At 44.1% G+C, this 72,089-nt stretch overlaps 2 protein-coding genes across 2 annotated transcripts in view; one reads left to right on the top strand and one right to left on the bottom strand.

Moving 5' to 3' along the window:
- Positions 1-22,237: 22,237 nt before the first annotated feature.
- LOC137791733 (monocarboxylate transporter 2-like) lies at positions 22,238-44,581 on the bottom strand. The gene is made up of 5 exons (XM_068586871.1): positions 44,437-44,581; positions 35,288-35,533; positions 28,898-29,041; positions 27,246-28,049; positions 22,238-26,869 (listed from the first exon to the last, which is right to left on the bottom strand). The coding sequence occupies exons 2-5, from the start codon at positions 35,502-35,504 to the stop codon at positions 26,589-26,591; spliced, it is 1,446 nt and encodes a 481-aa protein (XP_068442972.1). The 5' UTR covers positions 35,505-35,533; positions 44,437-44,581; the 3' UTR covers positions 22,238-26,588.
- Positions 44,582-59,148: 14,567 nt separating this feature from the next.
- Positions 59,149-72,089, top strand: part of lrig3 (leucine-rich repeats and immunoglobulin-like domains 3) — a 19,983-nt gene continuing 7,042 nt past the window's right edge. The window contains exons 1-7 of the mRNA XM_068586478.1: positions 59,149-59,621; positions 63,758-63,829; positions 63,919-63,993; positions 70,079-70,213; positions 70,331-70,474; positions 70,939-71,082; positions 71,166-71,309. Of these exons, the coding sequence (XP_068442579.1) occupies positions 59,425-59,621; positions 63,758-63,829; positions 63,919-63,993; positions 70,079-70,213; positions 70,331-70,474; positions 70,939-71,082; positions 71,166-71,309 (911 nt within the window). The 5' untranslated portion in view covers positions 59,149-59,424. The remainder of the gene's footprint in view (positions 59,622-63,757; positions 63,830-63,918; positions 63,994-70,078; positions 70,214-70,330; positions 70,475-70,938; positions 71,083-71,165; positions 71,310-72,089) is intronic.

The raw sequence follows: 72,089 nt of genomic DNA, 5'->3' as shown, positions 1-72,089 counted from the left end.
TTACTTGTCCAGGTGAGAATGTCACGCTGTTTTTATTGCCCAGTTGCTCCCACACAGAATATAAAATGCATGCATGCATAGTACTGTGCACCAGACTCTACTGATGCAGGAAACTCCTGCATGATCACAGCCGAATTAGAGCAAGCCTGCAGTCGTGTGTTGTGTTGTTGAACGATGTGTGTGTGTGTGTGTGTGTGTAATAATAATAATAATAATAAGCTTTATTTGTATAGCGCCTTTCGCAGACCAGGGTCACAAAGCGCTTTATAATAACATAAACAATACAGTTAAGAAGTACAAATAAATAAAACATTTTAAAAATGTTTAAAAAATTAATTGTGTGTGTGTGTGTGTGTTTGTGTGTGTGTAAATGCATTATCATCATAAAAGGCAGTAATTGTATAGATTTAGTGGGCCCTTCATCATGAAAGAGATGCTATAAATAAAATGCTTTCATTGGGTTTTAATGGAAAGCTTCAGTGCAGCAACATGACTGCTGTTGTTTTGGATATTATTTTTCTGCAGAGGCTAACTTCTTCAACCTTTACTGTACAGATATTGTATTTTGTTATCCTTTATCGTCCCTAAATTAGTTTATTGAAATGGAACAACCTTTAATTCTGCTTTTAATGTTTTGTATTTTTCACATTAATGGTTGTTTCCTCACAGTCCTCGTGAGTTTATTTTCATCTTAAGTTTTATGCAACTGAAGTTCCTCCTGTCTGCTTGTGTTTTATTATACTGGTACTGTGAGGAATGATTACAGTGAAAGTCAGTCCTATATGAGCCATCGTACACAGCGGGTCGGAAAATGTCTTGAAGAGCACATTAGCCGAACTCTAACACGCACACGCGAGATCCACAACTTTGGCATTCGGTGCTCTCCGGAGTGTTTGCTCTGGCTGAGCTCAAAGAGGACCGGAGGTGCAGCTGCAGAGTCAGTGCAGATTACAGCCGACTGCCAGGTTTGGTTTGCTGCCAGCGGGCTACTTTGGAGCAGCCGAGCAGTGGCAGTTTGCTGTTAGAGGGCTTTTCTTTATTGTGAATCAATGACAGCCCATATCAATAATCACACCCCTCAGATTTCTGGGGGGATGGGGGGGGAAACAAATCCAGTGTCGCCCTTCAATTATCACGTGCCTACACGCCTTGACTGCACATGTGCGCTCGCTGCAACAGCATTATGTAGTGATGGATTTTTGTCAGGTGTCACTGTTACTAGTTTCAAAATGTAATTACTGTACATTACTAATTAATCATTAGCAAAAGTAATTGCTCACATCACTTGTTACATTTTCTGTATCGTATTTACATGTGTAGAAATAAACTATGATTCATTGTGGTTTAACGAGCAGCCGTTTTAAGGAACGATTGCTGAATTATTGCTAGCTTAGCACCCTGCTACTCTGAACAAAACCAGATTACTCTGACTGCTAATGTTAGCAAGCCAGCTAAAATGACACATTAGTTACACCACTTGTACAATTAACTGGAGCCACATTTCTACTCTTTTGGTCGAGGTTAGCGTCCTGACCCTCCAGCCCCCGCCTCAAGCTAGCTAACTTCGACATTCGACTACGCTAACCCCCAAATTGCGGCTGCGTGATGAGGCGCATGTCTGAAAGGGGCTCATATGCCGTTGGTGTGTCACACATGTTAAGGGTGTCATGATGAAGTGGGTATATTGTGTTTTTGTGTTTGTGAATCACTTCCACCTGCATGTCCATCTTCTCTTTCAACACTCACACAACAACAACTAGCATATGTCCAACCTGCTTCAGCATATTCATACCAGAGTGAGTCATGAACAAACATTTGGTCCTGCTCGTTCACACAAGAGCAGAGTCCATAAGGTTCACACTCACAGCCCGTGAACTGTGCACTCCCATTTAAAAAACACTAGGCTTCTTGTGTTTCAATATTTCCTGCAATTTATATGGTGGATGGACAAAATGAGTGGGATTTTAATTTAATTTCTGTCCTGCATTCTGTCCATTTTGTGAAACCTGCTCTGCTTATGCTTGATCCTGTCGTTACGTTCCTAAACAGCGTAACTCCAACCTCCATCGCACCACGAGGTGAACAAACGTTCTCTTGGTTTCAGATTCAAACAGTTTGAAACACGTGGTTAATGATTGTAAACTGCCCTCGTCAGAGCTTCAAGATTAGGGTTTTTTTTTGACCGTCCACGTGCCAAACCTCCATGTCTGGTCTCATTTGAAATCTAATTTGTGACACCACCTGTCTCAAAACTCACAACTCTTGATTCACAATGCAGTCTCGGTCTACACAGTTTTTAGGGGACGAGGCTTTCTTTGGATGGCACTAAGTCGCCCAAAGATTTCTGTTTGACCATGAACAAAACCTGAGCAATTCTAATAAATGAAGCCCAATCATTTTTAGCAGAATCATGTGCTTTAGAGAGAACGTCACGTACTGTATGCTCCATAGAAGCGTTTTTATAATCCAGTTTATATAATATAAATGCTTTCAAATCTTTCCATTCTATTCATCCCGCCCCAAAAAGAGAACATTATAATATTCTGAATATGATAACTAAAGTTAGAACATTATAATCACCGCTATGTACTTGTGCTTAATCAGACATTACCAAGCAGACATATATATATATTCTTTTATTACGTTGGCGTCGGTGCAGGTTTTGCAAATTGAATTATGAAATATTTCTAGGTGACGTGGCTGCTCACAGCCTTCAGTTATCTTTTATTGAGCTGGCGCGACTTTAGCAGCTTTGTTTTCTTTGTTCGGACATTCTTAACCCACTTCCATACAGACTTCTGAAGGACTCACTTTCTCTCAAAAAATCATTATTGCCTCCAGCAACAAGGCTGTCACAAGTTATATTTGAGACGGCTAATGATTAGCTCGGTATAATTACGGCCTCTTGGGACTCTTTATATTGCAAGCTACAAAATTGCTTAATTAGGGATATGATTGAGTATTCAAACTGTAAATAAATATTTCTTGCTCAGCCTTACAGCTGGAAGATAAGTTATTACCATAATGTATAAATAAATGTTCTCTTAGCTACAGTGTTTATTAATGTAACCCTTTTCAGATATTACATTTATCATTCCCTTATTGCTGTCAAGGCATTTCCCTATTTCTAGGCCATCTCCACAGGTACCACGATAAGAATAAATATAAACCCATTTAGTTTCAAGCCAGAAAAGAAATCTCCGCTTTATTCCACCAAAAACTGTGTTCTGAGTGAAAGCAAATTGGACTTATTCTCTGGAGTCCGACCATCTGAGCTGTAATCAACATCCCTCCAAACCAAACATCCCACATCTCATTTCAGCAAATGATGTGCTGACAAATAATACACAGGGTACAAATGCATTTACATATAAATTAAAGCCTAAACCCAGCGATGGCTGCACAGAAACTCTGCGTTATGAGTCAATAATTTAGACTAATGACTGCAATAATAGCAGGGTTTCTGTAAAACAATGTAAGTGGGATATCATTTGCCGATGGCATGTGTTCCCAACATCCTCACATCAGTCTTGTGTGTTTATTTCCTTAACAGCTCACAGAATAATGTGCCACAGACAAGATGAGAGCTGACTGCAGAGAGCTCTTCTCGTTGTTCGGCGTATTATTGATCCAACTTTGAGGAAAGTTTTGAATGGAGAAGAAAACGTCTCACTGCTAACGTCTTTATTAATATCTTGTCGTGAAGTGCAGAAACATGGCCTTGTTGGCGCTCATGTTCGCACTCACCTAAAAAGACTTGATTAACACAGTTAAGTCACAGCTTTGCTAATACGTTAAAGTGCAGATATTAATTACAGGGTTTTATCTTAATACGGTGGCATCTATAAAATATCCCATGTTAAAGTTCCATGATAAATATGAAGCTTCGCTGACAGCCGGGGTGCTAACGAGCTGAAAACTTGTGGAAAAAACACAACAAGCCTCTATTAATAAAGACGTCTCCAATGTGATATCCAATATTTAAAAAATACTGACGCCTTGACGTACCCTACAGTATATATCCCTTATTAGGAATCTGGCATGCGTCTCTCATATCGTCTGTGAATGTCTTTGTAAGGTTGTAAAAATGTCAAAATTGTGTTCACAGCTTTTACAAAGTTAACATTCTTTCAGTTAAATAACTTCTTTCTATTTATTTTTTTTTTAATTAAAGGATTTTTGAAAAATATGAATAATTTGTATTTGTAAAACAGGATTTTAACTCAGGGTCCACATAGCTGTTTCAGGATCTCTCAGCCACATCTTCTAATCTTCACCACAGTCAGCAAATTGAAGTTTGCTTACAGTCACAGAGTCATTTTTACGTGTCCAAGGTTTCATTGTTATGAGTCAAAAAGCCCGTAAGTGGACCTTGATGCGCAAAAAGCGGTTCATGATTGCAGACACTGAAAGGGGGTCAAACGTGACTCGTCTGTCCGTGGGCTGCGTCTCAACAGCTTGAAATCTTCTGGACGTGAGAGTCCAGAGTATGTTTTGTCAGCTAAACAGGAGATAATTTAATGGTGTGAGATTCGCAGTCCATCGGGTCGCTGTGGAGCTTTTGTGCTGCTCCTCTTCTAATGAAACCGTAAACTGACCCGTGGGGATCTCCTGCCACATCGATTGACTGCAATTTTACCTCCCCGTGCAACTGTAGGCTGCTGCCGATCGCCCCCACTGTGGTTATGCCCGTATGATGAGGTTCACTGTCACGAAAAGTCATTTAAAAGAAGAAGAAGAAAGAAAAAAAAGCACACGGTCTGGTGCAAAACTGCAAATCTGAATGCACCTCCTCTCCCTCCGCCCGCTTCGTCCCAGCTGTGCCTTCACTTCCTTTTCGCTCTGCCAAAAGGTTAATGTGTTTTTCCTAAAGCAGCCGCGTGCTGGGATATTTCTCCAACCTTTTATTTGAAAGCGTCTGACGGCCGATCAGATCCCGATCTCCTCTGCGGGCCATATGCTGCAACATATGTTTCACAGGCCTTCCTTGATAACGCCAATCGCTCGTGTTTTGTTTTGGCGCCGTCGTCTCATCGGGCAGCCCCCTTCGTCTCGGCACATGAGGAATCATCAGTGACAAGTGTTGTGCATAAATTGGAGCAAACTGTGGTTTCGCCTTTTGCAAGCACCTGGACATGTGATTCACACTCACGCTTTCAATGAATCAGAACGTGTAAATATGTACAGAGTTTTGAAAAAAAAAACGCCTTTTCCTCTCGTCAACAGCTGTCCTTTAATTCCCTAAAAGTCACCGTCTCACCACTCCCTTCAAAGTGCAAAGCCAGCATCTGTATCGGATGGATTTTTTTTTTTTTTTTTTGGGGAAGGAAGATGCCGCTTCAGGAAATCATTTGTTTCCTTTTTGCAATCCACCCCTGCGTAGGACCTTCACATGCCCAGCAAAGGCAATCGTTAAGAGCTTCTTTTTTTTTCTTTCCTGCTGCCATTAAGGTCTAATATATCAGTTGTGCAGTCAATTGTACTTGACAGGCAGCTTCTTGAACTTGAACTGGGTCATCTGGTGACAGATAACACGGCCTGTTTGTTCAATTTCCTCCTCTGCAATGGCATCGCTCTGAAGTGAGTTATTATAAATCACTGTGGATGCGTTCATCATGTATCTTGTCAGAGGCGGGGAGAGCGATGCAGTGCTTTTTTGTGGGTGTATGGGTGCGTGTGTGTGTGTGTGTGTGTGTGTGTGTGTGTGTGTGGAGGGGAAAGAGCGATAGTACAGTATGTGAAAAGGAAAAATGAGAGAGGACAAATAGGACGGGTAACAACTTGAGCATGTGTGCAATTTATTTCAGTTTGTGTGCGTATTCTCGATCAGTGTCCCTGAGTCCGTTTCTGCTGTGTGTTTACATCTGGGATGGTGTGAAGCAGAAAGAGAGAGAGGTTATGCTCTGTAGTGGACAGCAGATACTGGGGGAGGGCGCCAGATTAGTTGGCAACGCTGTTCTCATTTTTCAGCCCTACTGCAGGGTGTAATATCACGATGTGTGCTGCTTTGATCTGAAAGTAATAATCTCTGCTATTCTATGTGAATGAATTGGTTTTGGTTCTGCTCTTGTTCCTTATCAGGAGTATGAACTGCATGTTTCTCTTTACGCCTCTTTCTTCTTCGTCTTTGGTCTCTGCTTCTGTAAAACCGCCAGACTGTATTAACACACAAAAGACATTAAAAAACTCCCCTGCCACACTGACTGAATCAGAGAGCAATCTGATTGTCGATTTCTCTGTTTGCAAAGATGAGAATCAGAATTTCTCTTCCTTCCTCCTTCCATCAAACGTCTGTCCATCTTTTAATTTCAATTGTTTCCTTTGTTTTTTTTTAATACATCTTCTAACCCTTGTTCATTTTTGGTTTGTAAAATGGAAAAGGTGACAAATTAAACTTGATCTATATTGCTCAACTAATCGCTAAAGCTTTTTAACATCTTTTGAAGTGAAGTTCATTCAGATATGGTACGTTTTTTTTATTATGTAAAAAAGTAACCACTAATCATAGCTGGCAGATACATGGAGTGAAGTAAAAAGGAACGAACTAATCTTCTGATACTTCAAATATGTATTTAAGATGAGATGATCATTGAGTTTGACCAGGAACAAAGTCTGTTCACCTTATCACCGAGTTTTAAGAAACACATTTACAGCTGGAAGGGTTGGAGGTAAATACCTAAATGTATATCTGGGACTTTTCCTCTTCCTAGGAACGTGGTATTTTAGGGATTTGTTTGTCAGGCTCCAGCCGAGGACACACGTCGGATGCGGGCGTGTGGTGCAGGGAGGTGGTCACAGTGCACACGCAAGGCAACACGCAGGAGGGATGTGGGACTTTTTGGCAAAACAGAAAGTAAGTGACATGAAACCTCTCCACTGTTCTTCTCAAGATCACTTTCACATTTTTTGAGTGACAGTTTGTCAAACTCTGAAATAATTCCCATGCATTTGATTTACATGTATAATGTGTGAATATATAGATTAATATTATACTACACGGGATCATTTTACTGGAGGTGGAAAGCGTTTGACTTACTTTTAGAACTCGTCCGTAACCAAACAATATTTTTAAGACTTAAACTAATATTGGTTATGACCGTATGATCGCAGTTTTGGAATTTATTACAGATATATGTAGATTTTAATGATTGTATCATATCTTTATGGCACATTTATTTTAATTGGTTATTTAAATGTTTTAATTTAGATTAATACAATTAAAAAATCTTTCTCATTTACTTGTGTCATCATTATTGACTAATAACACATATTCAATGGGATGAAGGGTTCTTTTATTGGACTATTGCTCGTTCTCTTTCTCTGTCCGTCCTTGCATTACACGAGTACGAATAAAGTGTTGAAACTAATATTATTTTGCAGTTACACATAAGAGTCAAACTGTCAGCTTTGAACATTTCAATTCAAACACTTCTTCGTCCTAATCCAGAGGTTTTGACGAACCAGGTTCCACAAAAGGTTTGAATTGACTTGAGGAGCGCGGAGGACAAAATGAGGTGTATCCAGTGTGTTCTCAAAGAACTGAATGTGGCTTATCATTAACGACGGCGCGGGGCCCGCTTCTGACATCCGCCATGTTTCAGTGTTGTGTTGTTAACGTGATGATCAGAGCAGAAGGAACCCTTCACTCCATCAAAGCTGCACGCTTTCCCGCAGTAACATTTTCCGAAACCGTCAAAAACTTCTTCTTTTTTTCCATAAAAGAAAAAACAACACCCGACAGATTGTGCGAAAGGGCCGACTCAAACATCTTCAAAAACGACACGACCGAACCGAGAAAAAAAAAACACACGCGCCGCGCAAACCAAGAGGAGGAAAAAACGAATCCCGGCCGCCCGGGAAATCAAAGCGGCCCTCGTTTCTTCTCATTAGCTTCTCGGATTCCTGAGACGGAGCTACCTGTACATCACAGAGATCGCAGCCGGCCCGGTGAATGAGCGAGACGCCAATTTGTCTTGACATGTTAAGTTGCGACTCGATCGGGTTACGGAGACGCAGCGCCGTTAATGGACGAGCTGAGCCTTCGTCTCACTGCGCTGAAGGCTGCACCGGATCCAGTTACCGACAGGAGCCCGTGACCTTGCCGGCGCCCATCACGCGCCGATTTGTTGACGGACAGATTTCCACCAAACGGCAGTTGAGAATTCACTGAGGGATCACCGACTTGTACTTTCTAGAAATCCTTTTGTCTTCCATCACAGGGAGCTGCTGCCTTAAAAGAACAGTTGGAAACGCCCGACACTTCGGAAAATGAGTGAAAATGTGGCGAAATGTGCTGCAAGTGATTTTTAATTCATGAGAGTTCTAAAAAGAAAATATGTGAGACTGTTTTAACATGAGATCTAAAATATAGCATGACATTTGAGACTGACTTTTCCTCTAGCGACGATTGTCTTGGATGGTTGCCATGAAGTTTGGTATAGATAGTCATGCTCTCCAGAGGAGGAACACCACTCACTGACTGGTCATCCCTGGAGTTTTGCTCTCCACCAGCAGGTCAAAGTTTGCATTCATCCAGTGGATTATCTTTTAACGTCTGGATGGATTGGGGCGTATTTCAGATGTATGTGGACGCAGACGATGAATGGATGTATGAATGTGAAGGCTCAAAGTAAAGGCTGGGGTTACGCCATAAAGGAAGTGCGTCAACAGGAGCAGGAAGAGGACAGGTCTTTGGGTTTTTTTTCACAATGACTTGGGAATGCTACAGGACAGAAACTCAGGACAAAATGGATCCAATATGTCCAACTACTTGCATCCAGAATGACAATGTTTGTTGTACTTTGTGTTTGGTGCTAATTAGCAATTGGTAGCATGCTAGCTATGGACATCATCTGCTCAACATTGCCACTGTGCGCATGCTCGCAAGCCAACGTTGGCGTGTTGCTCCAATTTAAGCAATTTAAGCTGCCAATGCTTTGCAGTTCCACTAGCGCAGCTGTAGACGCGTAGTCATATTTAATGCTGACCAACAAGGATGGTAAAACATTAAAAAGGAGACTATGTAACTTAAAAGAAATAACAGTCCTTTTCTCAGCATTTTCTCAGCAAAACATTCTCTTGGATAAAACACAGACAGAATAAGAAATGACATCTAACCTGTCAGTTTGATAGGACCCACCTGGCTAATATATGCAGTTTGTGTTACTGCCAGCTGTCCCTTTATATTAGCCGTTCAGCTCTCTCTGCTCTGATACAGTCGTGAGGAAGCTGTCGCATGAAGCTCGTCGAGGGCGTTCCTGCTGCAGCCGAGCGCCGCAGTCCTCTTCACACAAGATGTAGCCAAATACAAACTTCACCAGCAACACAAACGCAACTTGGCTTTATAAATGAAGACGAAGGAGCAGATCGGCCACTCTGAAAGAAACCCAATTTTCTCAAGCTCAAATAGCACAACGGCAGCAACATCGTCACGAGATGACTCGCGCGCAGGTGCGAAATATTTTCAGCGATAAGGTAACATTTTATTACAAAGGCTAGGAACACAATGAATTACTATGATTACACGAATATGCCACCTTGTTTATGTGATTGCTTTGCGAGCACTTCAGTGAAATCAATTTCCACGGTTTAAATTGAATCCCTTAATTAAGCGGCGTTCTTCCCGCGCTTCAGCGTTCCGTTGCTTTGCATTGATTGATGTCTGCTTTAGCGATCACCACAGGGAAACGGCAGCGAGGCGGCTAATGCTGCACGGAAAACACAGATTGGAGCAGACAAAGCCCAACCCGAGAGGAAGTTCCAACAGGGGTTATGTTATTAAAGGAAGCCTGTGTGTAGGAGTGTGTGTGTGTGTGAGTGTCTGTCTGTCTGCACCTGTGCGTGATTGTGCAAACCCATGCTGCGCAATGTGTTCATTATAATGATCTTGGCGTGGCATCTGGTACTTTTACTGTACCTTGTCAGTTCATCAACACCAGAAACACCGCAAACTTTTAAAGCTGCTCGAGCACCGTGTGAAAACAAAGCTTTTTTAAATGACAAAGACGTGCTGTCACGTCTCAACTAATCATGAAGCTCTTTTGTTTGATTCATCGGTTGGTGTTATGGGAGCCGAATGGTCACTAACGACACCTGCCTTTGATTCATGAAACTACAGCCTGGCAGAGAGAGGGGACGGGAAGTTTCTCTGTTTTGATCAAGAGAGACTGCAGTCAGGCAAACGTACAGGTTGTGGAGTTACCAAAACAAACTGTGCAAAGAAATGGTAGAAAATACATTTGAACGCCACATGGCTGTCTGCTATGTAGGCTGCTTGGGTGATTCAAACTTGCGTTCTTTCTAACGGCCACCAGGGGGCGACTCATCCGGTGACACAAGGAAAGTAAGATTGAATACAATTCTATGAGAATGAAACTTCTCATTTGATTTCAGTAAACGTTGGCTAGTTTTAGATCTTCAGTACAGCATGATTTTAATATCGTGAATAATGATCCTATTTAGAGTAAATAGACCATAAAGCTGGCTATGCTTGAGGGCGTGGCTACCTGGTGATTGACAGGCCGCTACCCCGGCGTTGTTGACGTATTCACCTTTGACTTTTAAACCTTGCACAATGTTTTTGAAGTTTATGAAAGTTAATTGTAACATTTTGGTGGCCTGAAAGTGTCTTCGGCTGTACCTCCAAAACCGCAGTCCAGAAACAAAAATCAACATCTGTTGATCGATTAGAAGGAAACGTTGGTCAGCCTTCGTGCTTCTCAGACTGTATCCTAAAGACTTGTAGGATGCGATTGTTGAGGTTGACGTTTGACAACCAGTCGACGGCCCGTTATGAAATGCGGTGTAGACTTTCATCATCAGCTCGGGAGGAATTTTAAATCACTTTGGTAATAACTTCTCATCCAGCACCAGAGTCAAAATGTGAATTTGTCCAATACTCGTCTCCATCAGCTTCAGCTGTACTTTGTGTTTAGTGCTAATGAGCAAACACTAAACGAAGAGAATCAACACGCCAAACACCATGTACTATTCTAGTCTGTAAGTAAGATAACACACAATTACCCGTCTATCGACATCTATCTCTATTTACATCAAGTAATCCTGCTGCGCAGCCTCTCCACGCATGGAAAACCATGAAAAGGAATATATTAAATCTGATTTGTTCGAGCGATAAAGTCATCCATCAGATCGAACTTACAGAAGTGTGGATGCATGTTAAGCTTGTCCAGACACAACTCTTGCCTGAACAACACCAGCATAACATTAGCATGAATCAGCTCTGAAAGATGATTTATTGCACAGCTGCACAACAACGGTTGTGTGTTGGAAACAAAGCAGCCGGGCCTAAATTATTCATGAGATATAATAAGAGGATAGTTGCCGTACAGGGTGTTTGTCGGTGAGGGTCGGACGTTGGGAAAGAATGGAGCTGAGAAGAGGGAGCTCTGGTGTGCGGAGTGACCATCTTTCAGCGAGATGGAAAAGAAAAGGAGTGAGGAAAGTGCGTTTACAGGGCTCCACGCGGAGTCTTTCAGAGCAGAGAAAAGACTTTCTCAGACCTCCGCTTTCCCTTGCTCCGGGGAGTCCGTTTGTAGTGTAATGTTATTCTGGCCCGTGGACACGTGGAGTTCTGCCACAACAAAAGGAGACTCATTGGATGGGGGGGGGGAGAGAGGCGCCTCTCAAACGGCATATATTAAACGTCTTCTTTTGTCGGTCTCACCTTCTGTGTTGTGCCGGTCCTTTGAGTTTGTCCCAAATCCGCGGGCGACAGTGCTAACAAGGCTCCCTGCTGGTCCCTGGTCACGCTGTATTTACCTCTCTGTCGCCGCAGCGAGGCGGTCAGCACGGACTGTCAATACGGCGGTGACCAAGAAAAAGAACTTTGAGCTATTGAGTCACACTTTTTCAGGCGGTGCAGCACAGTATTTGGATTAATCTCCAAAGGACTGCAGCCACTAACAAGGCGGTTTGGACGGTTTGTGTCGAGGGAGGAAAATGGTTCAAACTCGACAATGACATGGGAGATAGTTCCAGTTCAAGTAATTGAACAGTGAACATGCTGTCCCTGTCTGGGCTCGTCCACACCAAAGATTTCACAGTTGTCTCGAGGTGTTAGGCAGTTCTTCTTTCTTTCAGTTTCACCATTTGGCCAAGTATCTGAGTGTCTGACTGCATTTTAGTTACAGTATGTTTTTCACACATGCCGCAGTGTTCTCTTAAAGTCGCAGGAGAGCATGAGACTCTCAATGGACGCCTGCAAGGCAAGTCAGCAGAGGGCATCGTCATCCTGCGTTTCCATTGCTTTGCTAGCTCGGCTACTGACAACTGTAAGAAGCTAATCACTGTCCATTTAGCGCTACTTTTCTTTTTTCAATCGTCTTATTTCAGAGCGCTACAACTTCTTTGGGGCGAAGGGGCCGATGCTAGTCTGTCATACGACGGCGAGAGTGGTGCTCTGGTTGAACCAGCGGTGCAAACGCTTTCCTCAAAGAAGCGCTTGACGGACACACGTCCTAAATAAACTGTCCATTGAGCCGATCTACTTCACACTTGGTGAGTGTGTCGCTGGGGGCGTGAAGTGTCGAAATTGGTGGAATTTGGACAGGTTCAATATTGATAAAGTGATTGCGTCTGTACGACAGCAAATCTCTAGCGAAACAGCCGTTATAGCAGCTTTAATATGTTCTTATTCTCCTCCTCCTCGTTAAAACACCCTAAAATAATTAATGTTTGATATGGCATATTCTAAAAAGGGGCATCAGGGAGAAAAAAAAGAGACCTTCTACTTCTTATTTCCCTAGGTCTTTAAAGGGTAAACCGTTTTTAAAATGCCAGAATATATTTCCGAGTTGCATCATTCCCTGAAATAAGTTTCAGATGAACAGCGAGGGAGCCTCTTTTAAAAAGGTACAGAAGAGGAACATGCAGTGGCACAGCTACTCTCAAACAAGTGTCCTGCTGTTGCAACAGACTGCAGGTGAATCTCAAGTTTGCCGTTTTTCCTACCGACACTAAACTCCACAGTTGGCCCTGTCGGAGCAAGAGCCGGTCTGCAGGGCGGCCATGTCACCATCAGACCGGCTAACGGGTGAGGAGGGGGACCGCCAGATCCATAATAAAGGCACACGGGTTCAAGGAAAGAGTTGGTCCTCTTCCTGGGGAGTAAACTTGCATCGATGCTACCTGACCGGGTGAAGCAGGAACCACGTCGCCGGGGAAGCTGGAGGACTCAGTGCGGCAGCAGAGATAGTGACGCTCGGTCCGTGAGGTAATTTGGGCAAACAAACGACGAGTGATTCATTTTTATGCTCTATTGTTGTTTGTATAGTGAGCAGAGAGATGTTCATTACAGCGGAATAGCTTCTACCTCCTGCCAATTAGGGGGGGATGATTAGCAGAGACGTATGCTGGGATTGCAAATTCAATTCTCTTTGAGACAGGAAGTGTCGATAGGACCGACCTCTGCTGCACGAGTACCGTACCAACATTTATCCATTTTATATTTTTATTTTACACAGAGGCAGAGCTGAACCGCTTTCCCTGAAGCTTTTGCTTGTTCTTTCTTGACAGCTGCATGAAGGTACAGTGTCATGTCAGGAAGCCTTAATTTAAAGAAAGTAAACCTGCAGAGGTTCATGTGCGAGAGCACAACTCACGTCTTCTCATAAATCTCTGATGTATGTTTGCGTTAGTAATCACTGTAACCACAATCGTTCCCTAACCTCAAGTGTTTCAGTTCTCTGATTTTACACAAGCATTTGCCAAGTTCACATTAATCCCTTTACCTCAAACTTTATGCTTCCTTTAAGGCATTTTATATTTCTAGATCATTAATAATTATACTCATTTCAAGCCAAAAATGATAATTATTAGCAGTATAGTTTTTCCTGTTCATGTCATGCCAGGACTGGTTAAACAAATTATCATTAAAATAAAAAGATGCTGCCTTTGAACATTATGCAAACAAAGGAAATTAAATACTGACTACTTATGTTGTGTGGGTTGAATATGAATAAAAGTTTCATATTGAAAATCATAATCACAGCACATGGAAAGTCTCACATCATGCACCAGGCAGTGAGTGAGAAGATCATTATTTTTTTTTCAGCTTGATGAAATATTACTGAAAGGCCTTGAAATAGGAAATCAGTTTCTTACAGAGCAAACAAGAACACATCATATTAGATTGTTTCAAAACATAAGCCCTTCTCGCTGGATCAAAGTGGCAGGTGTCACTCAAATTAGGTCTGCTGTGTTTTCGGTTGCAAAATTCTTAATTAACTACAATGTTTGCATATTCTTGTCACGCTTTGGAGAACAGACAACATTCATTTATTTAAATAATTACATTGTTTCTGTATCCCCGCAGCAGAAACATAATGTTTTAATTCAAAAGAAAAGTTACAAGCATGAATTCAACATAAAAGCATTGAGCACAAACTAGACACATAGATGAAGAACAAAGGAACTGGGCTCGTATGAACAGGGGCTGCGTAGAGGAGAGGTGGGAACAAGTGAGCAGGAACACAGGTGAAACTAATGAGGGCGGGGCAGACAACCAGGAAGGCGGGAAAATAAACAGCAGAGAACTTCAAAATAAAACAGGAAACAAACTAAACAATGGCAATTTTACTCACAAATATTAAAGGTTATACAGAAATACAATGCCATACCTCCCGCAATGCAATACACAAGTGGCTCGCACAACAAAAATAAACACCCCTCAACACCTTTACTGTGATGAATTATAAGCTCAGAGGTCCATCCTGCATTGTGCAGTTTCAACCTCACAGTTTGCGCATCCACAATCTGACTTGGTGCCCAGACAGGTGACCTTTTTACCTCGCGTCATGGCATGAAAGATGCAACCTGCTGCTGTATGAATTCTGTGTAACCTTGCCCCGTGGACAGGACATGCCTAAGTATAGCCTTCCTGCGGTGCGAAAGGTCAGGAGGCGGCCCTCGTGTGCCTAAAGCATCCTCGCTTCAACCTGTGCTCGCTGGAGAGGTGTTTTTGGGTGGGAAAAACAAGAAAAAAAGCATCCTGAATTCAAGCAGAGAGCGCGCGCTCAGGAATCACCGTGTGATGATGTGATGTGACGTTAAGTGAAGCTGGACGGGGTTTTTTTTAGCTAGCTGAAAGGAGAGTGAGAGAGTGAAAGAGAGCAGCTCAGAGAGGGCCGGAGACGTGGCGAGCAAAAAAAAAAAAAAAAAAACACCCGAGCCCGAGGTGAACTCTCCCCGCGCATTCCCAAACTTCCCCCGTCGTGACTGCTGCTGCGGGGCGGACGGCTGTAATGACGCGATCACAATTCAGCTCAGAGCCGCGCATGTGTCCCAAGTCTTCAACGTTTGTACATCCCCCTCCCAATTAATAGTTTGCATAATCGCGTGCGCAGAGGAGCCGAGCTGCCCGCGCGCGCATGCGTCCTCCCGCGGTGAAGTTGCGGCAGAGATCAGAGACCTTTCGCGAGGTGTTTTCCCGCCGGGGGGGGCGGGGCTTCAGGTGAGGTGCTGCGCATTAGTTTGTGTGTCGGCACTTTGATTGTAATTAAAACCAAAAGACTGCTGCCCTACTTTTTGTCCAACTTTGGAAGCCCAGCACCTGCGAGTTGAAGGACATCACGTGATTAATGACACCGGCGTGTCATCTATTGTTTTTTGTTTGTTGATTTATTTTTCCCCTTCCGTGTGTGTGTGTGTGTGTGTGTGTGTGTGTGTGTGTGTGTGTGTGTGTGTGTGTGTGTGTGTGTGCACGTGTCTTAGCTGTTATTTGTGTCTTTCACACTATGGTCTATAATTAGTATTAGAGCAGGGGATTTTGATTGTATCCATTGTTTTTAGAGCTCCCACACCAGACTCAATAAAGGTTGATTTAATGTGTTTTGCAAGTCTCTCTCTTGATGCAGTGTCAGTGTGTTTGAAAATGAAATTTTGCCATTGCTCGGTTTCCGGATGCTCTGTTGTCAGCAGATACTGTAGCTCTTGTGCTTAATGGTGTGTTTGTGCGTCCTTGTTGTTTCGGGTGTTATCTGTTATGCTGTTTGCTCCCTACACTTCCTGCTGTGCGTCCTGTCTGTGCTACTTCACTGTCTCCTTCAAAACTATCAGTCACTGATCTCACTGATCTTTTTCTTGGCATTATGATGTCTGCTACGATTAATTAAAACCGCAGTGTAAGTACCTGAGAGATGTACTTCCTGTGACTATACAACGCTTCAGTTGTTCTATTATTATTATTATTATGGGTGCAAAACTCAAAGCTCTTGAAGAAAAATAATTGTATCTGACTACAAAGAAAAGCATTTGTTTTTTTTCTCTCGCATAATTAAATGAGATCAAACTAATTTGTTATCTTAATTTCTCATAACACAAGAAGCCAGTGACTTTAAGTGGAACGTAGAGTCTGCTTGCTAGTTAATAAGATGTAATTTCCTTGTGAATGCAGGAGAATAACACACGCTGAGGACAAAACAAGGACACGCTGCCAAGGAAAGGCATGTTTCACTGCTCGGAGCTGCCAGCCTTCTTGGCGACGACGGCCTTGTGTGTTTGTTTGTGCTAGTGTGTATATTTTTATTTATTCATGGAGAGCTTAATCAGGAACGATGGCTCTTTCCTAAATTGATAAACCCGATTGAACATTATAATCAACGATTGGAAACAGCTCGATTCAAGAGACTTGATTTCATTTTTTGCTTTTTACGCCTGACGCATATTATTTCTTGTCAGACGGACAGTTGTGCGGCACAAAATCTGTTCAGGAACCCAAAATTTCACCGTTAGCATCAACAAGAGTGCAGAACTTTGGCCTCCCGCTCACCGTCATTAAAGCCAGAGTCTCGTTCTGGAGCCTCTCCTAAATCTGATCCCTTCTGTCCAGCATGAAACTGTGGCTTTGAATCTAACGAGACATTTCAGACCTTTATGGAGTTATCAAATGTTGCATTTAGCATTGCAACGACGTCTGTAAAGTCGAAGACAAAAAGACACCGAGCTGTCCTCTCCGTCGCACAAAAGCGAAAACGAAACACCTCAACACAACTCGCTCTCTCCTCCTTTGAAGCCCGCCTCTATAAATAACTCCCCAGTGCTCTTACGCACTGGGGCTGCAGAGAAAACCGAGCTAAGAGTGCCCTCTACGTGCCGGCTGAAGCTCTGTGACTGAAAGTGTGCAGCACAGTCATGCAAAATCACTCAGGGCATGCACTGATATACAGAATCAGGCATATTGAGCTGCAGCTGCTTCTGCACTCCCGGATGTGTTGATCGGTAAAACATTTTCCCTTTTACCTTCCTCTTAAGCAGCTTAATTTCCGCCCCCCCCCCCCCCCCCATATTGGCTCAATATTAAGAGCGCCTGAGGTAAAAGTCAGAGGGAAGGCTTGACGCACCCCGGTGCCCTCTCTAAGTGCAGTGTCATCAGAAGTTAAGTGGGAAGGCAGGCCAGATCAAAGCAGCAAAGCAGATCTTCACTGTCTGACTTCATCTTTGCTAAAGCCAGAGAAAATCCTGTCACAACCTCAGATGCTCAAAAAAAAAAAAAGATTTTCCTTCCGGACTCATTACCCCCCCTCAACCCAGCGCCGGGTGATGCTGCACGCAGCCGTCACGCTCGTGTAACCCAAATCAAAAGGCTCCGTTTGAAGACTTGTTTGGGTAATAAGTCTATTACTGAGCTATAAAAGCTGCAATTAGATGGAAAATCTGGAGTCAGTTTTAGAATCCCAGCGGATATTGTCCAGAAGACGTTCGTCCCGATGCGCTGAAGGAATTAGCAGTAGCATGCTACATAGCTGCATGAACACACACACACACACACACACACACACACACACTTCAGTGGTACAGTTTTACAACAAGGAATTTAATAATGTCAAATAAAAAGCAAGAGGTGTCAGAGTTACAGCAAAACAGAAGTGCAGCAACCACACACACACACACACACACACACACACACACACACACACACACACACACACGATGAAAGGATGTTTTAATCACATAGTGAAGCATGAGGAAGGACAAACGCTTTCAAAGCCATAAAACAAGAATGATCTTGTCAACATGTTTGGAAAACCATGTGAATAAAAGTGATAAGGGCATTTATGAAATTGTCAATTAACTGAATTTTCTCAACCTGATAAATATCTGACCAAGCTTATGTTGGCTTATAGTTGAGATCAATGTAGAAGTAAAATGGAGAAAAGTAAGCGTAAAGAAACCTTGTAATGACAACTTAGTCGTATCTTTAATCACAGTTCAAACGAAAATGAAACATTCAGAAACATTTGGATTTCACGTGTTGGTGAATCCTGATTAGTGTAACAGAGGCTTCATTACTTTTTCTCCATCTAAGCCGCACCCACGCAAACAAAAAGTACAGAAATCTCCCAAACAAAATTATGAAATTCACACAAAAAATGTGTTTCTCAAATCCACTTTGCTAATGAAAGAGGATGATTGAGAAAATAGGGTTTTACTGCCTTCAAATAACGGTGCTGTGGCAAGTTATCATTATGTGTGTAAAGTGTCGGGCATTATTGTGTCTTTATCCCCACGAAAATATATCATCTGACTGTTCAATCTCTTTTTCTTGTCTATATTTTGCAGCGTAATCTGGAAAGATTTACAAACATAGCATTAGCAGCTAAAGAACTGCGAAATAGATTCTTCTGAATAGGTGGTGGAGACCAAAAAAGGTTTAAATAAAATTGTCTGGAATTTCTTTTTTTCCTTTCCACTTTAATATTCAATGCAAAATCGGTCCCATTTCAGAAGGAATCTCCGCTCTCGCTCATATTCTTGCCGGTCTGGTGTTTGAATCTGAATAATACACCGTGAAAATGAGACAATCGCCCCGTCACGATCCGGATTACGTCTTTTCAAAGCGTCTTCCTGACACTGAGCTACAGCGAGATCCAGTCGGCAAGTGGCAGAAACACTCGCAGGAGAACGAACAGCCAGTTCTTCGCTCCACAACCTGGCGCTGGAGCAGACAGATGTGCTGATATGCCATCTATAGCCGCGGGCCTTTCCCGACTTCTAAAGGCTTCCGCTGTCAAAGTGGGGCGCCTGGGAGTGCATGACACAAAAGTTAAATGAAGGTTAAATGGAAGCACTTCAAAGTGGGAGATCTCCAGTGAAAAATAACGCAGGGAAGGTTAATGCGTGTCTTGTTGAGACACCGGAGCAGCTTGTAGCTTTTGGGCATCACGGTTTGAGGTCCAGTTTGGGTCAGAACGCCTTGGGGCTCTCGCTTATTGGTTTGACTCGCACAGTCGATGTGCGCGGTGCGATGAGAGGGGTTTGAACTGATGCTTGGTGAGCAGTTCTCTTCCAGGTCCAACAGACAACAGCGGCTTTGTACCGCCACTCAAAATCATCCACCTTTGATATGATGGATACAGATAGAAAGGAACAGGCCGGGAATGCCGCAGAAAAGCTTGATTTCTAACATGTTTAGCTGTTATGGCTTAAACCTTCCCTTTACAACCAAAGTAAAGGCGACAGGTGTTTGAAGTGTCGTATGAAGTGTTGTCTGACCACATCTAAAGACATAATTGGGCAAAAAGTCTAATGTAGAGGAACAAGACACGGTAGATCTCACATATAAGTAAAACAGCACACACCTTTGAATGGTATCTCCCCGAGGGCATTCACTCAGCTGCTCATCTCTATGAACAGATTGTTAATATGAATGCAGAACGGGCAGCGGGTCGCTATTTGGGATTGGAAGCGTTTTGGTTTCCACTTGGTGTACTTTGAGTAGTATTGACCAATCACGTTGGAGCAGGCTTTTGTTGAACGCAGGTAAACAGTGTGCAGTGCAAAAGAAAGGGATCCACAGAAAAGAAACCATCAATCAACGATCGTCTGATGAGGATTTTGCTTTATATTGGCTTCAAACGTGGACTCCGAGTCCCGTCTCGCAACTCAAGTTGCTAATCGGAAACGTAGCCAACGAGCAGCAGAGCCCCCAGAGGCTTAGCCGAAGTCGGGACCGAAAGCCGATTGTGTTCTGAGGTTGTGGTGTTGCACTTATTGGTACACACACAAAAAGCAAACCGAATAAGGTGTGAATGAGAAAAAGAGAAAAGCCTGAAAGAAGACCTGACCCTGCTGACTTCCTCGCCTCCACACACCTGGCCAATTCCCCGTGTGAATCGGGCATCCGTTTTGCCAGATTGGATTTTTTTGAAATTTTACAGAAACTTTCGGACGCCGCTCTCCCAATCCCAAAGTTGGAAAGATGTGGGAAGATGGGTGTCGAGACGCTGTGTGTAGCAAATGGAGAAATTTACTGGAGGCTCTCCTCTTTCAGGGACTGCTAAATTAATCCGAGAGGTCTAACCTCCCCCGTAAAACAAATACTTGGACCTTAGCTATTAGCTAAATCAACAGTACCAAACACATAGCACTTAAGGAGGCGCTTGAGGGACTTGCAGAAGCTTGATTGGACGTCACAAGTCAGCTGAGAGCGTCACAGCTGTGCAGGAGCCACTGATTGTAAAGCATGAACGAGACAGCTGATACCAATCAGCTAATGAAAGCAGGACTGCAGTAATGCTCTGCTTCACGTAATTCATCCTCATCGTGGAAAACGCCAGCGAGTGAATTGACAGTCAACGGAAACGCAGTACATTTATATATTTATGTGTGGCGGAAGAATCTCAAGCAGCGAGACTCGCGATGAAGACAGTCCCGTTTCATGTTTCTGCACGTAAAAGAAAGGAGATCAGAGGAATGAGAGCTCAGGGGGGGGCCAGGTGGATGTACGGCGTCCGCAGCTCGACGCCACATCAAACGCATGCTAACATCTCCGCTTCCCCTCAGCAGTTAACCTATTGTCACAACGTTGTTAGCTCGGCGCGGCGCGCCAGTCTGCCAGCGTGACGGCCGACCGCCACGACTCAAAGGCAGCCGACCTCAAACTCCGCAGCGCGACAGGGAATACAGTTTGCCGCTGATTTGAAGGTCAACTTCTTCTGCATTCAAACCCCAGCAGGCCCCTCTGCCCCACACTGAACCGTCTATCACAGAGAACTGGAGCTTATTGTTCTCTCATCTCCTGTTGACCCTCACCGCCCCATTAAAATCTAGCCTGAAACTCTGCCTGAGGGTCTCCAGCCATCATCGGCACGCGCAGCCTCCCAAAGCAACGCATGCTAATGATGGGGAGAGAGGAGGGAGAGGGTGAGGGGGGGGGGGGACCGGGAGTTGGGATTGGTGATTGGTTACCAGGCAGAATTCATTATCGGCGGGTCTGAAGCCGTAGGAGAGCGGGAGGAGTTCCACTTTGAGTGTAATGAGAGCCGCTGGTCCCCTCCAGGTGATCTCGTGTGCCGACTGCTAATGGAGGCGCACACACACAGATATTGTTATTCCTCGTGCCGACGTGCCATAGGGATTATTATACCTCGACCATATGGCGGTTCTGCTTTCGCATGGTGCTTGATTAGCTTATCGCTCTGTCTGGAGTAATGCGGAAGGTCAGATACACTCCGACCTCACTGGCTTGGTTGGTCGCTCTGGCGCTGCGCTGCCAGCTGAGCCCCACGCGGCCTGCGCACAGACGGCCGTGTGCCGCTTCTGATCGCGTCCAATCAATCGGACTGACCACAGGTGTGATGGAGGAATATCTCAAAGATGATCTAATGGAAATGGGAGTCCCCCCTCCTGAGAGAAACTCAAAGTGTCACGGCGAAGGGTCTGATGACTTTCGTCAATGTGACGCCTCCACTTCTTTTTTTCATGAATTTGGAAATCTGAAATCCAGATTTTTGCTTTGCCATGTGTGACGACCTTCCCTCTCTGCAGCTGGGTCCCGGCCTAAAATGGCTTTCTGGTGGGAGGAGCTGGGACAGTCCACCATGGACAGGGCATAAAAAGCGGCACAAATGGGAGTGTCTTCATTAAATCCTCACAGAGCTGATGCCGGGTGTGACGGTCTGTCGCTCTAACCGCTGACAGGAAGTCTCTCTCAGCAGGGCCTGCTGCACCAGCCTGGTCCTGTGTTGATTACTGGAATTGTTTGGGCCTACAATAAACAGGTTTTTGTGTTGGATATCAATGTTCGGCCTCCCTTTTTGTCCCCAGCCGTGAGCCAGGTGGTAACATGACCGGGAGCAGAGAGCGCAGATTGATGAAAAACCCTTAAAGCGCCCCCGTCGCAGCCCGTTTGATAAAACATCAGTCAAAGCGTGCATTCAGGAACAAACAGGCATGAGGCGAAGGCTTATTTGGATATATACTTTATTTGATTTAGCTACAGTGATAGGTGACACCATTCTTCAAATTCATACTCTAAATAAATAAATCTGTTTTCTATACCCGTGTGGTACTTTTTCTCACTCTGACACGACGGCCGCAGAGGTAGTGGAGAGACGGAGCCGTACAGTGGGGCGGTCCTGGAGAGAGAGCGCCTGCTACTGGGAGGACGTGACGGACGGACTTCACTGCTGAGACAAACTACCGCACCGAGGTCCAGAGCACGTGAGCACAGCCGTCCTCGCATGTCTTAAGGAATGGTTGCGTCCCATAAACACAATATGAAGCGGATACAAATTATTTAGACATGTTTAGACGACGTCTGGTGTTCACGTGTGTTCAATTTTGGAAAAGTAGTTCCATGAGTTTATTTACATAAAGTGAAAGACTGTAAACATACAATCAGTAAGAGGAAAGACTAGTAGTTGTAGTTTGAGTGACATAAGACCTTTTTTTTTTTTTTTACCGTGTTCACAAAAAGCTGTGTAGCACAATAAGGCACAGAGATGTTATCGACAGTCCTTCAGCCTCCCAGTAGCAAACCGCCATGTATACAATCAACACCAATAACACATGCTAATGACACGCTAATGACACGCTGGTCTTAGCCATCTTTCCCTCTGCAGATTGGAATTTAAAGAAAGGATCCCATTGGCTCAGGGGGGCAGAGATTAGCTTGTTGAAGAAGAAGAAGAAGAAGAAGAAGAAGAAGAAGAAGAAAAAACTGCTTTTTCCAAAGTTTTGAATGTGGAAATTCCTGATTTTTAAAATCGGGAATTAAGTTGTGATCAAAATAAAAAAAACTACTCAATTTAAATCACACAATGCAGTTGAAAGAAAACAGAAATGCAGAGCGCATAGTTAAAACTCATTTGGTCACATAGTCCAGGGAGCCGTGCTTCCTGGACTATGTGTGACGATGGCCTTTCTTCCCACATGGGAATGTTTGAAACTCCAATCCGCGGTCATTCCCATCAGGTCAACACTGTGATACCTGACAACCGCATGGAAATCCAACAGGAAACCTTGAAGCCTTTCCACTATAGTTATCCCACACATCAGCAGAAAACTGAACTAAATAGCAGTTCAAGCAGTTTGTTTAGCCAGAGCTTTTCCGAAAGGGAACATTTAAACATTTCCTTTAAACAAACACGTTAGTGTACGGAAATAATCCAACAGAGGTGAAAGTATGTCTTAATAATTTAAATGAAACCTTAAAATAAACCTTTGTATCTACATGTACACACAAAAAGAAACATAAAATACACAAGCTGCTATGGAATAATAATTCATAAGGCTCTCGGTGCATGTCAAACAAACCAGTTATCTCTGTTTGGATTAAATTAGTACAATGGTCCTTTTGTTCTTAGAATAATTGTTATGAACCAAAACCAAGGGAAATGTTCAAACTCAATGTCATTCCCCTTATTTTCATCAATCCTATTGCACGGTTGTGTTTTGTATACTGAGCAAATAAACACCAAGACAATATGATCACATAGACACTACTGATGCACATACATCACCCATAAACATTAAACCTTGTTCGTGCATCATTTTAAAAAAAAAACTAACTTGTGAACAGGAGTTTGTTCTGTTGAAAGGGAAACTCGGCTTTCTGTACCGTTTGGTCGAGGTGGCTTGAAACCAGCAGGGGGCAGTGTTATTTGGTAGAAAGTGATTGTACAGCAGTCCTTCTCCGTCAGTGAGAGTCGTCATGAACAGTGAGAACACAGTGACATCTGATTTCAGGAGCATCTCGCTCCACTAATGAAGTGCAAGCAGGAGAAGTGTAACATTCATACGGTTCCCATGTTAGTCGTTAACTAAAGCTAGAAGGAAGGTACGGACACGGCAATATAAAAATACTGTCTAATATCGGCATGAGATACTGGTGCATTATGGGAGAATCTGAGTATAGCTGACCTGACAGACGAGTCGGTGACGCAGTCAGAACCAACACGAGCTCGTCACCAGACGGAAACATGAGAGCAAGAGGAATTATCTCCTATTACAATAAACGTCATGGCAGATATTCAGGACAATGGTCCACCCTCAGAGCACGGGAGCATTAACCAGAGGGGAGTCACAACGCGTTTGGTTGGGATGAACCAGGTGTGCTACTGCCACACAGCTGGACATCCAGATTCATTATTCAGAATTCACATTCATATATTCAAAGCTCGGGGCGGGGGAAAGAAAGGGACGATTGCATTTTGTTGTTGTTGTTCATGATCGCTTTTGAAAAATTACATTTGTTAATAAAATGCGTTGGCTTTTGTTACGGGACAGCGGGGACAGGACACCGTTAGGTCAACGTTTGAGACCAAAGCCGCAGGTTTTTTTTGGATGAAAACCCACCAACGGCATGGCCGGGGGACGTTTACACCTGGAATGGATAGAATACTGGACACTTAACAGTCACAGCAACAGTTCAATTGTTTTTGTGATATGTTCACTTGTTTGCACACGAAACGATCAAAAACACTGGTATACTTCATTAGCATTTGGTGATTAGTAGCATCAGTCGTCTTCCTTGAATGCATTAACATACTGGTGTTAGTGAATTAGTTACACGACAACATTATCTTATAGCTTTAACATTGATACAGACATGTTAGGAGACAAATGGAGCACACGACACTGGTTTCATGTGAGTCACCGCAGGAAAAGTGGGTCACATTTAACACTAAGGTTTATCAGCTGTGTATAATACATTTCACTGTACAACTCCTCTGCATTCTTTACATCACATGTAAGGCAATGTATCGTAGAATGGAGCGACAGGCCGTCCACGAGAAACACGTTTCCCTGCATATCTGCATTCAAATATGAGAAGTGATATTGCTCATGGGCTCTGTTTGTGTGTGTGTGTGTGTGTGTGTGTAGAAATGCCACTATTATGCAGATGGTTTTTGGTCATTAATACCTTGTTAAGGCCCACAGAGGAAATTACATTCAACCATAATTAAACTTGTTTAATTGCAGCATTTTTCTAAAAATGCTGTTTGGAGTCATTTCTCTACAGCGTACGGTGACGGGTACAATACGGATCACTCCACGAGGTACAGGAAGCATTTTATGACTTGATCGAAAGTATTAAAGTTGGACATTTGCTCAAGTTTCACTACACCACGTAACAGTGCAAAGGCGAGCAGCATAATACACGGGCACCAGCGCCGCCAGCTGTGAACACATCTGTTCATTATTTTTGGAAGTAGGGAATTTTATGGCACCCGAATGCCATTTTAAAACACAGCGCAATTAGGATTTTGAGTTCTTGCTTGACACATATCACCAGATGGATCAACCATTTCCGGGCGCACTGGGATTGCCAACGCTGCATTCACACTGCGGGCAACACGATCAACAAGTCGGCAGGAGTTTTTCACATCCCACAGTGCTGACCGACCGAGGGAAACCAGCCAAACTTTTTAGGCTCTACATCTAACACCATCAGGGCAGATATGATTTTGCCAACGTTAGCCTGAAATCGTGACGTTTGATTCCCATGGTTCAGAGCAGCAACTTTGATGTGAAAGACGACCGGACATTCAGATCCTCCAACTGTCCACAATTGGTCAAAAATGCTCATAAACCAAGTTATCGTGGTGTGAATGCACAGATGGGGATCAGTGTGGCTCAAAACTTCAGCGAGGACGGAAACCTACTGCTGTTAGCATCAAACCGTTGACTTTTCACTCAAGTCAGGTCCTTCTAACCAGAGAAATTTGTTCTCTGCTTCCTTTTGTTAATTTTATTTTTCCTTGATTACCAATAATTCAGTGTGTTGTGAAGAAGAGAGACTCTTCAGACAGTGTGCTGGTGGAACACGGCGACACACTGATGCCGCATTCACATCATATCGTGGAGTTTGCTGCTAGCTCTCAGTTGACACAATTTTGTTTAGTTTCTACACAAACTAAAATCCCACAGCCTGATTGTTGCTGACACTGTCTGATGTGAATGTACTTCCTCCCCCCTGTTGCAGTCTTGTATTTACAGTAAATCCGATATGAGGTTAATATTGCAAAAAAACATAATACAGTTAGTACTACAATGTTTTCCATTCAGTTTTCCTGACTTTCTGTCTCCTCATATGCATGCAATATCTTACACTTTTCTCTGTGGTTAACTTCTCTGTTATAGTCGCAGCTGATGCTCAATGACAAACAGATATTAAGCCTCCCAGCCTCCTACAGTTGTTGCTTTGGCAGTTAGTTTCAAAGATGGGCAGGGGGCCCCGGAAAGAGCCGAGTGGAACACCGAGAGGCTCCTCTTGGCTTGGAGCTCAGTTTGATCGTAGTGGAGGGTGTCGCGGGGCTGAGGGGGAGCTGTTGGCAGAGCAGAGGGATCTAGATGTTGGTTTCCCGCTGCACAGCTTCGTCGTCCTTCTCACTTTTGCCGACCAGCTCCTCCGATGCCTGGGCTTCCCCGTCAGCTTCCTTGGGATCCAGAACTTTGTCCGGATCTTCTGTCTCAGTCCGTTTGTACATCTCTGCACACTTGCGCTCACGCTCCAAGAGTCTGTAGTTGATGAAGTTCCCAATGAAGAGCCAAATACTGGCCAAAATTACGATGGCGCCACAGCAAAAATACATGTACTTGTAGTTTTTTGTGATATCAACCAGTTTCCCTGCAAGACAACACAAGGTTTTAAGATGTTGAAGTATCTGCACTGTTATAACATTTTAAATATTGCCGCATAGAACTGAGATGTAATTTATTAAAAACATGACTAAATATCAATTAATACTAATTCTACCTTTTTGACTAAAAGCCTATTCATAATTACATATTGTCCCATTATCAACCAAGCTATCTTAGTGAGCTCTTGTGACTGACCAGCATGTGTATATTGACAGTTAGTTCACAGGTGAATGGCTTTTTTTCCAACTAGCTACTGCAAATAGTCACAACCAAGTAACCAGAAGAGCTGAGAACACTTAAAAGTACAGTAAAAACTGTGCATGTAATGGAATTAAATATTCTTTTAGACAGACTGATTGTACCTGCAAGAGGTGGACCGAGGAGGACCGGGCAGCACTCCACAATGGTGGTGAGTCCCACAGCACTGGAAAACCTCTGAGGCCCAACAATGTCCATCAGCGTTTCAAACAGCACTGAGCTGACCATACCAAAAGCAAAGCCGAAGAACATGGCATACACCACCAGACCGGTGTAGTTTTCCACCAGTGGGCAAAGGATGTGGCACACTCCATTGTACAGCACAGCAAAGCTGAAGAAGTACTGGATCCTGGGCCGGACCCAGCGCGAGTTGGCCAGTAGCCCCATGGAGGGCCTTGCAAACATGTCAACAAAAGCCAGAACTGAGAGCAGGAAGGCAGCAGAGTACTCATCCACGCCCATGTCCTTAGCGTAGGCCGCAAGGAAGACAATAGGTGCAAAGAAGCCCAGGAACATGATGACATTGCCTGTCAGGTAAATGAGGAAGCCGCGATGCTTGAAGAGCGACAAGTCCAGGTACTTGTTGAACGTTTGCCAGGCCGTGTGCTTCTCTTTCGTTGTTGTGGTAATGGCAGCTAGCTCTTCGTCCTTCTTGAGCTTGCTGGCCGGTGGTTGCAGGGGCCTCATGAGGGCCCCAGCCACGCAGCAGTTCAGTAGCAGGCCACCCAGGATGAGGAAGCTGCCTCTCCAGCCGAACTGGTTGAAGAGGTACTGGTTGAGAGGAGCCAGGGTGCTGAGGAACACCGGACTGCCTGCCATCGCCAGCCCGTTAGCAATGGGGCGCTTCTTGCAGAAGTATCTGCCAATCATAGTCAGCGCTGGTTGCAGGTTGAAGGCTAGTCCAAGTCCTATGAGCGAAGATGACAGAGCATTAGACTTAATTAATGCTGCAACTGTTAATAAAAAGGATATATTTGACTTCCTAATCCCCGATAAAATAAACCAAGTATCTGAGTACCTGGGAAGTACTTGCTTTAAGAACTAGCTTGCAACATGGGTGATTAGCCATGCTAGCTCTGAAGATTGTTCAAGACTTTGATTTATGATCAAGTGCCTGCAAAACTAATGAGGTACCCATCCGCCTCAGCTGTGTTTTGAAATTAACATCTGCATGCTAGCGTTGTCATTGTGAGTGTGATGGTGTTAGCATTTAGCTCAAAAGCACCACTATTCCTAACTAATGTTAAGAGTTTTTGCACATGTTCCCTCTTTCAAAGGAAAGGCTCCTTTAGCAATATTGGTATCTTATTGTTTAATTACTTGGTCCAGATTATAGCACAGTTATCAGTTTGCTCGCTATGTGCGAGTATTGATCATTAGATGGTAGATTAAAGGAATATCTTGTTTGGATTTAAATGGGCTGTTGAATAATAGTTTTGCTGTATCTCCAATAAATATCTAAAATGTGCCTAAAAGATTTTGGTGAAGCTCGATAAGGGAAGAGACATTCCATCTTTTTAATAAACATATTTTGGTGGAGCTTGGTATTTGTCAAGTCCAACTCGGAATATGTTTGAAGTAGCATTTATAATCATGCTAAAACACGGCATCATACAATTAAGGCAAGAACCAGAATAGATTGAATAAGCACGTGAAATGTTCTTCCTGTAACACTTGTATTTTTAACCTGCTACTTAGAGGTAGCGGCTCATCAAATTAACTTAAAATAGACTTAGGTGGACTCAGATGGACTTACCACCGATAACCCCGATGCAGAGGTAAAGCTGCACCACGCTGTTACTGAAGGAAGCGAGGATCATGCCAGTGGCAGAGAGACAGCCCCCCATCATGACGATGGGCCTGCAGCCGTACGTGTTGACCAGTATACTGCTGATGGGACCTGGAGCAAAGGGAAAAGATTAGATCAACCCATGCATGTTGGATGTTTACAGTAGGCAGGATAACTGAAAGTGAGTGCATAATGATTTAATCTGGTTAGTGCTGCACGCCAGCGGGAGCCCCGCTTCTATTAATAGCAGCAGCTAATCGGTTTCAATTTTTAAACACGGCACTCCCATCGTCTCGTGCCAAATTAATTTCAGGGAAGTGACGAACAGACTTTCACACAAGGCCGTCTCTTTTTTAGTTTCTTAACATTCAGTGTCTGTTAGAAAAAGAATCGGTGCATAAATTAAGATTATAATAACTGGTATGTGTTTTGAGCTGCATGGTGTGTAAAAGTGCAACCTGCAGCTCATACATTTAACATGCAAACCAACAAAAGAGCATATGACCAAGCACTTTCTTATTCCTGTAGTACGTCATGTTTATATTCAGGCAACTGCTGAGCTGTGCCAGAGATCTCTTTGTCACAGAGCCGGCAGAAAAAGTCTTAAATGAGGTTAATTAGATTGTGACCGAATCCCTGGTTTAACTGTATTATCTAAATGACTTAATTTGAAATGAAAACAAAAAGGTCAATTGTAATATTATTAGCCGAAGTGCCCATAGTAAATGTCCGTTGGGTCTTGCACAGCCACCTGGACAGATTGGACCGATACCATAGCCGTTAACACACATGCTATAAAATAGGGATTTTTTTTTTATCTGGAGGAATCAGGGTTTGTTTACAACCTTTTTAAATATTCAAATTTCTGAATCCGTATATAAAAAGGGGCATCTCACCCCAAAATCCCAAATATATATATTTCCTCTGCCCTGGAATACTATTTATCAATCAACAATCCAGATTGTTATTTGTGACTTGCTTATTTATTTGGATTTTTTGTTTCGGATTTTCGGCCAGATGTTTTCCTTCCCTCCAATATCAGGTGATGAGATAGCACTCGGCTTGTGGTGCGCCAAAACATCTTTACTACTATAATGAATTGCAGGCTGGGGAAAAAAAAACAAAAAAAATGAGCTTGCAATGAGTGCAGCTGTAAAATGTTAGCATGACTGGTAGCGAAGAGAACTACAGCCGCAGAATACATGATGGGCAGAAAGACCGAACCCATTCAAAGGGCGATGATGAGGCACATTCCTCCATGAATCGGCGTCTGTATTCTCAGTTCACTGTAAATGTTATTCGGTCCACAGTGAGGGGAATCGTGACTAACTTCAGAAAAGCCAATAACACCGCTGTGGGCTGAGGAAGGTTGACTCGGTTCACTGAATTCTTTGAGAGAAAAGGGTTTTATATCCTATTTGTGCCGCGTTCCTTTGTGTTCCATTGTTTAAATCTCTCCATTTGCGGTATATGAGAACATTTAATGAGTTTCATACATCTCGGTACATTGCATCCTATGAATACTATGGCTGTGAGCACTTATCTGCATCTTATAATTGAAGCCGTGCCCTAACCCTACGCTGAATTTTAAGCACAGGAGGTGCAAATCGAATGGGGGGAAAGAAAAGTAATGAAAGATGTATTTTTCTGAAATAATACTTTCATTACCAGCCAGAAGATGTATCATATTTCTGCCGGGCCCGGTGCAATTTAAAAAGCCACAACGGACGAGGAGTCATCTGACTTAATTTGCTCCGCATGAATCTTTTTTCCGACCTTGAGGAAAGTTCCCCTCATTTGCATCCGGCGCAGTGATCAGTATTCTCGCGGGCTCGGCGGGACCCGAATCGGCCCGAGATGAGGAAGCCCCTGAGCCTGCACATTACCTCCCTTGAAAAAGGCTTATCATCTCTCGGCCAGACTTTATTTCACAGTGGACAAAACCCCAAACTAAATATAACCACCTAGATCCCAAAAGGGAGCGACATATATAGAAATGTGTCGAACCGTTTTTTTTTTATCCACGACCCTTTAATGCGACGAGGCCGCCGCAGCTCGGGATGATGCGAGGATGCTGGCTATCCATCACACTTCAAATGGGATGAAGTCGACAGGAACGGAAGCAAACTGCTTTGGAAAGCGGCTCCGCGGCGAGACGACACGGACACGCTGTCGAGCCAGAACATTACGCGGACGTTTGCAGGCATTGTGGTCAAAGTTTAGACACGTTCTCAAGTCCAAGTGAGGCAAAGTTTAGAGGTGTGTGACAGGAAGGCAGAATCACACTGGATGGCGTTAACACGGTGGCCTAAAGGTTAGAGAAGTGGGCTCAGGACAGGGAGGCCGCCCGCTCCATGTCCCAGACCGTTTAATCCAGAATGGGGAAGTTTTACCACCACCGAGCACGACTCTGCCCCGGTGGAGCTGCTCGGCGGCCAGCAGGCAGGACTGTGGTTGTACCGGACACGGCCTGCTCGCGGCCCAGAAGGACGCAAATGAGAGCAGCGAGAGTGAATCAAAAACATCATTATTTTTGATGCTGTGCTAAAAGACGCAACGACTGCAGGGCTGCGTGATCATTGTCAGTGGGATTGTCTCCGTAACAATCTGAGCGTTGCTTTTGACAATTCACAGAACTCACTGACAACGTTTGGATGACGTGAGGCTGACGCAGGGAGTAAACTCAGGGAACCTGGACAGTTCAAGTTCAAGAGAATAATGTTAAAAACCTTTGTGTAGCTGATGATAATAACTTAAAGCAACCAACTGGGTCGAAATCAAGTTGGAAATAAAAACTCATTCATGGCACCTGGCATTCTTTACAGACAAGCATGACAATAAAATACATAAAACTATCAAATAATGCTTCCCTGAAACAAAAGCTGCAGTTTAATATTGCCTCTCGACAGGTGCACACGTATGATGGACTCTTCTTTTGACACCACGGGCGCTACCTGTGTTCATGACGGACTGTGAGTGGAACGCAGGCGTGCATTGTTTTCGCGCTCCCTAACCCAAGGTCAAGTCTCTCCCTCTGGCTTAGCGGCACTGATCCAACGCAGCCTGCGGCTTAAAACACGTCATCAGCGAGCGGCGCTCGCTGCCTAGAGGAATGAGTGATGGCTGCTGTCTTCACAGCGGCCTGACGCGACGCTATGAAGGGTCGAAGGGAAACAGGCCCACGCCTTCTTTCCTGAAGGACAGGTAGTGATACTGAATTAGTGCCGTCATGTGGAGTTTAGAGCTTCCCTTATAAGCTTTTACACAACTCAGAGCGAAGGACCCTGCTGTGCCTATTCTTTCACGATAGCAGGAGCACATTATAATATGTAATTAAGTCATATAGCTATTATGGATTATTGATCTTATTGATCTAAAGCAACCGTTCAGAGTCTGGGGGATCGGTTTGTTGATGAAGACTATACTGCCTGTAGAGGCAGTCACACAAGCGCTAAAACTACACAACGGAGCAGTTGAGACTGTACTGTGCGCCAACAGGCTTGTGTTGCGCAGGTCTGTCGGCCATGTTTACGTCTTAGTTTAGCATGTTAGCATGCTAACAAAGGCTTAGTAGCATGAGTGCAGCTGAGGCTTATGGGAATGGTGTTAGTTGTGCAGGTATTTACTACTATTACTAGAGTGACTGATGGTTAATGACACCAGAACCATCACACACTTTAGTTTGCATTAAAAGGTCTTTTACGACAACTTTGAGCCAAAACTTTCCTCGTCCCTTTTGGGGGATTTTATGTCAATCTAAAATTAACATTAAAGAATAACATAGCCGTTCATGTATTTGATATATGAATCTTTTCAGTCTCTGTCCATCAATCAACAACAAGTCTGTTTTTATTTTGAGTTCATGAAGAGGTGGAGTCACAAAGTTTGCACTGGACACTCGAGAGAAATAAAAAGGTCCTTTCTGTAATTTAGAGTTGATTAATATTACTGCGTGTCTGAGGACACACACACACACACACACACACACACACACACACACACACACACACACACACACACACACCTACACACACACACACACACACAGCAGTGGGGAATTAGGGAGGTGGTAAACATTCAAACAGTGATTGCTTCATCAGCGTAAGAGGCAGAACAAGAGAGCAGATGTTTTAATGAATAGGTGATGAGTGCAATCAATATGAATGAATGAGTAACAAGTGCCGCTCGCTCAGTAACTGCACGTATTGACGCCGCCGCCGCCGCCGCCGCACGGTAATGACATGCGGTCATTGTAAAGCAGAAGCAGCGCTTGCCGATCGGCACAGAACCGCCGACACACACACTTCAAGAGTTGGATCTCTCCGCCAAGATGCTGAAGCCGTCTCTTAAAACAGAATATGTTTGTTACGATGTTGTTATTTTGTCAAGTCTGAGAGCTCTCATCCCCAGCATAATTGACAGCAAGGAGCCCAAATTTTACAATAGCTGTCGCTGCGGTGTCTTTGCAGAGCTTTGCTGTGTCAGAAACATGTCAGTGCTGGTCTGTAACACAAACATAATAAGAATAAGATGATGAGGAGGAAAAAATGTCCATGACAGGTGATGTAACAGTGTCTGATGCAACAGAGGATGTGAACCTGTTCACCTGGATTTGCTGCTTGTTATTTCCCCCCCCAGATAGTGTCCACGATGCAAAACATGATGGAGAATGTCCCAAAATAGGAGTCAAAGTACAACTGACAGCTATAGAAAGAGAAATACGAGTGAAGCATTTACTTAATTGCTTTCGCCGCGCTATAAAACACAGGAAATGAGCTTTCTAGTGCTGCTGTGGACCGGTACAGATGGGGACAACAGCAGTGGATCGAGTGACAGGAGGATTACAGCGCGGACAGATGGCCTGCCGTGGCACCGCCGAGCAGACGGCTGCGGGGCTGAAATCCAGCAGGTGATCAGAGCAATATGGTGGAGACAGTGACCGACGGAAAACACACTGTGGGCCTTCAAAGGATCCGTATTCAACGGCGCAAGACCAGCGGGAGCGATAACATTCAACATCCCTTTTGAATTCATACAAAAGCGCTGTTTTTTTGTTTTTGTTTCGCATGCATTTATAATAAATGTCAATTTTCCAATTTTGTCTCCAGCCTATCAACAGGTTGCTTTTGATGCTGCAGCTCGTCGTGACGCGGTGGTTTCCCGGCTGTCCGGAGGCTTCAGCACATGACGCCGTGTCGGCACCTTGTGATGAACGAATCCAGGTCACGACCGACTCCCGTCTCTATCCCTTTAACCACACACACACACACACACGCACGCACGCACGCACGCACACACACACACACAGAGTGCGAGTGCAGCAAGAGCTCCACGAGCCCAAACACTGGAGAGAAAATCACAACAGCGTCTGCTCGGGAAACAACGCACCACCTCCCTGCAACTAAAATAATCCCCGAGGGCATGTGTAGCGAAATGAAATCTTCAAGAGATTCCCCTGAAAAAAAAACAAAAAAACAAAAAAACAGATTACCGTCGTGATTTTGAAGGATCATCGTGAAAACGAGGCACTTGGATCCAAGCTCTTTGGGGGTGAACAGCACCATGATAATGCATTAATTATTAGAAATGAAGACGCATAGGCACATTTTTTGGGGGACGAAATGAAGGTTAATGCTCAGAAATCAGTACGCATCACTGGTGTTAGTTTCTGACTTTGGCCAACATTGAGACTCTTCCTCCCAGAACACTGGCCTCTACTTTACTGTTCTCCGGGTCATTTTATTGCTGCATTATCAGTGTGGATGAGTACTTAAATTTGATGATAGCACTTGGAGTCCAACAGACTCACCAGTACTACGAACCCATTTAGACGCTCCATCGGTTACTCTGTGACTTCATACGTACCGCCATGATGCCATTAAGAGCTGAAGGATATATATTCTGAATGTAGACATGGGGATTTTGCTTTTTAATGATTGGAACAGTAAATAAAGGCCGACTCGGATTTACAGGAACAGTGTTGTTCCTTCGTTTCATCGTCTTCGGCCTTGATCAACAGGTGAGGTGGGGCTTTTTTAACCTGTTTTCACAGCTGGATCACGTTGACATCCTGGAGTTATCCTTCAAACGCATATCGTAGGTCATCCTGTCTTCTTCTTGCTGATTTTACTTTATTGCTTTTCCAAAAATTTAAACATATTTATTCGTGAGTGCTGCTGGTGACAGTGTGGGTTCAGTGAGTAGCAGCGGGGGGGCGGGACTTAGAGACGTCAACAAATAACTGCAGTGTGATTATAGATTAGATTTGCGCACACACACAGACACAGACACACACACAGAGGCACACACACACAAAAAGAAAATGTCAGTAACTTTAAAAACCAACCAATGACTCACCCGCAGCGTACATGACCGCGAGCATGATGGAGGAGATCCACGCGATCTGGCTGTAGGAGGCATCGAAGATGATCTGGATGTCCTTGAAGTAGACGGTGATGGCCTTGGGGAAGGCGTACGAGAAGCCGATGGAGATGAAAGATGCCAACACCACAGCCCACCCCCAGCCGCCGTCCGGTGGGGGCACGACGGGGGGACTCGTGGACGGGGGCGGCATCACTGGCCCACCTCAGCGCTCGCTAGTCACTGCAACGACAGGCGGGAAAGAGAAAGAGGAAACCAGCGTTATGCTGCGCCTTTGACCACACATAACATCACCAGGTGCGGCTCGTATTGACAGTACACATATGCGCCTTTATTTACATTACATTACATGTCAGTTGCTGACACTTTTATCCAAAGCGACTTACAACAATAAGCGCATTCAACCGTGAGTACGAACGAAGAACAACAGGAATCAAGAGAGTACAATTTCTTCAATAAAGTCATTGTTTAGAGAAAGTGCCGGCAGTAACCCGACACGAGAGGGAGAAGGACATGCCACAGGTCGGCATCCTGCGCAGTACTTCATTATTGGCTTCAGAGGGCGCGCACTGAGCGCCCTCTGAAGCCCCACCCAGCATTCACCTTGAAGTAATGGAAACAAGGAGCTGGCTGTCAGCTGATAGAGGCGTCTCAGGCCAGGTGCTGCTGTGTACAATGCAAACACACCCTAATTACACGCAGAAAAACTATTTTCCACAGCAACACTTCACTTCTTTTTTTTTTTTTTTTTACAAGCTAACTCAAGGAGAAACACACACACACACACACACACACACAAAATAGTCCAACATGTGTAGCGGTTGTCTTTTAGCTCTTTCTAACCTCATTAGCTTCACCTTTCTAATCAGCCAGGGATAACTTGCAGCTGTACAATTAGCTCATGGTGCACACTGAGGCCGCGGCTACACGTGTCTTTTTTAATGCCATGGGACATGTTTTGTAGTCAGAGGAGCGGTTTTTTTTGTTGTTGTATGTTTCACATAAATGAACAGCCAGTGGGAGAGCCAACCGGTTTCCTCATGTTTGCGTTGCAGCATCACAAGTGAGCAATTGTTTGCTCATTGTTTGCGCTCGCTGATAATTGCCGTCACTGATTGCAAAAGCTACCTGAAGCGGAACAGAGACGTTAAAGTTAATTCACAGGTTTTACACACCGAGCTCAGTTGACCCGCTCTGGCTGTACTCCTCGCTTTATAAATGTATGAAGTGTAGTGTTTTGTGTTCCGTTGCTGTGGAGGAAGGTGAGAACACACACCCCTGGTTGTGTAACAGCGTTGCAGCTTGACGTCAGTAGGGTTGCATTATGGGAATTTAAAGACCTGTCCTTTATTAATCTCAACATGTAGTCAGGAAATCTCAGCCTCTGCTGCTTCAATCCTGTTTTTCGTGAAACAATTTGTGTCTTCCAACTTTATGAAAGTGCTTTAGTGCTCCCTTTAAATAGTTTGTATCATTTGCATCAATATACATCAGAATACCTTATCCATGCTAATGCGTCTACATTTTAAAATGCATCTTTTTTTCTCTTCTGGGCTCCATTCACGGTGGATACAGCGTCAGTAAAGCGCTGCGCTGAGGACGATGAAACATGATTTCATAAAATGACTATGGGATTTGATGTATTGCCTAAAGGTGGCCTGGATTATGTTAAAATGTCCCACAGCCCGGGGAGATGAATTCAAATTGCTTGTTTTATACCGGCAACATTCCAATTCCCAAACTTATCCTGATGCTTCATCATGCAAGACTGATAAGAAAAGAATGTGACGTAAATGACTGTGAAACTAAGCTGCTTTGGGGCTGCTGTTGGGAAGCAACACCTTCACATCATATTGATGGAAGTCTACAGCGTACAGCAGCACGCTTCATTCAAGAACATCAAAGCCTAGAAGGGAAACGCACACTTAGATGAGTCATGAACACCAGCCACCAACATCAATAAATGATGCTGCCGCGCTCGCCGGATCAGGTTGTGACGCTGTGGTGACTCACAATATACTGAGACCGACTATGCGTCAACAGGAAGCCAGCAGCGGGATGACAAACACATTTGGCAAATTAAAAATATATATAACTAAACCTGTTACTTGAGTTTTACACGGCTTGAAGAAATACAGGAAATAAAGAAGTTGCCGCCTGGAAATGAAACCAAAACCATTTCAAACTTGTTGATGGTTTTGTATCATTCACTTTAACATTTAAATAAGCTCGACGTGGAGAAACTACCACTATAATTACTTTGTAAATATACAAATATTCGTTATTTCTGCTCATTTTTCAGACTTTGTGCTTCAAAAGAAATCTCTCCGCTCTCTTTTTGGGATGTTTGTTAACATACAAATGAATTATAATTGAGTCACCCCGACATCTATAAATGAACGAACAGACAGGGAACAAAAATGGGACAGAAGAAATTAACATAATGCATAATATTCCACTCATTAAGGTTATTCATTTTTGTAATGAATTCCTACAAACCATCAATAAGTGGGACACGCTATGCAAACAAAAGTCTGGTTCTTTGATTGGGTGATTGCCTCCACGTTTCAGTAAACGCTGCGTTGAACAACGGCATGAGTTATTATACCTGGTTTCCTCTGTGTGGACGACTAAACACCAACAAAACCAAACCAAAATGGTCCTGGTGAATGGAAAATATAATCCCCTGTGTGTACATGCGTTGTATTGCCCCTTTAATCAAAGTTGGAGATTATGCCTTTCCATACAGTGGGCCTAATCCACGCTAATCAGATTACAGGCTGTCCGCGGCAGCACTCGGTGTAGATACTGGTTTTGATTGATTGAACGTGACGACGATGCACGGACGAACCTCAGAACTCATAAGCAGCTTAAGTTGATGGGCTCGAATATGAAGCTCCAAAACAGATTGACCATAAAGCAGCAGCGGAGGAGAGGAGGGGTGAAGCGCACTTTCAGACAAGCTCGACGGATTCGGTTTACGATCAACCGCTTTAAGGACGTAAGAAGTCAAACGGAGCAAAGTCGCCCTTCAAGTTACTACAATGTCAACACTTCCTCTTTACTTTAGGAGCCCGGCTCCTCATCATGTGCCCTTCAACTGACACCACTGACTGAGAGAGCGGTGACTCACCGGCTGCGATCACGCCGCAGGTGAATTAAAACACAATGTGAACCAAGGTGCCCGAAAATATCCCTCATCTCTCTGCAGCCTGGTTGGTTGGTTGGTTGGCCACGCCCACTATTGCCTTCGAAAGCTGCAACCAGCAACACCTGTTAGTCGAGATGCCTGGTAATAATTATTCCCTGCAGGGAAATAGAATTAATTTCCTTCCACATAAAAATGCTGGAGGTCAACAGACCAGTATTCCAGTTCACTCTCATTTCACCTCAGCAGACCCGGTGAATACTTAGTGTGTCTGTTCTGACCATAATTAATAGGGGCCATCAAACCGTACACATAGGATGTGATGAAAGATTTAAAGCCTGGACTCTATTGCTCCATCTTACATGGAATCAGCCTGTGTTTGCACAGGATGCCTTCAGGGACAGTCCTGAGTGTCATGATGTTTTGGCAACAGCCAGCACACCTGTGCACAGAGAACGTAAGAGGATAGTATTGAGGTTACACCTGGTGACGAGTGGTACAGAAGGTAAGGGCCTTGTGCAGGCAGCTGTATTCATGAAGCGTCTCAGACGGACGACTTGAACCGCAGCTGAAAGGCCTTCTTTGTAGACACACTGTTATTTCAAATATCCATGTTGAACAAGACTCCAGGCCCCGATTTTACACCAATTTTGGCTGATCTTTTGTGACATGCTTGTGTAACACAGCTCACTGAGACAAATGAATTACGTTTCACTTTTGTTTACATGTTCGCACTTGTTGAACAGGTGCATTGATAAAGTATTGACTTAAGGAGTTGTCCTAAACTCGAGTATCCTTCACTTGACTGTGTGTGTCCTTCACTTGACTGTGTGTGTGTGTGTGTGTGTGTGTGTGTGTGTGTGTTAAAAAGCACCATTAATGTCTCTGGTCTTTCATAATTGTGCCCGTTTATTACCTTCAGATGACGTATAAACTCATCGAAGCTCTAACCGGAGCCGGTGTTACTACGAGTCTCAGGTGATTATACACCCGTTTAAACATAGTTATGAATATTATATTCCATTTCTGCCAATAAATCCTCCTAAACGTTACACACTGTTCCTTTTAAAGAGCTGTTCTAGCTCGGAGGCTGTGGAGGAATGTCAGGTACAAAAAACATCTCGTCAACCACGGAGACACACACACTCATTAAAAGGCTTATCTTGTGTGTTGCTGGGTCGAGCGTGAGTTTGTTTTTTGGTCCAGTGTCCCCTGCGTGTACTTGAGATGACTGCTGGACTTCATATTGTTGAGCCGACTCAAACAACAGAGCTGAGTGAGCGGCAAAGAGGCGGCGGCAGTTCAGGGACCAAAATAGTGTTTCCATAATCAAATCATCCCAACTGGAAAAAGCTAATAAGGCTGCGCTACACAGCAATACATTAAAGGACTGCATCTCTTGTGTGCGTCTATCTGTGTGTGTGTGTGTGTGTGTGTGTGTGTGTGTGTGTGTGTGTGTGTTTGAACTCCAAGGACATAAGTAAGTACCTTGGCAGCGAGCCTAAAAGACTGCATTCTTTGTAGCGTAGCCCGATACAAGGTCTGAGCTGAAATTCACAACAAGTCCAAGCTGGGAGCTCAGCATTAGATTTCCAATGAGTTTCAGTACGGAGGCGTTCATGGGTGTGGCTATCAAGAGAAGAGGCCGGAGGAAACCCAAGCGCATGCGCAAGGAAATGCTCTAATTGGTGTATTGAAACATACATTTAGGTTTCATGTTTGTTACCGTTCTGAAGCCACAAATCTACATTTTTTTGTTGTAAATTTGGAAGCCTGGGTGCAGCAGAAGAGGCCCGGCGACCTTTAAACAACAGAACCAATCAGCAAAAAGAAAATGCTCCAATAGTTTCCTTGTCTTTGGGCGTCCATACCCCAAAGATACACGCTGCACATTTGCCTAAAAGCTTTCTTTGCCGAGGGCTAAAATACATGACAATGAAACTAAAAACTAAAGTAAATAAGTAATAAATGGGATAAACGCTTGGAAAGTGCTAAATTATACTCACTTTGTACTTTGAGAGAAATTGGGACATTTACACAGAGCTTTCAACACAGACTTTTTAGAGACAGCAATTAAGATGGAAAGAAAAGCGCTGCAAAGGTACCATTCAGAGACAAAAAAAACCTCGTTCCCTCCATTTTCCACACTGACTAAAGCTTTCTTTTGACTTCTGAGCTGCGAAGTCTCTTTTATCTACTTTCACTGATAGTCAACCAGTGATTACTCAGTAATGGGGTCCTGATGTGGCCTTTTGTGAAGCTCCGTGGGGCTTGCAGCGTCACGAAGGGCGACCGAAGGTTAGTTGACTGACAGCTGCCGAGGTGGGAGCGTGACTCAACAAGAGTTAGCGGGGCGATGAACGTATGCTCAGCTTGCGTACGTGTTACGATATGCATCTTTGAAACGACGGACTCCTAATGTTTGTGTGAGACCTTGAACGGCAGTAAAGTATTCAACGGTTCCAGTTAAAGTCCGCTCAGGTTTGCTGCCTGGCCCGTCAAACTCCAGAAAAGGAAACAAGACCTCTACTGTCAGCGAGTGCCACCAGCATCGCCCTCACACCACACCCGCCCCAACCCGCCTCTCATGGGACTTCAAGTTATGGCAACGCAGGATTCGCTCCAAGGTAACCTTGGAGTAACACCACTCACTTGTTGTACAAATGGTTCATCATTAACCCAACGAGAAGAAGTCTGAGTGTTGACTGAACCACGCGCTTCATTCCTCTTATCAGAGTCTAATCTCAGGACCGTGACCCCCCCGTGAACACACTTGCCCTTGATCTTGAGCACCAGCAAATGCTACCGAAACAATGGCTCCCAAAGAAAGATGCCTTCTGAAAGAAAGAAGAAGGAAAAAGGCCACCACAGCGGGGTCTTCCCGTGAAACATATACGAAGACTATAAGAATAATTTCTACTTTCTTGTCAGGCCCTAAACCGTGATGGAGACTGTGCTCTGATAAATTTCCATGAACACGCTTCTGACCATTAAAACTTGATGGCAAGCCTCTGCAAAAACTGAATAATTCTCCCAAACTGTGATTTACTGAAAAAAAAAGCACTTTTGTGGAGTGCAAAGCTCCTTGGACGTTCATAAAAAACAAAAAATGACCATGGACCCTTACATCACCCACACACAACTACTCTGTGCACACAATAGCATGCTGGGAACCAGTCCATCCATACCATGGTTTTCCATGTGGGCCTGTCCACTCTTACAGTCAACATCCAATCCAAAGATCCCACTTCTCTCCACGCCTCTGAACGCGTCATGGAGGTCAGAGGCGCCGGTCTCTGTTGCATCTTTGTGTCAACACTTTAAACATGATGCTTATGTAGGAAATCAAATGTCTGTCATACATCTCGTATTTAACAGAGTACCTTTTAGATTATGGAGATTAAACCAAAGTGCTGAATGACACAAAAACGGGTTATAAAAAAACAACCTAGTTTGGCATTTCTGTATACTGCAAATTAGTTTTACTTGATTTATCTCCAATAAGCAAACTTTCACTGATATATATACCAAGCCCGTGCATCGGTAGGTCTTCTTCTTTGACATGAGCCGAGCTTCTAAAGAGCCAATGGAAGGTTATAGGTGACCTTTGTCATGTCATGTTCATCTGCTGAATGTTACACAACAGGTCGCTGTTCTTTCAGAGCAAACAAAGCAAGAAAGGTTAGTTTGTTGGTAGATTGTCGGACAACCTTTATGGGTTCACTAAAGGTTGCCAACCATCTCACCCATGGACTTTTTCATCATGATTATTCAGTTAAGATGCATACATCTTCAATGACCTAATTCAGATGTTTAGTTCTGTTATACTTTCCAGGTATGTTAGTTCTTTAAGAGGAGTACAATGCCTTGTTCTCAATCAGATTTAGTTTGCACTTGAAACCTGATACAAACGTGAAAAAAAAAACACCCACAGAAATGCATTCATATCCTGAAGGTACACAGGAGCACAACCCGTCAGTATCATTCATTATAAACGATGTGAGTACAACTTCACCAGCAAATCATGGCAGAAATGTGGACCTTTAACACCAGAATAATGAAACATGGAAAGAAAAGAAAAGAAAAGGTTTCATGCAAAGGTCAGAGCGGCCTCTGCTTTTGAAGGAAACGTACAGTGTGGACCAACACAATCAAAGACTGTGCCGGTCACCCGCAGACTGAAAGTACATGAAAAACAAGGTTAAATAACAATGAAAACAAGGCCGAAACAAAGCAGGACGAAACGCAAACCAAGTGAAACCTCCAGGTACTGGAAAACCTAGAGGTCACCAGGAGCAACCTCTATCTGTGAATACAGACAAACAGCCAGCAGACGGGTCTGAGGGAGCGTCTGCTCATCCAGCAACAACCCTTTGTGAAAGCTGACAGGAAGCGAACACCTGCGTTGATCTCACGAGCTGCATTGTTGTCGTTAGAGAGCAGGAAAACATGCCTTTTCCCTGACGTGAGAAGCATCTCTCCCACGTGCGTGTGCGGTTATCAAGAAGCTGCCACCAAACAGGTTAGCTTAGCGTCGAGAAAGCGACTGAGCCTGGCCAGGAAACAGTTCTGCACTTTACGAACCCATAAAACCACACGCGGTGTCGTTGTCACGGTTCAGTTTGTGTACAGGTTAAACAAAGGAGATACAAGGTGGTGATTTGGGAGGTTAGGTGCTGGCACGTGGATAATGTTAGCTTCTGGTCTGTTTGTAGCGCTACCCGTTCACAGTCTTTGTGCTACGCTAAAGGCTAACAGCTGCTGGCTGTAGACTCATATTTTGCCAACAGACATGAGTGATACATCTTTTTCATTAAAGGATTTTTAAGTGTTTAGGCTACTTTATGAACGGTAAATTGTGTCACTTTTGAGAGTAAAAATACAAATAATTTTAATATAGTCCAGCATGTTGGTGATAGAGACTTGACAATAGCTCATGGAGGCTAATTTTAACTAAATGTAGGTCGACGACACAGTTTTGCTGACATAACGAGTCAACTTCTCTGACTTTGACTCTTTTGTTTTCTACATTCTGTTTCAGCATTTAGCCCAAACTCACATCCTGTAATTGTTACTTTTGGTCACAGTAGGTGCTGTTCAGTAAAAAGGACTTTAGCTTTAATTTAAGATGCTTTAAGACGCTTCACCAGCCGACTAGGTTAGACGCAGGAGAGGCTGATGAAACACTGATGGTTTATTTCAATATCTGACTCACCTACCAGACCTTCCGGGTGTTCAGCTGTTCAATCTAAAGAAATAGAGAGCAGTGACACATCTTCCAGTGGAAAACCGTGACGTAGAGTCATTCATACAGCTCACCACACCAGCTGACCTGGATTCAAACATCCTCATTTTGCCAAAACGACGAATAAAAACACCTCTCTTTTCCTGTTTTTTTTTTTTTTCATTAAAAAAAAACTCACTGTTTGCTGGCATTTGGAGGAAACCTGTAAAAGTTGAACTCCCATCATAGATACTAGTTGTCAAGGCCGGGAAGCAACAGCAGAGCGACTCCTCAGCACTGCAGCCCAATCATATGATGCTGCTGATGTAAGGATAGAGGACCGGATGAAGCCAGTCTCAATGCCCAGGGCCTACACGGACCAACCCGGGCGCTCACAGCCAAAGTTACGTTTCGATTTAAAAAAAAAAAAAAGAAAAAGAAAAGAAGATGATTATTATTGCAACGGTTTCCTGCGGCATGACAGCACGTAGGAGGATTTACACCTCTCTCCAAATGCTCCTGAACGCATCACAATGTACTCAAACATCCACTCACGCGGCACGCTAAGCCCTTTCGCTTTCATACATATAAATACAAATATATATTTATTTATTTTTTCTCAGGCTCATCCCTGCAGACCGCGGCGTCCCGGCAGCGCGGAAAGCCGCCGTTAATCCCGCCGATCAGCTGCGGCAGCGGCGGCTCGTCTTTCCGCGGCATCAGCGATACACAGACATTAAAATGTTACTTTACCTTCTGCTTTTCTTTTTCTTTTTTTTTTTTGGAGAGGGGTGTGATGGAGAGAGGCGCGTGCTGGCGTGCGTGCGTCCTGTGCAGGCTGCCGGCTCGTCGTGACCTTGGATCAGAGAGATGCGTGTCTGTTGTGAAAGGCTCTCGTGTTTTGAATTTCCTGAGTGAGCCGCTGTGTGACGTGACGCTCCCGCGGGCTGAGGAGGGCGGCGCTGCGTCCACGGAGCGGCGTTCAGGGCCCGTTACTCGTTACTCGTTACTCGTTACATGCCCGGCTCCTCCGCCCTCCTCCCGCAGGCCTCAGCTGTACACGGTCCAGCTCTGGCTTGTCCCATGCAAAGCAATGACGACACTGGCACTTATCTGATCAGTGGCAGCTGGTGGCTTTTTTGTTGATAGGGCCATCTATTACATCTCAGCAAACATCCCTGTATGATTCAATGCACAAAAAAAAAAAGGTAACACGCTTTTCTACTTTGCAGTTCAGTATTTAATATTTATTCCAACACTTTGGCATACTAAGGACATCTTAGCTGAAAGTATAGCTGAGCTGTCATTTAAAGAGTGACACATGAAAAATGGTTGAAGTTTCAGTTGAAGATTAAATTGAATTGTGAAAACAATATCTTAAAATATACAAAAAATCAACAACACGTATCTATCTCACACAAACACAAAGCAGGAATAGAGAGTATTAAGAGTTTAAAATGAATGAAAGCATTGTAATTGTATTATTCTGATCACAAGGGCCTACTGAATATAATAAAAATAAGGATAACCACAATAATGAAAAAAGCTGAAGTGGCAGTTTAAATGGTCGCGCTGGAAGTTGAAGCGTGAGCGCAGAGGGACAGCTCGGTGTCAGTTGAGGTGAACGTGCTGAAACAAGTCAAACGTTCAGTTGAACCTCAGGCACTGGAAGCGATTGAAACGTCACTCAGAAAGGCCGTGGATTGATTTTCTGTACGTTGACTTTCACTCTTTCACCGTCAGATGTGCTTTGCGTGCGCAAAGCCGCTGGCATCCCCAACGGAAAACTCAATCTAGGTCATTTGAGCTCAATCCCGTTGGATTATTGTGAAGAGGTCACAGTGAAGCCATGTGCATATGGAGAGAGGGACTTGGCAAATGGGAAGAAGAAGACATTTAGGAACAACTGCACACACAAAAAACACAACGGTCATATGAAGTCACCAATATGGGAAAGAAAATTAATAAAAAATGAAGGCAATGGAGCTGTTACATATCGCTTCTTCTGATGGTGCACATACACAAGCAACACACACTTATTGGATGAGCTCAATTAAATCGTGGGCAGGTTTTCCATCCAAAATTTATGCAGCTCCAACTCAAATGTAGTACAGCAGAGCAATAAAATAATACAAGTAATTAAGTTAGTCTCAACTAATTTTCATCAAATACAGCTAAAATAAAATACCGATATTCATTCAATTGCATTTGTCCAACTCAAAATATAAACAGGAAATATATATATATATATATATATATATATATATATATATATATATATATATATATATATATTTGTTTTATTTAAACCCCCATTAAGATACATGAGACAAAACCTAGTTGAGATGTTTTTATTGCAAATACTCCAAAAAGTGCTACATGCAGGTCAAAGCTGACAACCAGCAGGGTTTGTTTATGTTCAGCCACACAGACAAACTACTTTCCACTGAACCCTTCCTCTCCTGGAAGTTCAGAATACTGATTTTGAGCATCACTGTCAACACCATTTCATTCTGTCTGTGTCTCCCTTTTACCCATAATACATTGTGAGCCGCATCCCTTTCACCCGGAGAGATGAACCAAACTAAAGGAGGACACTGACGTTTGTTCCCAGCTCTGATGATGCTGGCCGTTAGCCGGCCCCAGAGGTTGGTCATTAAATTTTCATTCCTCAAAAAACGCATCAGTATGACAAAGTTGCAGAGTATGGCGTTCGCTAGATGCTCTCTCTTCGTCCATCCTGTCAGGAATATTTGCCATTACGTTGTGATGTGGCCTCCCTGACGTGTGAACACACATGTTTGCACAGGCGTGTTGCCAAATGACACACTGGAGTCCCTGCACCAGGAAATATATCCTGGTCCAACCCAAGGTGTCTTGTTACGTGTCAAGAAATGTAACACATTGTTGCGTGTATTGTTAAAGGATTTTTATAAATGCATTTTTCATTTTTTCTTCATCTTGACTATAAGAGCACTATGGTCAATCGTTATTTAAAATCTGCAGTTGCTGTAGCAGTATTTTACCTACAATCTGCTCAATCCGGAAGTCTAACTTCCTGATGGGGTTTTATTATATTACATTCACAAACAAAGGGTTACTGTATTCACCTCTGATTATGGAGCAACCAAACAGACTGGAAAACCTGCAGTGGCATTTTTATTTATTTCTACCTTTTCTATGTCTCAGTGTTTTTTTCCCTTGATTTATTTCCCCATGTGAACACATTGATTTGACTCACAAGGCGCACTGCTCTGCTCTGAAACTGCTCTTTACACAACAATCCTTTAGTCACGCTGGTTCTCGTCGAGAGTTGCAGCATCTCATGCCGGTCTAAATGTTGTTTCAGAGACGTCTGCACACTGAGAAGAATTAAATATCTATGAGACATGATGTCTATGATGGTAATGAACATATCAGTTACAGTACAATTTCAGTTTGAACGGATACCTGTGTTTTTACCTGTGCTTTACCTCTGGTAATGTCATCAGCAGAGCATGTTTTTATTCTAAAATATTTCATATTTAACTCTCCTTGGTAGTCATCCTGGATGGACTCCTGGAATAGACAGAATGTAATAATACAAGGTTAACAGATCAGCCAAAAATATAACCGATTACATCAATAATTAATGATTAACGTGGAAGATAAAGCTTTACTCCGCTCCAAGTTTGTTCAACATTATTGAGAGCAGAAAGAACAAATGCCAAATGGGCATGGTGAACATGAGGCCACATGCACAAGCGTAGCTTTATGAAGCTATCTTCAGCTTGCTAGCTAGCCAAAAATGCTATTGTGGAAGTTGTGTTTAGTCACCTTTTTTGGATTATATAACTTAAAATATTCATGTATTCAGATATATTTTTGACTTGTCTGATAGGTTGTGTTGTACATCCCATGAGGGCTTTGTATGAAAAATACATAAGTGAGTTTAAAGGCAAGGTATCAATGCCTGATCTGTTTTATTTCATATTTAAACACTCTTAACATGTATACATTTTCTAAAACCAAGTTTATTACTTTCAGATTAAACCTCTGTCTAATATTGACTTCTTTTAATATGCGTATATGTCTAATACCTGCAGTACCAAACACGGCCACGAGGGCCCCAGAGCGCGTTCATATCAACAGAACCACACACGGCTGCCGGAGGGAATTCACAGGATCCCCCACAGTTTGAAACAGTCAACAAAAAGCTCTCAGGTCGTGGATAAAAACACAAACAGTGGAGCTCAGGTAATGGAAGCATGGCGCTCCTGAAGTCCAAACAGAAACTCCAGACAAGCTCGCGCTGTTGAGGGAGAGGAGCGGCTCGCGGGGGGGCGCCAAGAGAAATGTGTTTTCTTTGTCTCACAACAGAGTATAGATGACAGTGGAAGGGATCCAAGGTGAACATGATCCGTGGGATAAATGTACAAAACAAATCAGAATCCAAACACTGCTGTAGTTTTATGAACATGTGTCTGAACAATACAACTGCTACACAATGTCTCCTCTGATTTTGATGGGACATCTATTCTGTTTATATTAGATCCCCTCAGCCTCCTCAGAAGGTGTTCTCGATATAACTCAGATTAATATTCATGTATTTGACTTAAACACACGTTGCAGGTGCAGAGAAGTTATTACCAACTTCAAGGCAGACACAGTTGTCACACAGGTGTGGTGACTTGCAGTAACGAGCTCGTTAAGTGAGAACACCTGTTGGTGGCAGAGTGGACGCAAGTCTCAGCACATTGTGACGAACATGAAAAAAAAGCCCCCGAATATATTGTTGCTGCATGGAAAGCTCCACTCCATCTCAAAGTCATGAGACAAGGACGGCACGTGGATGAGGAGCCGCTGGTGGGCATGATATGTCCCACCAGCAGGGGGCGGTGTGGGGAATGAATTCAAAGGGTCACAAATGAGGTTGTCCTTGAATTAGTTTCTTTATAAGGGCAGAGGTCTTTTTTTTCACTTAGTCTCATAAAGCGACACCTTTACCAGCATTACAAGATTAAAGCTACTTCTAAATCTAATTTGATGAAAAACTGGTAAACTGGTAAAGCGGTGTTGTGTTTTTTCACAGTACCGGCTCCGGCTATTTAAACTTAAAGTTCTGCGGGTTTTTGGTAACTATCTGATAGTTTCATGAGCAAAAGAGACTCAAATCGACTGAAACAAATCAAATGTAATGCGAGGCGGCCGTGTAAGAGCCACTGTAGCGACGCCACACTACTAAATACAAACGTTCAGCAGGCAGCAGCGCTTTGTTTGAATCCAATGAAACACCAGCAGCCCGCCATTAATATTCATGCAGGACATTTACTTAAGTGCACCCTGCGGAAGCCTCGCAGATCTATTTTTACACGTTCTTGTTGTGTGGATGAGCTTGTTCAAGGACGGCATATGTGATACTAAACTAAAAGAGTGCCTGGAAAGATTTTTTTTGCTTTTCATAAACATTTAATAAACATTGAATCATAATATGTGTCCTTGTATTTATGAACTTATAGAGCTACGGCACTTTTGTTGGAGGAAACTGGTACAGCAGTGAATTTCAGCTTTCATTTTTATTTTCGCTATTGTTGTGATTTGTATTCACAGCTTATTGATTGGCAAAAAAACAGCTGACACACTTTGATGCGAAGCCTTCAGCAAGGACAAATCGTGAAATCAACAATTGCACTGGCACCCCAGCAAATTTATCCTGGAGGAAAATAAAAGAAAGAGAATACAAATAAAACCAACCCTGAAAATATAGTAAGGGAAAAGAGGGGGTAAAAGTGAGAAAAATATTAAAAACATACATTTGTTTTATTTATATTTGTCTCCTTTTTATTTCGATAAAATGTGCAACGAATGGTAATATTATTTATTTGTATTCTAGGTCATGATGAAACCCTTTGACCTCCAAGGAAGCATTTCTCAGAGACACGCCCTCTCTCCATGATGACAGCAATGCAGGTAAATCAAATGAGGATATTTTGATCAAGCAAAGAGGGGTTTTGGAGCTCTGGGTCAGTGCAACTCCTCCCTCTCCAGTGCCTCTATGCCTCTAGAGGTCACTATGCACCAGAAAGCGCCCTCACACACTGGTGGGAAGAGCAGGGCCTTGCTCTCAAATCATCACATCACCTCTCACGTCGTAACTCCTCCCCTGTGCCGGCTGGTGTTTAAGTTAACAGCCTGTGTTCCTGATTTAAGGCTGTATTTAAACCTGTGTGACTGATGAGCCCACTGAAGGAAGAGGCTCTCTCCACACCTCTGTGTTTACCTCTCCTGACAGCTTGCTTCCACCGAGCCGGCGAAGACCCCGGCTGTTTGGGTCAGATGAGGGCCGGGCTGCATTCTCACCTCCCTCTGGTGTGGGGGTGAGGCGGGGAGGAGACATCCAACAGCTGTATCCATAGACATCCTCCACCTGTGACATGCTGCTTTTCACATCCATGTGCTGCCACAAACCTCTGTTTTATTTACTCCACTTTTTATCAAGGTGTCAATTACTTCGAGCAGGACAAAAGAGTTGAAACTCGCGGTTCATTGTTGATGTTGACTGACGAAACAGCCTCGCCAGAAAGTCGGTTGGACAAAGCCTAGCTATCTGTTTCCCCTTGTTTCCTGTCTGCATGCTATTGTAAGCTATTGTATTGTGTATTTGGGCCGAAGAGCCCTCGGTCTCACTATGCTAAGCTAACCAGTCGCTGGCTGAATCGTCATGTTTACGTACAGATGTAGGTGTGATATTGGTCTGTATGACGTTTGGCAAGACAAATAAAGACATTTTCCCAAACACACAGCTGTGATAGACAAAGCAGGGTGCAACCATCAACTGACATACTTGTAGTTGACCTGGGAGGGGTTGTCAACATGTCTGGGGAATAACTTTGTTTCATTTTGGTAGCGTTCCCGCCATTTTGGTTTGGAAACAAGCAGAAATTTGATTTTCGTTTGGGTGTGTTCTGCCAGATTTCCAACTGTTCCTATACGTACTTGCTTCGGAAAGTAATGTTGGAAGGCACTCTGGACAAAACATGCAGCATTTTGAAGTGATGCATGGAAAGCAGCAATATGCAAAGACTGCATGAAGGTCAGCGAATGGTCTCGAGTCTCCCGTCAGGGGAAGATAAAGCTGAAGGACGGTTGAATTAAAAGACAAAGAAAAATCTTCTCTTGTTGGCTCCACACTGCTAACATACTTTTTACACAACAGGGAATGAAACAGAATGTCAGAGAAAGATACACGCCTTCCCCTAAACAACAGTTTTCTTTCAGGTGGTCGAGCAGGTATCTCCTGCAGCGGGTGAGCGTCGCGCTTCATCCGTCGCCAAACAATAGCTCAGGATGGAAGAGCATGGGAGGAGGAAGAGTGGGGGTTTGTCGAGGAGAAAAGTTGGGTGAGGGGCGAGCTAGGTTGAGCCATCAGAGTCCCTGGGGTGCTGTGGAGATGCAAACCCTCCAGGCTCCTGATTACCTCAATGCTGAGCACACACACCACACATGATTGGGCTGATTGGGCCTGCCCTGCAGTTAGAGGGGTGTTGCTCAATCACAACTAATAATGTCAACCACTTGTTGATGAGAAGTTTCAAAGTTCAATTACCTATCTATTCAGGAGGCATGGTTTAGTGAATAGATGTGGTTTGCTGTAGGTGTTACGTAAGTTACCTCCCTGAATTAAAACAACAAGCAGTCTGGTGACGCTCTAACTGAAAACACATTTGCCCCGCGCGGGCTTTCTCCCCGTTATCTCCCATCATATCTGTTCACTTCCTCTGGTCTATTCAAGATGAGTCACCTATTAACCACACATTGTTTTCAGCAATGACCCCGATTAACCCATCACTGACCTGGCGGCTATGTGGTTTAATGTGGCTTTGACATGCTAATGTGACGACCCCCATGCACGAGCACCATAGCGCTGTCACACCAAAGCGGACCTCTGTTACCCCGGGGGGTTTTTTTTCAGCCCTGGCCAGCAGGTGAGGAGGATCAGACATTTTGAATGGCGTGTTGACTTTTGCTTCACGGATTCGTTTCAGTGTTTTGCCCCGAGGCTGTTGATGAACAAGTTACGCGGATGAAAAGTGTGACCCTCGGTTTCACCACGTGGACCAAACATTTGGTCTCTGCTTGTATAACTCATACGATGGAGATTCCTTCCAGATAAACCTGCATTAATGTTTGATTTATTTCACTTTGTGTTCACTCATGATGAATTTCTTTGTGTCTCTGATGCCCGGAGCAGAATAAGGGGCCCTGCAGCGCCTTTCTTGTGCAATATCTATGAAATGGAAACTCATTATAACCAAACCTTCCTTCTCCACTGCAGTTAGGCTTCAATTAGCTTGTTTAATTAAAGATCATATCCATATTTATCAAATATATTATGTGCCCGGTTTTACACATAATAAAGGCCTTGAGATATCATCTTTGGTGGTCTGTAGATTTGATTTCTACAAACAAAATATGGTAAATATGCTGATGCGTCCCGACAACCGCCCCCACTGTTTGAACAGCTGGGCCTTCTTTATCACTGCCGTGGACCCACCGCTGACTCTTCCCGGCAGGACGGTCATGGGAGGCGGCTTGAGTGAAGGTGGGGGGTCTGGGGGGAGGTTGAAGGCTCTCAGCAGGAAGGAGGTCTGGTGTGACTACTGCCTTGTTTGGCCCGGAGAGAGGAGACGCACACGAGAGTCTGATTTAAAAAGTCTCGCTCAGAGATCGTAATTGTGACGCTAATAGAGCAGAAATATAGCAGAGATGTGATAGGTAAAAAATAGAAAAACCTGTAAGGAAAGCTCCAAGGATACCAGGGCGTGTCCTCTTCATCTGGAGGATCTGCTGAAGCGGATCAGTGAAGGACTCCGGCCGGTATAATATATACAGCATTAAGTCAAAAGGAGCTTGCACCATGTTGTCTACTGCATCATGCAGGCCCTGATTAGTACCTCTATCCATGTGTGTCAACATGTGAAACACACACTAATTAAGTCGAGCACCAGAGTATGTCGAGGAGTAAATGTCAGCGAGGGGGTGCAGAAGGCTGATGGGGAAGTTAAATTGGATATTGAACTGACTTGTCGGCATTTCGGTCAGCGGGTCTTCGTGCAGACAGCTGGTTATTGGATAAAAAGCACACCAGGGTACCAAATACAGAAAAACTGTGTTACAAATGAGGAGCAATTTCACCTCAGGGTGGAGTATAATTACAATCAATACCAACATCAGGCCAATTGTCCTATATATACGCTGACCTTGAATCTGAGGCTATTGCATCTACGCTGGGTTTGCTGTTGTTTTTCCACATTTAGATAACTAATATTGATATCAGTAATGATGTTAAGAGTGAAATGGCACTTTACACTGAAGCGCTAGATTTAGTATTAGGAACCTGCTACAAATCACAAAAAAAAGTGGGTCTGTCTTGCTTGGTTTCCAGGTTGTGTGTGTGTTTTCTTAAGGGGGATTATGGGGTGAAAGGGACACATGTTGACAAATGGTATGGCCATCAGTCTGGACCACCACACTCCATGCCAAAGTCAATCGTCCCATTAATTATGAGAGGCAGGCATCCCAACCGAGCGCCACACACTGCCTCATTTGTCCCCGCTGACCGGTTCACACAGCAGACATTTTGTTTCGGGCTCTGGGACTTGTAATTGACGGCGGCCACACAACGCAGACGTTAACACGGGCCACTTTGGAGCCTCTCAGCCACCCGTCAAAATCAACCTCACACAGGCTTCGCCCCGACAACACGCACACTGTTCTGACGTTTAAAGGCCCCCTGTGTTTGGGCGGCGAGGACACCAACGTGGCTCGACACCTGGAATGAGCCTCGACGCTGCACGGCCCAAAGATCCTCTCCTCCTCAGACACGATGCACATGTACTTAATAACCTCAACCATTTTATGTTTCTGGTTTGTTTTCGATTAATAGCCAGACCTCACGGAGCTTGGGAGAAATTCAAGTTCCGCAAAAGCAGAGACACAGCAGATTATTACAATAATAGAACAATATGCAACAGCTCTTTTACAAGATGAGCGACCAGCGCTGCTGCTCTCAAACCTGCTGACAAAGGAAATGGCCACCTCAGAAATCCCAAAGCAGTCTCATTAACCAAATGACTAAGAATTGAGCTGTTACCTGCACAAATACAATTTCTTGGCCACTAATCACAACACTGTGCGCTCAAAACGTTGCTCATTTATACATTCAGCAGAGACGGAGCACCATTATCATTCTTTTGGAGTCGTGTTTCTGGTCATGAAAGTCCAATCACTTCGATTTTGCTTCTGCTTTGGGAAGCATCCGGCTATTTGGCTGCAACATGTTACACTATCTTCACTAGTTGTAGTAGTTGCTCACTTTGTCGCTCCGTTGTTTGGAGCTGGGCAGGCAGCTGTAAAAGGAGGTTGATGAGAGCTGTAAGACTCAACCAAAACAGTAAAGTTGTGGGTCGTAACAAAACAAAACAATCAGCTTAAAGACGCTAAAACGCTCCATAAAGCTGTGAGACAACAGCAGAGTCGGGTGATAATATTGTGCAGATTCGGCCCCCTTCTTATTGTACATATTAATTGCATTCACTGTTAATATGAAAATATCGATCGGAGCAACCGAGAAAAGAGCCTCAGCTTAATCAACGGAGGTCACAATTTAATGTCACCGTTACCGTTTATGAATGAATAACTGTCTCAACATTTCAAATCAGTCACAGTTTTAAATGTGCTGCATGAAATGGTTTCTATTCCCCGCTATTCCACCTTTTTACACAAGCAATAGCCATGGAAAATACATATGCACACACAGACATACCTTCCATGCCACTCTGCTCCTTGACTGTATGTTGTTACTGGCAGAGAGCGATACCTGGAGCGAGGCATGATGGGTAGGCATTTTTCAGCACCGTTACTATTCTAAGTATAATGTCTGGCGGCCAGCCACGCGCAGCATTAGCGGCACGGCGAGCTCGCTGCCAACATCTGTACGTGCTTCACACGGGCTGCAGAGGTTATGGCGCTGACGGAACAACTCACAGCTCCACATACCTCTAAACTATCCTCCGTACTGTCTGAGGGTGGAGGTGGAGGCGGAGGGGGGGAGGGGGGGTGAGGAGCACGGGAGGTGCCTCACAGCCAGAAAAACATCTATCATGCAGGCGCCGCTGTGACCAAACAAATCAGCGGCGGCTAGAAAATATGATTTCGCCAAGAGAGAGGAATGTGAGAGCTGAAGCTCGGCGGCTGCACACTGTATACGCTGTGCAGACAGAGGGCATGATGGGATCAGTGCCCTCGGTGGTGGGGACGATTCTCGGAGCCCACTGATGCCGAGAGCCGATGTGAAAGGCCCTTCAGGTGCTCGGCAGACTTTTCAGGTTGTTCAAAACTTTAAAGAAGGAAACGAAAAGCAATAAAAGTTGATTCGAGACAGCAGGATGATCTAGAACTGTCCGATTTCTTCCCACTCACTTTGAGAAGGGGTGGGCTTTTCTCCTTGGCCTCTACATTAAACAACTTGTCAAGCTAGAGAGAAGCGTTGTTGCCGTCTGGAGTTGGTTTCCAAGCGTGAGGCCTCGGCAGAGGAGACCATGAGGAAGCAATCAGCCCATCGATGAGTGGGCCTGTTGGGACGATGTGATCCCCCTCCGCTCTCCCAAGGTCCTGCAGGAGTCCGCAGGGATCTAATCAATCACCACGACATGCCATTCCTGCCCCAGATTCCTGCTAAGTTTGTGTTTTTGTTTGCTTTTCCCCCGCTGAGAAGTCTACACACTGTGGCGCAGAAAAAAAAACATTCCTTCAGGTAAAGTAAGCGAGTATCGGTGGTGTTAATCAGCTGAGTCTAGTGGGACATTTTCTCTATGGTTAGTTATTCATTTGATTTCATTATGTTTCTGCCAGTTTATTGTAGATGAGCCAATTGGAATCACGCCACATGGCTCTTATGTTAAATTGAATAATTTGTTCAAATTAAATTAAACGGCTCCTCGCACTAATAAATTCATATTAACTAGTAACAGACCATAACGGCAGAAAGTGGAAGTTTTCATTATTTTTCCGGAGGCTCACGTTAAATCATCCTGACGTGCACGTTCCATCTCATAAGTATAGAATCGATATTCTGCTCAACAGCCCAACTCCTTTCTGGCACAATCCAATTTATTGACAACTTTTAATTAAACAATGACTGAGGAGAGAAGCAAATGGAGCAGCAGGGAAATGTTGCACGCTGTGTTTTGCCATTAGAAACAGCTTAATAGCTGCCAGAACAGGCATAAACAATGTTAAGTAAAACAATTGTTTTTATTTAATGTTAGAAAATCTTTTACCAGGAATAATTTGTGCATGCAACATCTTATCTCTCAGCAGTATGCGGGGGTCTTTCTTTCTCTAGTTGCCCCATTTGCTCTTTTATTTGAATACACAAATGACCAGAGGATGAGTCTCAGACCATTGAGCAGCTGTAACAGAGGCAATAAACCATTAACAAGACAAAGTAAAAAGAGAAACAATAGAATAGCTTATCACCAATCCGCTGCACTGTAAGAGCACAAAGACAGCCTCACACCAAATCAATTCAGTCTACTGACGTGTATTTACTCAAAGTGATGTCTGGTGCTGATGGATGGCGAATTAAATAGACGTTTATTGGCAACGCAACAACCAAACATAACATGAATTAGTTCATGGTGATCAGAGTGACTGGGAAATACAGTAAACAACACATCATGTGTAGAAGTGTTCACAGCTAAATGTTGGCCTATCTGAATAGAAAATGTAAAAACGTAAACAAATTTTATGAATGCATAATGAAAAATATTATTTTCCTGAAGTTAGATGTAAGGGAGTCAAGGAAAAGTCTCACAGAATGGAGCACTGGTACTTTGAAAGAGTACAAATTAACAATATCTAAGTTTAGTAAGTCTAGTTTCATTATAAGTTTAATATTGAGGTACATATGAGTAAATTAAAAATAGTTGCCCCACAGAAAGTAATTCTGACTCAGAGATAAGTTGTTACTAAATGTTTACAGTCCATGTGTGACTGTGGCGTAGCTAGCCGAACTAGCAAACAAAACACTAGCATTTAATATAGTTAATAGCAAGTAATTTGAAACAATCTACACCTCTGACAAGATACTTGTTTAAATGGTGTTCAAAAATATGTTCACTGGAAAACAAATTAATTTAGACTTCACAAAAACAACATGATATACCTTGATTTCCAAACATGCTAATTACGTTAACCTATATTACCAAACAACGTCTGTTAGCACCATCAGACACATTTACTCCACTCACTCTGAACTGTATGAATATTAACACTCGCTCCATGTTTCCTATGCTACATGACGATGTCACACACATTAAAAAAAGTATTGAAAGATTAGCCACCAGAACCGGATACTTTTAAGGCTACGCTAGCTTGTGATGCTACAGTGACCTCTTAGTGCTGCAGATGGTAGCATCCAGTTTGCATCAGGCTGCTTTGTAGAAACACGCTTTAGCCGGTACTAAGAACTCACTTCAACCACAGTAGATTAACAAATACCTGCAGCAACTAAAATGTAGATTACTGTTTCCCTAAATGTTTGAAAATGTCCTTTCATGCAGTTGTTGACTGCACATCTCAACATATCGGCCCACATGCTGAGAGAGATACAGACACCCATTAATGAAAGCAGAGGTGAAGATCAGCAACTTGTTTGACTTCCTATCAAAGTACTTTGTGAATTTACATGTACAACGTGACTCTTTGTCCTATATTTCTTGTTCAGTTAGCAACAAGTTCAGTCTGACTTTCATCTGTGTGTCAACAGATTAATGAGCTTGTGTCTTCACTGAGAAGAGGAAGTGCCAGCGGACAGTGAAAGTCTGACCTGGGTCAACAGGAAATTGTTGAACACTTTGCCTGGGGCGGGCGGGGGTGTAAGGGGGGCTGGCACATCTGTTCGAGCATGAAGGGCCTTTTAATGTGGAAATGGAAAAAGAGCACTCCCTTTTAAATTGCAAATGACAAAATATCAATTGGCTTTTAAGTGTGGAATATCAATTAAAGCCTCTGTTAGTGACTTTGCCTTTAAGGTAAATACTTTTTAGAGGAGGAATTTGGCCTTCTGTCCAACTAGCACTGTTCATGAATTATGTACACATTCCTTTGGAAAAGATTGTTTGAACGCCTTAAAAACCATTACCATTTATTATATAATGAAATGGTAATAAAAATATGTTTTATAAAACATGTGTCTTTTCAGAAATAGTCGGATTTTATTAAAAAACTGCACTAAGCAGTGGAGTTTTGTTTGCATCAACAAACAAGGGCAGTGTTGGATGAGGTACTCAGATCCTTTACTTATGTACAACTAACAAGACTCGTGGGAAATACTCATTTCAAATTACAGTTGAAATAATCTGTCAAGCTATTTAGGTTTTGATTGTTGAATACAAATATAACCAAAATGCCAAATGTGCTCTGGTTCCAGCTCCTATACATGTCTAATAGACTGAATATTTGGGCGTTGTAGAGACAAAACGTACATTTTAAAAGTGTGAGTTTCAGCACTGGGAAAATAAAATGTTAATTTTCACTATCATCAGACACTTCATGGACAAAACCATTTATTTAAAAAACAATCATGATTAGTTGCAGGCCTAATTGCAAGTAAAGTCCCACATTACAAATGTTACATACTATTATAATGCGGTTGTAATTAAAGGTATGGAAATTATACATTTGAATCAAAATGTGTTGAATTATTGACAGTAATGCTCGTTAAAGTGGAGCTGATTGTGAACAAACATGTTGGGGAGCTTGTTGTAAGTCCTACACTGTTTCTGCTATAGCAAACTCCTACAACTCGCAATTTAAAAAAGACTTTAAATCTGTTAGGAACTAAAAAAAAGGAATAACATCTAAACATTTTTCATTTCCTCTAAAAACAGCAATATGGATGAGCACATGATTTATTTAAGGTAAATCTCTAAATCTGGAAAGAACATCGTAAATTCAGCTGTCGGCTAAATGCCATGTAAATAAAAGTACGGCATTTCTCATTCAAATATAGTGTACTGATATTAGCTATCCCAAAATGTGAACATAGGCGACACAAAAGATAGTAGTGTTGGATTAAATCACATAGGCCTACCTGTAAATCACATTGGCAGGATATATATATATATATATATATATATATATATATATATATATATATATATATATATATATATATATATATAACATTTCCCTTTGGAATACAACTTTTTATTTTGTTTTACTTCCATGAAACATATCGTCCTGCCTGGCAAACCTGCAGGATTCAGCGGCGGCAGCGTGGAGGGACTACATGTCCCAGGTGCCCCGGTGGCCCCTCCCCCCCCCGCATTCCTCTGCTGTGTGTCACGCTGCGCGGTGTGGGGATCCTGCGCGGCACAAGTGGCCCCGACAGCAGCAGCGAGGCGCACCGCACCAAAAAGTTTCTCCAGCGGAATGGACAAGTTTCAGAAGAGCGCTTTTCTTTTACGCTGCGCACCCGCGAGCCTGCGAACCACGAGGGATTGGATATAAGGACCGACTGTGCTGAGCTCCCGCACCACATTGCTTTTTTGGGGGGATTTGTTCTCGGTGGTTTCTCACTTTTTGTTGTTGGATTGGTCGCGCTTCATCTGAAGACTAAACTCAAGAGGGGTGTTCTCTTGTGTGGCCAAGGTGGACGGAGGAAGAGGAGGAGGAGGAGGAGGGGGAGAAAGAGAAATGTGTTCCCCAACGCAGGCTCGCCGTTTTGGGAGGTTTGCCGTGGTTTTCCTCCTGGTTCTGCGGCTCCAGAGTGGATCCGCTGCGGACGCCAGGACGTGCCCGCCTCCCTGCGTGTGCATCGGGGAGCTTTTGGACTGCAGTCGGCTGAAAAGGGGCCAACTTCCAGACACGATCCCGGAGTGGACAGTTCAACTGTGAGTCCAGTTAAAGGGCCTTAACACTGTATGCATAATGTTTGTGTTTATTTATTATTATTATTTATTTATTCATTGACATGGGATATATATTCACACGTCTGCACTTCGTGAAACACTTTGCTCATCTGTTGTCCTACCTCACTGATGAGATGATCTGCATCCCTGTGTAGTGGTCAACACCAGTCCATTTCTCCAAGAGGAATGGACTTTAAACTGAGTGCAATGTTGAGGGACAAACTGAGATTGGCCCCCTGATTTGACTTTACCTCTGATTCAGTTGGCTCACTTTCTGCACAGCTTTTCTCCCTCACAGAAAGAATAATCTGCTCAAGAGGGGTTGAAAATCTAGTCTGCTATCCAACCTAATACTCAGCCATTAGTGTGTGTGTGGGTCTGTGTGTGTGTGTGTCAATAAGCTTTATTTATCACAGTGGTCCCTGCAGCAGCGTGCTGGGGTCCTCAAGACCGACAGGGAAGCCCAAGCAGCCTTTCAGTCTGTTTTTTTTTACACATCAATGTGCTTTTGTCAGGCGCTGCAAACCTCCCCATTAAAGTGTAAATACTGGTGAATAAATCTCCCCGGTGCCTGCAGGTAGTGCTTTGAAAGTCAGGCCTTCTCATGTATCACTGTAGGGTATAGGCAGTAGTAATAGTGCTACTATTAGCAGCTTTTTCTTCTTTTCTTCTTCTTGTAGTTATGTTGTAGTAATTACAACACTATTTGGCTGGTATTTGTCAGCTATCTCCCACGTACTACATACAATTGAGACTAAAAGACACCCATAATGTTTATAATGGTCTGACAATGTGGTTACGTTTGCATTGGCAATGATTGGCGTTGTTTCAGTCTTCAGGTTCCAGCTCCACACACCTCGAGGCCCTCGAAGCCATAAATCAGATGCAGTCTGTGTGCAGCCTTGGACTGCTTCCTAAAGTAATGTCTCCATTACTCTCCTGTTTGCCTTCTGGCTCCACGAGATGAGATGAGGCTGCGCTCGGCCTGTTGAAGCAGAAACACCAAACACATTTTTAATGGCATGTTCCTCAGTGTGTTCCCCTTTACGGATAATTATGCATACTGGATGTTTATTGGCTGCAGTATTTGATTTTTTTATTGTCCTGTGTACGGCTGTGGGAGCTCTTGATTCTGTGCCTCGTCGAAGCCGTTGTGTAGACTGTAGTTTTTCTCTTTCTCAAATGTGCTGCTCTGGAAACTTGACATTGCCAGAGAAAACAGACCCAGCCTGAGCCTCATAACCAAGGCCGGCCTTCCAAAGAAAATGAAGAAGAAGAAAGAAAAAAAAAGTTCCACATGGGGGGAAAAATTCTTTTCACTCTGGCATGCTAATTTACGAGTGGCTCTCCAGCACATCTTAAACCCCTTAAACCGCCCGACCCTTTGTTTTCCAGCACCCCATTATTTCTGCTGAATTAGCAACTCCAGAGCCAGCGATGGTACTGATTAAGGAGGAGCGTGTAGGATTAGTGTGAAACAAACTGGCAGAAAGAAAAAGGGGGGAAGGAGAAAGTATGGAGAAGAAGTGGGACGAAGTCATGAGTATCTGGGGGGGTTTGTGGGGGGAAATTGGCTATACGTTTTTATATTGCCTCACTTTTTAAGGTTTGAGAACGAGGCACAATGTCAGTTTTAATTAAAAAACATGATGTGCATTCATTTAAATCCACGGAGAAGTCAAATGAAACTCTCATTTCTCTCTCGAGGGGTAACGTCTGGACTCCCTTGAGACTTTTAAGAAGACCTAAGCAAGCATGTATCAGAGGAATGCTCATTTTTAAGAGCAAAAGAACTGCATGTATTTGGACAGGTACCACTAGTGCTAATCATTAAAGACAGGAAGTAAGATAGGAGAAAGATTTAGCGCCACGTTAGCTAACCTTCCTCGGTCGGAGCGACCGAGTAATCTTGTGTCATTAAACAATACCTGTACTAAAAGCAAAACAATACACCATTTAGTTTAGCGATAGATAGATGGCCCTGTAATTCATAGACTGCAGAGGACACTTTTAACTTTTGAATAAAAGACATCACACACCCTGCAGGTGTTTTAGCTAATATGTTACACGACGCTAGCTAACATTAGTAATGACAGTAGTTTGTTAATGGTTGATTTTGGTTGCTAATTACCTGCTCGTTTGAACTAAATAGTGTAGCTAATAGCTATAAGCTAGCAAGCTACAGTTTATCATAGTGAACTTTCTGAAAAACATAAATATCATAGTTGTTAATGGACCAACATGAGAAGCGCCACCTCTTTATAATTTTTTGCAAACGTTTGCTCTTTGGCATTCAAATTTTGGGCTGACGTGAACATTATGTCTCTGGCTTCACCCACAGAGAGAGACATTTATGTCCCACTATCGTAATCTAAACCGCTACTGACAGCTCTAGTGACCCCAAAGAGTGGCTCATTTATTCACTTTTCAGTCTTTGATAAGAAAGTGGTGCGGCGCCTTTTCACACGACCGGCAGCTACAGACTGCAGCCTGTACGCAGCGCCGTGTGTTATCTTGCTCCGCTCAGAGCCTGCTTTGTGAGGGAAGTGGAAGTGTCAGAGCTCCTCAGGGTTTATCTAGGGAGTATGATAGGACACCTTTCCCATATGGCCCCCAGCGCTGGAACTACAGCAACAAAAACAACAACACACAGCTCCATGCTTGGAAAGAAAAGCAGGAGGAGGAGGGAGGGAGTAAAAACTCTGGTTGAGTGGTTTATATAACTTTCCACCAAAGGACAAAAACAGGCCCCAGAAAATTCGACAGGGGTGTTTCAGACGTATGAAAGGCGTCCCTCTCGCTTTTCCCGGCATTGTGAATACATTAGCAGTTGATAGGTTCTTCCCCTCCTCCCAGAGCTCCTTGATGGATTCCAGATGAGGGAGGTAAGGAGGAGGAGGAGGAGGAGGAGGGGAAGAGGTTGACGGGGTGTAAAAAAAAAAGTGTCTGGCACCGCAGCGTTGATCGTGCGCGGCAGCGTCAATAGCTCCACCACTTTATGGCGCACGGGCCTCTGCTTGCCAGACTCCTTGAGCTGGTTTTTAGGCTGCTTTTCAAAACAGACAGCAAAACCAAAAACAAGAGCCCCCCCTTCCTCATCCCCCCGAGTATGCTGGGCCAACACCGCTTCAGTCCAAGACCAGGCTCCATGGAGTTTGATCCAGGCGCCGATCCAACAAGGAGGTTCAGACAAAATAGAGACGTAGACCAGAGCTTAAATATTAATGAAGAGGAGTTCTGGTATAAACCCTGACTAAGCACACATTGCTGGACGTTTCAGGTCCTGAACCCTCCTCCAGACAAAATGCTCAAAAATGTGTGAAATAGACAGAAACTAAACCATCCATCAATGGAAACACATGTTTTAAATCTCTTGGATTTGGTTTGAAGTCCAGACACCAGAGTAGAGATCTGGTCCAAGCCTCGGCCAGTGCTGAAACCTCGACTCCGGCATTTCTTTTCATTTTCTTTTATCGACTTCTCTCGCCAGGTTTCGGCCTCCTTTCAGCACGGGGAGAATCTCGCCGCGCAATAACTTATCAGCGTGTCTGCTTTGGCTCTGCTTCTCAGCAGAGGCCTGGATATGAAGTGAGCTTTTATTTTGGCACCCAGAACTTTCTCTTCTGTGTTTAAAAACGGACGGGATGAAAAGTTTGTTTTGGACTTTTGTCATTTACCAGAAAGTGACTTTAATCAGTCTGGTGCTGGTTCAGTAGTTTATCCTGAAGTGACTAAAACAGACTAATGAAGTTCACTTGGATCCAGTTGAACTTATTTATTTGAAATCTGTTAGAAAACCAAGATGGTTGACAGTTGCTTAGTCACGTCATCATGATTTTAGTGACATCTGAAACTATTGTTTCTGTTCGTTTACAGTATGTCAGCAATAAATCTCATTCTTGCTTATTTTTTCTGACCATTCTGTTTCATTTCATCCGTTTTAATTACACCGACTTTTCTTTGATGCTGCTCACAGTGTCAAGGCACAATCGCACAGAGAATTTGTATGTAATTATGTTTGCTGTGTCGGCCCAAATGGAAGACAGCAGAAGCCGAGAAACACACTCCTCGGTGTATACTTTACCCTTCATTTTTGCCCCGTTTCCCCCCCATCACAGGGACCTGAGCCATAACAAATTGCAGGTGCTTGACGGCACTTTGTTTTCCAAACTACAACATCTCAGTGAAATGTAAGTATGCCTTGTGCTCTAAAATCAACACAGCCTCCATCACTGTCCCGCGTGAGCCAAACTGACTCTTTTCCCTTCGATGTGTACAGAAAGCTGAACCACAATGAACTGGATGCGATACCTGATTTGGGTCCTTTTGCTTCCAACATCACGACACTCATCCTGTAAGTAAAACCTTTTTTGAACATGTCTATGAACTGCCTCTCACTTCTCCGCCTGGCCTGGAGGATAATCCTCTGCCAGAGTTGTCATTGCTGGTTAAAGTAGCGAGGGAAGTGGTCCCCCCCCCCTCCTTCTTCCCCCTTTGGAGGGCAAACCCTTTTGGCTGATCCGGTTCCCAGACGGGGCAGTCTGAGACATGGCAGCCAGCCCCAGACGGGTCACGTGGGCGAAGACAAATGCCATCAACAGAAATGGAAATGTTTTGTTTGGTGGCTGCTGCTGCTGTTGGGGTATTTTTAACTTGAGCCCAGTGACGTGACGCTGGAGAGAAGTCCAATCCGTCATGTGAAAATCCAAATTTGGTGGTTTTCGTGCGGATGGATTGCAGGTTTCTGTGTGGCCCTTTTTTTAAAAATAAACGAGGCATCCATAAGGTTCCTAAAAATGTGACAATATATTGGGCCATCACTATGAAGAATAATAACAGTTTTTAGTTTTATTATGCAGCAGAAACGGTAACCAACCGTGCCGGAGGCTGTGAGATTATTCATGGTAAAAACCGTTTGACTTGTCAGATTTCTTCATGCTCAGACTCTAACCAGAGGACGCCTTGGTATGTTGTTGTGCAATACGTGCTTTAGCTAGAGCCACAGATATTAGTGTGTGAAACCTCAACAATTTTATTTGCTTTCTGTGGCACGTCTCTCCAAAAAAACGACTGACGTGAAGTTATTTTGGAAGAATGTATCCGTCTCCCGGCTTGATGAGGCGTATTCCTCATCAAGCCCCGACACGACGCTCTGCGGCAGCCGCAGGGCGCGCGGGCCGGCAGACAATTTGTTTGCACGTTTAGCGCCGAAGTGTTACCTCCAGCTGTAGGTTTCAGCTCAGGACAAAGAGCGGGGTGCTTGGATTTACTTGGAGCAAGTTCTTTGCACCTTATGTCATATTTGAGGGTAGTTTTGTGTATATGTGTACGTTTTTCCCTTCTGCGTGCGGTTACCCTGATTTTTATTTGATTTCAAAATGGATTTGTTACCTTGGCCCGAGAAAAAAACAGAAGAGATTTTCTAAATTGTTCCACAAACAAATATCACCTGGTGTCAATGGCTGCATTGTTACCGTCTTGGTTAGAAAGAGGTCGCTGGTTCATCCGCTGCTTTGTTATGCTGTCCAAGTTCCACTGAGCAACTCTGGATTACATTTGCTGAGTTCCCGCACGTATTCACTTCTAAAAGAAATCCAGACTTTGTCCAAACCATAAAGTCTTTATTTGATTTTGTTGTTCAGTTTGGTTCAGCCGAAATCCGTCATCCATGTTAACTCAGCCGTAACACGCTCCAGATACACACTTCACTCTTTTGTTTTTGTAAACGGAGAACTTTGAGGTCCAGAATAAGATCAAACAGTCATTTATTTACCTCAAGATTTTCTTTCCATAAAAATGTATTATTTACATGCATACTCCTCCTCAGGAATGGAAATCTTACAAACATTTATTGGTGAAATTAGTCGTTTGTTGTAGTCGGTGACTAAACTTGTACCAATTGTGGAACCACACTCACAGTGACCACAATTGATAATCTGGGATTGTGGTAAATATTAAAATCTAGTGTAACAGAAGCTCAAGTAGTCAACATCGTGGCTCAGTAATGTCAGTCAAACAGAAATATCCACCTCAACTTTGCGAGCATTAGCTTACGTTAGCCACCATTTGCTGCTCGTCACACCAGACCAAGTAGAAACACATGTGTACTGAACCAAATAAAAGTGTGTTTTTACCAGAAATACAGGAAGTAGATACAATTATAAATACTAATAGCTTGCGTTATCAAAGCTAATGCTAATTTGTTCCCCTTCCTGAGTTTTAAATAGCCATTCTAGCGAAAAGCTACAAGCTAGTAAGTAACCGATTATCATGATACCCCTCCAGAAGAGCTAATTCCATGGTTTTTACTGACAGTCTTAATTATTAATTGTAAATTGTGTTAAAGTATCACATTGAAATGCACAGAACTAGGGTTATTTAGCTGCTTTGATTTTAAACATCACTTTCTCTCACAAAACCTGGAAAAGGCACCACATTGTGAATCCATTAAACTGCAGGCGGTTAGGGGAGTCAGGAGCATACTTCATTTCATATCAGTCCAAGCAATGTGAGGAAACGGAGCTCACACAAGAAGAAATATTAAAATTCACACTTGCTCTCTGACTCGCACCGAGTGTGTTTGGCCGCCGTCGTCAGATTAGGTGGCGCAGTGTGATTTTTATTTGTATTTTTTCCTCCCCAGAATTCCTCTCCCAGCTTCATTTTCTCTGAGCTGGGAGGCTAGTAAAGAGGGGAGAAGAAGAAAAAAGACCTCGGGGTATCGAATAGCACTTATTCAAACAGCCAGTCAGACATCGCGGCAGCTCTCGCCGGCTCCCTTGACCTCGCAGCTCCGAGTAAAAACAAACGGCAATAACCCTGCAGCTGGTAGTAATTGAGTCGTGATCATCTTAATTAATTGAACAATTTCCCAGGAATTTATGGTGGGGGTAAACCCCTGCCGCCGCTAAATCCCTCGGCCTGTGTTGGGAGGGGGTTCAACAAATGACCTGGAGATTCCAGGTCTGATTAGGTGAACCTCCACGGATATGGGAGCCTCGCTGAGGATGAGAGTTGCAAAACAGGAGCGATTATGGTAATAATCCGTGACGGTTTCATTATGGATCGAGGGATTCAGCGAGGGCTGCAACTAATTCATCTTTTCATGAATCTTTTGCCTATTTTTGATAAATCAGTTTACTGTTTTAGTCTTTTGAAAAAATGATGCATTTCACCAGCCACGGATGACGACGGAAAGTTACATTTAATCGACGACCATTAAAGCGGGTTGAGCACGCGAAATGCAAACTGGATGCATGACCTTGCACGGCGTAATCCTAATTTAAAGGTTTTTTGCACGACATTTGATACATCAACAGTTGCACAGCTCCCCCCCCCGTCTCTTTGTGTTCAGTTCGCATGTCAGCCCGATGCCGGCGTCTCTCTCTCCGCCCCGCCTGGCAGCCGGCGCGTCAAGATGATCGTCCCTCTGAGCGAGATGCATGTGCAGAGTTTAATATGGCGTCTCAGCAACATCGCAGCCCTGGCTTTCATTACAGGCGCCACTGCAGAGAGAGGGAGTCATCCGATGGCTTCTCAAAACTCTGTTCCTTTTCCAATAGAAAATACCACACACACACACACACAACCACACATACGCACACACACATACACACACACACAAACACACACACACACTAAGAGCAAGACGGTTTTAGAAAAAGCGACTTTCCATTTAAAGAGCCGCTCCATTAAAAGCATTAGTTTCTGCTCCTTGGACGAAGCTGTGAAACGCAAATAATCAACAACAACAACAACAACAACAACAGCAAAGCTGTCTCCATCATGGCTTGTTGACTCTTACATGACAACATCACCTCAGTGTGTGAAAGTGGTCACTGCGACGGCCAGAAACGCTAGTTTCATCAGGAGCGCTGGCAGGTATGCGCTTGTGTGAAAAGCCACATTGTGTTGGTGCAGTAAGCCGGTCATAAAAAAATAAATAAAAAGGCTTTAGCCCGCTCACGTGTCAGGAATTCAAGGTCTAACGAGGTCTGGAAAGTCTGGAAACGTGTGCAGATAAAGAATTTATTTAGTTGGTTATCCACACACACACACACACACACACACAACAAGAGTGTTTCACTGACACAAGAAGCGTTTCGTGTGGTTGTAATCACGGCAGCACAACAGCATTGATTTTGCCCGCCTCAGTTTAATAATGAGTAGGTTTTCTATCAATACTCGTAAAGCCCTGGGCTGTTATTGACACATGGCCCGCACTCTATTGACTTCCACTAACTGCAGCAAAGCCCTACAACCCCAGTTGTAATGGCACCATAATCACGTTATCTGATAGCAAAGTGGACGCACACACATTGGATGTGTGTGTGTGTGTGTCACCGAAAGTGTGCGACAGCGAGCTTGTTTGTGTGCGGAGGAGACGGAGGAGCGCGCATTGAGTTGTTGTGGAGATGAGATGGGGGGCGGGGGGGGGTTGCAATTGTCTGGCCACACAGTCACTCAGAGTTCACGGTTGACTACTGCTGCAAAATAGCTTTAACGAGCTCATCGGGTTATGGAATAATAAAATGTTTGTGGTACCTGCGTCAAACTCCGGCTGTCCATCTCCTCGTCCTCGCAGACAGGAAGTGTGCTGCATCTTTCCCTCTCTCTCTCTCGGTGGCTACTCTCCTCCCCCCTGAGAGGAACTGGAAAGACCGGTTCTTTCCCACCAGGCGGGCTTCCCTCTCTCAGCGACCAGTCAGGGGAACATGAAAACCGAGATACAGGTGGTGTGCGGCGCTTTTGTCTGGGACCTGGGGGCCGCGGTGCGTGGAAGGCCCGCCGCAAATCTCCAAACAAAGGAGCTGCCTGTGCCGTTTTTCATTTAAAATGGGAGACAATGATCTGCTTTTCAATGTCGCCGCGCATCGAAAACTCTCAGTATAGATTTCCGAGTATTTAGTTTTGGGGTGCAGAGCGCTGAAGAGATGATGGATGGGGAAGAGGCCGCGAAACCAAAAGGGCTGAATGTCTATTGAGCACACACCAAACTCCATGTGACATTTTACTGAGTTAATCAAGCAGGGATTTGATGTTAAGCTCTTCATGGCATCGTACAGAGTTTTATTTGTGTAACCTCGGCAGGTCGCCCCCCCCCCCCCCCTCTCTATAGCCTACAGCTCCACGGTTGACTCGAGCGTGAAGCTCAGACGCCCGACCTGCCATCCATCTTGTGTCGTGGTCGCCTGGCGAATAAATCCTCTCTTTCCGTGCGTCGGAATTCAGAAGATTGCCAAAAAGGTGTTTTACTTTCCAGACGAGGAACCCCCGTGTTTACGAGACGTGTGCCCCCCCCCCCCCCCCTCCAGAGAGCATTCGATGCGTGTGGGAATTGGGTCACCGAGGTCCCGCGGCATTGCCGTACAGTGAAGAAGTGAGACATCTCCGTTTCACAGCAGTCTCTCTGCCTGAGGTGGATGAGATGAGTATAAGACGTGGGTGTGAATAGATGGGTAATAATACCTGACTTGCGTATATTTTATATATTTAAATACTTGAACGTGGGAATATTCTGTGTTTTTGCCTGAAAATACTCACCAACAATCGAAATAGGTGACCGGTACTCCTCTCGATTAATCACGACAGCTGCGGCTCTCGTGAAGCGGCCCGGACAGCAGCGGGTCGTTTGATTGACGGCTCCCGATAATTAAATATGAATATCAACGTCCACATCCCAAATTAAACCTGCATTAGGAGGAAACTCACCTCTGTGTTTTTTCTGCTGGAAAACGGACTCAGAAAAACTAACAGCTCTCTGGTCAGTAAGGTGTAGTGGCGGACGGGGGGGAGGGTGGAGGGGGGGGGTAAGCAGCGCAATGAATACTGAAAACGAGGCCTGTAGTCTGGTGCAGTGGAGGGAATGCCTGCCCCCCCCCCCCCACTCTCTCTCTCTCTCTACTGCCGAGTCCCATACACAAAGAGGGCACTGTACAGGCTCTGTTTATAACTAAGCAGTCCCTGCACTGCAATTTAGGAGGCGTGCAGCTCAGGAAATTGCTGGCCTCTGCCGAGGCATGCTTTCACTGAGGGAATGGTATTCATCAGCCAAGTAATTGGCAGGTTACTTTTTTAAATACCTTGTTGGTAATTACCTTATAAACAAAATCACACATCTCTAAACCCAAAGGTTGTTGGGACTTGGCTTGAAGAGCTGCAACATTGATCACACCGAGCAATTTGTCGGCATCCTGGAAATATGCACGCATCAGCAAAAAACAAACAAAAGAAAAGTACGACAGCGCTTCACGCTGGGTGGTAAGTTACAGCTTTACAAGCGCGTGAGAGTTTGCCTTTTTTTTCTCTTCTGGGAATGCCACACGCTAATTGAGGGACTTGACTGTTTGCGTATCTGGAAACATGAAACTGGTGCACGCCGCTAGTCAAACACACAGTATTTTTGTCCTTTATTGGAGCGACGGTGTCTGTGTTTTCAGAGCAAACAACAGGATCACCAGGATCCCCGCGGAGCAGCTACGGCCCTTCCTCGCCCTGGAAACGCTCGACCTCAGCAACAACAACATCGTGGAGATAAAGGCCAGCTCCTTCCCCGCGCTGCCGCTCAAGAACCTGTGAGTGCCAGATGAGACGTGATCGAAAAGCCCCCACAATGCACAGCACCTGTCCGTGGTTGCAGTGCAGGTTTTTTTTTTTGTATTGCGTCTTTTGACCGATGCGTCCTCTCTCAGGTTCCTCAACAACAACCGTATCTCCGCGCTGGAGACGGGCTGCTTCACCAACCTCTCGAGCAGCCTGCAGGTTCTGCGGCTCAACCGCAACCGCCTCTCCTCCATCCCGGCGAAGATGTTCCAGCTGCCCAACCTCCAGCACCTGTAAGCCTCGCTGCCATTTTGTTCTTTTAGAGAGATTTCTTTGAGTCATGCCGGTTCGTGACGCATCTGATACGACACCTTGATGGTACCTTTAAGACTTCCCAGACATTCTGAAGGGAGTTACTCTCTTTCCCAAACCTTTTCCGACCTTTGACCTGACTCCACACTAGTTAGCAGGCTTGTCACTTGCGGACATACACATTTATCTTTTTTGGGAGGGTTAACAAAACAATTACGGTCCATAAAGTCATCATTGCAGTCAAACATTGCAGAATTTCCTCACTATCTCTCTTCCATGGCAAGGTTTTCTCTGATTGGCTGACAACTGACCCCTATATCTGAATGCCAGGATGTCATTTTTAAAGATATATAGCCATTGTAGGAAAACTGTTTGAGGGTACTGTTACATGACACAATACATTATGAAGTATCTGTACGCTTACTCTCCCGTGCGTGCGCTTCAGGGAGCTGAGCAGGAACCGCGTGCGCCGCGTGGAGGGCCTGACGTTCCACGGCCTGCACGCCCTGCGCTCCTTGAAGATGCAGAGGAACGGCCTCAGCCGCCTGATGGACGGCGCCTTCTGGGGCCTCAGCAACATGGAAGTCCTGTAAGCAACTTTGCACGCGAGGCACATCAAGTTGTGTTCCTCCAAATGTAGTGTGAGGTCTCACAGTGTGTGTGGGCCTGCAGGCAGCTGGACTACAACAACCTGACGGAGGTGAGCAAGGGCTGGCTCTACGGCCTGCTGACTCTGCAGCAGCTCCACCTCGGCCACAACGCCATCAGCAGGATCCGACCTGACGCCTGGGAGTTTTGCCAGAAACTCAGCGAGCTGTGAGTCCACCTTTCTTTTTTTTTCTGTCTCCCGCCGCCCTCCTCCCCCTCTTCCCCTCTCCTCCACCCCTCTCTCTCTCTCGTTATTCCCTCCTCACTTTCCATTCACACTCTGAACTCCCAACACTTCTCTGTGTCGCCCTCTCCTCCCCTCTGGCACTCCCGCCTGCCCTTCCTCACACTCCAGTTCCTCTTGTCACTGACCCCCCACCACCACACACACACACACACACACACACACACACACACACACACACACAAAGCAGCGCCTCTTATGCTCTGCCAGTGAGTGCCAACATTAAAGCACTGCCAACATGTTCCACACCCGTCTGCCTTTTCTCTTTTCTGCCGTCATTTAAACCAACATGTCGGCCCCGGAAGTCCCGCTTCTTCCTCTTGTTGGAAGCTCCATTATTAGCCGCAGTCTCTCTTTGTGTCAAACTCCACGTTGCCCACAAACTTCAGCGCTTCACCTCCTCGGCGACACGGCATTCCTGGAAGCAGATTGAATTTCCTTTGTTGTGGCTGTTGTTTACAGCAGCGGTCAGTTTAGTGTTTGGAGTGTTTTTCACAGCCCCCCCCCCCCTCCTCCTCCTCCTCATCCTCCTCCTCTTCTTCCTCCACCTCTCCTCCTCCATGTTTCTCTCACTCTTATCACACAAAGCTGAGCGTAAACAAGCCGCCTGTTGGCTGGGACATGCCCGCCTATCTGATTCCTTCTCATCTAAGTTTACTCACGAGTTCAGATTTGTTGCAAAAGTTGATCTCCTCAAACTCGTA

Source organism: Clinocottus analis, unplaced genomic scaffold, assembly GCF_023055335.1.
Source record: "Clinocottus analis isolate CAN_PGR_092001 unplaced genomic scaffold, fCliAna1.0.p SCAF_20, whole genome shotgun sequence".
In the NCBI taxonomy this organism is placed as follows: Eukaryota; Metazoa; Chordata; class Actinopteri; order Perciformes; family Cottidae; genus Clinocottus; species Clinocottus analis.
This window is presented reverse-complemented; position numbering and strand designations above follow the sequence as displayed.

Bases quoted from the DNA above. Each gene is read 5' to 3' on its own strand.
- LOC137791733 (XM_068586871.1), bottom strand. From the start codon at position 35,504: ATGCCGCCCCCGTCCACGAGTCCCCCCGTCGTGCCCCCACCGGACGGC. The intron at 28,050-28,897 runs GTAAGTCCATCT...CTTCGCTCATAG, and splicing joins CTGCATCGGGGTTATCGGTG to GACTTGGACTAGCCTTCAAC. The intron at 26,870-27,245 runs GTACAATCAGTC...GTTGTCTTGCAG, and splicing joins CCTCGGTCCACCTCTTGCAG to GGAAACTGGTTGATATCACA.